The following is a 72,089-nucleotide window of genomic DNA, read 5'->3' as shown; positions in this document are numbered from 1 at the left end:
ACAACTTGAGACGTTTTTTTGTGTTTGTCTTATGTAACAAATTGACCAAGTTTTTTAACTTTCTTGTTAAGAAGCAACTATTAAACCTTTCATTTTTCAATTTGAATCATCAAATTTAACACTGGGTACTACAAATACTAGCTTTTATATTAACTTGCCATGTAATGAAAACAAAAGTGTAAGATTTAATTAATTTTTTTGTTCAAAACTTGTTAAGAACTTCAACTAACCTAAGTTTGTCATCAAAGTTCTCCCACATAACGTCCACGTATTTCAACACGTTTTTGTGGGAGAACTTCGAGGAATGAGAAACCTCCTTTTCAGCGGTCATCTTGTCGTAGCTTGAAATTATTTTATTCTAAGCAATGCTATAACTTGTATGTTGCTATTAATATTTCAAAACAAAATATGTAAAATAAGCATTTGTAAATATATTAGATACAACTTATCTGCTTAAGTAATATAAATAAGCTTAAAATTGTTTTTAAAACATTGAGTTTTAAAATTTATTCTACATAGTTATAGAATTTAAAACTTTTGTTTAATATTAAACACTGACAAAAGTTTTTATACTACTTAATTTTTATAACAGTCAAGCAGTAGATTCTTAGAAGAAGCACTTTTAACTTCACAAATGACAAATACAACATTTTTGGTGAAATAAATATGAATTTTTAACTTACAGGCTTTGGACAGTTTTGAGGTTCACGAGGTATTTTTGGTCGTCAGGCTGGTAGGCAGCCTTAATCATCGTACCAAAAGCTCCCTACAAATAAATAAAACATTAGTATCTTATTTAGCAGTTAGTTTATTTTAATCATGAGATATTATATTAGTAAAATTTCATAGGAATTTGTATAGCTTACGTTTTTAACAGTTCAAAAAAGTTAAAACTATTTTGATAAAGTTGTACGACTATCGAAATATAAAACAGTTTTATTATCCCATTTCTATACACTTTTAGATTTTGTAAAGCATTGCAAATTTTTGTTTGAAAACCTAACCTCTCTAATCCCTTCCAAAAAGTTAAACTTCAAAATCTTTCTGTAATTACCTTCTAGCATCTCCATCTTTTTCCCAACTACCTTCTTCATTCGCAGATCTTGCTAAAAATATAAAACAACTTATTAAAATTTAACATGCATTTGTTTCCTTTTCATTAAAAAGTTATTAAAAAAAGTTTAACTTCTATAAGTGTTAAAAACTAAAAAGTTAAACTTTAATATTAACTTTAAGCTTTCATTATCTTTTGTTTAAAGCATGGTGTAGAATCAAAGCAGTATTTTGGTAAAAAAACCTAAAACATAATATATTTTGCAACATTACATTAACAGAATCTTTTTATTTGTAAAACTGTACATTAAATACAAAACCAAAATACAAAATCCTACAAAACCCTACAAAATCATATAAATAAAAAATAACTTACCAAAAACCAAATTGTTAGTTTTCCAAATATTAGTCTTTTAATTGAAATAAGCACTAAAAAACGTTTAAACGACCCTTTTATAAGCCTTTATGAAAGTAGAAGACAATATTTGGTAACAGCAGAAATTTAAAACTTAATAAAACATTCTTTAAAAAGCCCCTTTAGTAAAGTGATGACAAAAAATTGTAAAGTTGGTAGTTTTAGTATTAAAACTAACAAAAAAATATATTTTTAGTCATAACAAAGATAAAAACACCTTAAAGCAACTTAATTATAACCAACTTTTTTATATGTGACAAAAAAAGTTCAAATACGAAAGTTAAGCAGATTTATTTAATATAACTGACTTTGCTTAAATATAGTAAACATGTAATTTACAGTTTTTTAATTTATAACAAACAAAGTCTATAGACATAATATTAATAAAGACTAAAAACTAGTTCAAAAATTAATACAAATACAGGCTTTTTAACTTTTGCTAAAAATAATTCTGGTCTATAAATTAAAATGAATGTATAGCTAAACATAAAACTACTAACTACTTTGTAATGCTTATCAGTTATTCTATTAAACAAATTGCTTCAAAAAATTACTGTAGACTTTATATTTTAATTTATACTTTTAAATTTTTAAAGAACAAGTAAACAACCAAATACTATCAACTTATTTTCTATCTATTATAAATTAACTGTTAAACAAAACTTTAAGCTCTATAAATTCAATAAAAAATATCTATATACTTAAAGACAAAATAAAACACGCTATGCCTTTCATACATACTATTTAATATAACTAAAATTGTTCAATCAACAAACAAAAGTAAACTTAACTTAATGCAAACTTAGTTAAACAAAATTAAAAGAAAAGTTTTTAAAATTAAATAACAGTATGTTACCAGAAAAATGTCATTTACCACATTTTTAACATAAATAAATTGTTTTAACAAGTCTTTATAACATTCTTTGACACGTTAATATCATTTTATATACAAATCATTGCTCATAACATTTCAGCTCAAACTGTACATTTATTATATTAGTTATTATTTGAAGTATAGGTTATCTTAGTTGTTGTATTTATATCAATTGAATATCAAAACAGAAGCAAAAATTTGTTAGTTTGAAAAGATAAAAGCAACTTTATTCTGATTAGCTTAAAGAAAAATTAAAACAATTTTTGAATCTACTCTAAAAAGATTTAACTCCTTTAAGTGTTAAGAATTCAAAAATTAAAAAAAAAACTTTGTTTTTAACTTTACGCTTTTATTATCTTTTGTTTAAAGCTTGATTTAGAAACAAAGCAATACGTTGGTTAAAAAAAAACCTAAAAACATAATATATTTTGCAATATTACAATCTTTTTTTTTTGTACTTATATCTGAAAATGTCATGAAAACACTACAAAATCACATAAATAGAAAATATACTATGAAAAAAAGAAGACAAAACAAAGCAATGATTTAAACAAAATACAAACATAAATATTTTGTTAGGACCTTTCGGTTAAAAAATTGTTTAAAGTACCAAAAAACATCACTAACTTTTACTTTTTGCTGTTTTTTACAGTGCCAGCAGCCCAACACGACAACCACCAACGAAGCAGCGACAACTGCCACGACAATGATGAGAACAAGTTTCAAAGTTCCTTCACCTTCACTCTCCCTTCCGTCTTCGGCGCCGCTCGCCGGAGAGCTCGTTGCCACGCTCCTTTCGCAAACGACGCTGAAACCTTCCGACATCGGCCTGCAGCTCCGAAACCCGTGCGCCTCCCCCTCCACGATCCTCAAATACTCCGCGCACCCCGCAAGTTCGCTCCTCAACCGCAAGTAACCATCAAAGTGCTCCTCCAGCGCCCCGCTTCCCACCAACGTCCTCCTGATTTCCTCCGGTTTCGCTCCCCTGAAGTCTGCCTCCTTCTTCGTTCCCTCGCACGCGCCTTCGCCCACCTCCCCCGCTCCAACTTCAACCAAACTAAACTTTCCTGCACCTTTATTTTTATTATTAGTTTATTAAAGTGTTATTAAACATAACATGAAAAAAATCAATAAGTGCAGTAAACATAAACATTTCCTTTTTGTGTAAAAATAGATCAAGAGAGAAGCTTTGAAAATAAGCATCTTGTCTGTCTGGGAGCAATATCATCGGAAGTATTTACAGACAATATATAAGCCAATAATTTTTTATTTTTAGATATTTGTTTTCTTACAGATGTGAAATACAAGATAAAAATTACTAAGAAAATATATTTGCATATTAAAACGGTTTTAGGAACAAATATATTGTTGTATATATATTATACTAAAAAGTACATATTTGTATTTCTTAACTACGGTGAAACGCATTAAAAATGAGTACAAATATATTAATAAATGTGCAAATTGATTGTTTTATTCATTACCCGGTTTCAGTGGGAAAGACTTCGACTTTTTAAGTAAGCAAAATATTAAATTGTATTTACAATTAACAGTTTATAATAGTTTGTTTATTTGACAAAATCGGAACTTTTGCCACTGAAAACGGGTAATGAAAATAATTTGATTTGCACGTTTTTTATTATATCAAAATAAGCTCTTTATTTTATGGTATATTGAGCAGTACTTTTTTAGTTAAGACAAATGACTGTATAAAACTGCATATATAAAAAAGTAAAACTAAAATTAATTTTGTTATTCTTAATAATTGCTCAACTTTGAAAAAAAAAATGAACTGTTTAAACTATAAAATTTAAAAGATTCCCATTACTTTAAAACTAACATTACTTACTAATACCACTTCCAACCCTTAAATTATATAACTGCAAAAGTTAAAACTTATACAATGGAAATCTATATCAACAATAAAAAATAAATTTAAAGTTAAATTAAGCATTACTATAAGGTTTATACGATAGAAATAGTTACTTATTTTTACATTTTGTATGCCACAAAGTTAAAAATAAGTTTTAAAGTAGAGTAAGAAAAATAGTACTAATAGCCACTAAGAGAGAAGTTACTAATTTGATTTATCTTAGTTTATATACTACATTTGAAATTCAAATCGTTAAAATAAGAAATAATTGAAATAATTTATTTTTAAGTTTTAAAGATCAAACTAAACTAAAACTTTTGATAGTAAAAGAACCACATTTTTTCAAGCTTAAAGTTATTTGAATAAGTGTTCATTTCAATATAAGCAAACTTTAGTAAATATTTCCTATAAAGTATGTAGGTCACTATACAACAGAAGATTTTTAAAAATAACCGGGATGAGTACAAAAACAGTTTATTAGAAGAAAAACAATCTCAATAAAGTGTACATCAAACTTAAAAACAGTAGTATGCATCTTTTTTATTCGAGTTTAAAACTTATAAATTAAGGAGTTTAATTTAATTATTTAGTACATTTAAAACAAAGTAAAAAAAGTTAAAAAAATACTTTATTTAAATTGCAACCAAACATACCTGTAGTCCTACTAAGACCGATATCAAAAATGAAGATATACATCAATAATCCAAACCTGCAAATAAAGTACTGAAATTAAATTATTGTTTAAGTTTTGGTTTATCATTTTTTGAAATTAAATTTAGGTGAAATAAAAAAATAATACTCATGTTGTTCTATATGTGTCGTTATCGTAAACAATTATTGAAACTTTTTGTATTAAACATTGAAACTTAATGTTCTTTGGGTAAATTTAAAACGTTAGGTAGAATTAGTCGTTGTTTAGTTGCTATTAGCATATTTTAAACACAACCAACAACGATTTTATACCTTTTATCAATGATAAAAATAAAATAAAAACATAAGTTTAAGAAAGTTTTTAAAACTAAATTTTTTACAGAGATCTAACAAATCTATTAAATATAAATAAAACCTTGTATAAGTAACCTTTTTCAAATATAAGAAAATTAGTGTTGAATTTCTTATATATAGGTATTGATAAAATAGTCTTAGTAAAAAAACAAAGGTTTTAAAAGAAACTAACACTAAGATGTTTTTCAACAAAGCCATCATTTCACTTAATAAAATAAATCTGTAAAAATTGTAATAATATATAAGTTTTATTATATTTAATTTTACAATGCAGAGTTTGCTTATACAAAGTTACAGTTAACAATACTTTCTTATACTTTTTTCTTGAAATTTATTTCTAAAGCAAAAAGTTATGATTAGATTTGTTACACATTTGACTCAAAAATTAATGAAGCAAAAAAAATGCGGAAAAACTGATAAGTGAAAACATACTTTAGATAAAAACTTTAGTTTTTCTAAAAGAATAATAAATGTACCTGTAAAACAGGGTTTTGTTAGGTTTAGATAAAAGAACATTTAATATTTTTGAATAAAACATGCAAAAATATAAAATTTAAAGAATTTACAAGCACATGTTAATATGTAAAAAATACGCAAAGTTTTAAACTAGACTATAAATTTGTTCATGGATTTAAACAACTATGTTCTCTGTATAGTGTAGTATTTAAAAGAAAACGTAAAAGGCCATTTTCTCAATGCAACGTATCGTTTACATAGCTGGTTACTTTGCTTTGTTGGTATATATAATTGTTTAAACTTTGTTTGCTTATTGTACACTTTTGAAACTGTTTTCTCGTGTTAGTTTAACTAAAATGAAGTTAATTGTGTTGCTAATAAATGAAATAATTTAGTTTTTATTTACAATGGAAGTAATTTAAAGCTATTATTTTATATTTTTAAACATTTAGTTACAGTTTTTTAAGATTTAGTGGTAGAAAATGTAATTTTATCTACAATTTTTTTAGATACAATACAATATGTCTCATTGTTCACATTCCGTTAGTACAAAGACGGGCACTTTCACTGCTTATACTGATTATGTTACTAGATGTGAGGCAGAAAGAAGGTGCAACGAAAGAGGTGAAATATTAGCACCTATTACGAACAAGAGGGACGCTCATAAAATTCTGAAGCTTTTTAAATCAAACTCACAAAACGCAACGTGTGACGTCAGCACTGATGTTGTTTCTGACTATTGGGTTGGTTTGGACGTGACTTACACGAAAGATGAGGACAAGAAATTGTTTTCTAATGGAGTAAAGTGGCATGAGAGGAAACACAGCAAGATATATTACAACTTTCTCAAGTCGCCCACCAACTGCGCTGAAGCCCTTTTTGCGCCCCACACGCATGAAGGCAAGCCTTACATAATTAAGAGCCAGGATAGGAAGTGCCTCTTCGAAAAGAAGCACAAGTACCTGTGCCTGAAGCCGGCTGAAAAGGCTTTAGCGGAACCTATTAGTCAAGATGGTGAACTTGATGATAATGAAATTGGTGTTAATGGTGTTTTTGTATCGTCAGATATTGGCCTGCTTTTGATTCTGGTTTTTGTTATTTTGGCTTACATTCGTTGGCAATCAGTTAGGAGAATGAAAACGGAGATCGGTGAATTGAGGGAAGAGATCGGTATGTTGAAAAGAACTGCATTCAAAGATGAAGGAAAATATAAGCTTCAAAAAAATTAGGCTTTTCAATACTATTTCCTTTTACTTACAAAACTTTAGTATATATGTAGATTTGAATACCTTAATTAAAAGGTTTAAATATAAAATTTAACGTTTAAAATTTTTAAGAAATTTTTTTCAAGCTATAAAATGGACTTTTTTTATTAAAACAGTGACAACTTAAAAAGCAACACGTAAAAAATTATTTTTTTCTTACAGAGGTTTCAGAATGAGTTCGATCTTAATTTTTGTATTCGAATTTTTTTAATAAAAATACCATTGCAATTTACTAATCTTATAAATTGAGATTAACAAACATTATAATTAGTTTTTTTTATGTACTTTTGATAGATTAAAAATACTTAATATAGTGTACTGATGTTGTTACTAATCTAACCAAAGCTTTGTGTTGCTTAATCAGTTCTGTTATGCTTAGGTAATTAAGTAACTAGTTATTAATGTTATTTAAGGATAAGTTTAAAATTATAGACAATTGTATCTACTTGAGTAGTAAGTTACTTTTAACCCAGTACATTAAACAATTAATTTTTAAAACTACTACAAAGATAAATGGCTCTTAATCCACAAAAAAAAAACTAACAACAACTTTACGAAACAAACTGCTAGATAGCTTGCAGTGTTCATTAAACTGAAATATTTTGGAAATAAATTCTTATATGTTTTAAAAAGTGTACACATAAGTTTAGTAGACGAATTAGAAATAGAAGCTAATCACATACCTGGTATAAGTTAATAAACAACTTTTTATCTATAGTAATTAAGTTTAAGAAAAATATTTTATAATGACTGGTATTCCTATTTTAAAGCTAAACAAGTTTAAAATATTAAACTACTTTTAGTTTAAAAAACAAGTAATATTTTTTGTAAGAAAAAGTATGTTTTTTTTAACATTATTAAGATTAAAACTTTTAAACAAAAATAAATATTATAATCTTAAGCCAAACCACAATATCTTAACTATTTTCTACGAAAGAGATAAACTTAAAACAGAGTTTAGCCTATCATACTCATTGGTAATCTTGATTACTAAAGTAGAAACTAAATATACTAAGGTTAAATGAGCAAAATATCAGTGCATCAGTAAAAACTGAGTTTTAGTTGTGGTAAATAGTGCTTGACATATTGTACTGATTATTTTCATACCACTTCACTCAATTAGACAATACTTTCTATCTCTACTATTTGTGCTTTAAAACCTAATATAATCTAGAACGATCATGAAAACTAATATTGTTTCAAAAGTGTTTTTCTCAAAAAGCTTCAAAATTTTATGAGCATCCCTTTTATTCGTAATAGGTGCTAATATTTCACATTTTTCCTTGCACCTTTTTTCAGCATCACATTTAGTAAATAGTTCAGTATAAGCAGTGAAAGTACCAATCTTTGTATTTACTGAATGTGAACAAGACAAAAAACATTTTTGCACTTAACTATTACTCATATTAAAAACTTATTTAGCATCATTAAATAATCAGTGATATTATAACAAAAAGTAACAGTAAGTTAACGGTAGTTATTAAAATATATTTAAGACAGTTGATACACCATGATTATTAATAATAAATGAATACAATACTTTAAGCTAAAAACCATAAAAAGCAAAATTTATCATATGGGAGATTAAGTATTTTTGAACATAAATTTCTAAATAAAAATCAACTACTTCAAACAGTGCAGCACCAACAAAAACTAATAATTTTAATGATCAAGAATAGTTTACAAGTTAAAGGTGTGTTACAGTTTCTATGGCTTTACCTTTTTGTTGTAAAAAAAATATAAAATTATTACCAACAAAAAAGTTTTGTGACTAATAGACTCTTACAAGTTTTGTAAGAATATTTACTGAACTATTATATTACCACTTTGTAAAGCTATTTCTATCTACATACCTAATACATTGTTTTAGTTACAAAGTGAACAATTTGATGTTTACAGCTTACTAAAGTATAATTATGTATGACCTGTAAAAAACTAAACTTTGTTAAAAAATCATATTTAAAAAAATTAGCAGACTACCCAAAGCAAATATGAAAAAGGTTTTATCAGAGTATATTTTTCTAATAATATATATCCTGAAAAAAGAAAGTGTACAACCAAACTACTTTTTGTAGGTTATTTTGACAAATAGTATAGTGTTACTAGATCCTCAAATAAAATGCTCAATGCTAGCTTACTAAAAGCAAAGTTCTCTAGCTAATAACAAAGTAAGTAAGCAAATCAACAGTTTAGTTGTTTAAAGCTTATTCGAACAAAGATATTTCACAGCTTCACCTGAAGATTTAGTATTACTACTACTGTAGATTTTTTTTAATGACAAAAGCACTTAACAAACAAGTTAGTAAAGTATTTAATGTTTTAAAACTATATAACTTGTGTTTATTTAGTATGTTTATGTTAACATTTAATAACCAATTCTTACTTACAAATTGCTTACAAACAACCAACAAAACTTTTACAAGTTTTTAAAAGTACAACTAAAACTAAACATATTTTAAAAATCTTATACTTAAACAGGTTTTCTATATCCCAACCACACTTATAGAACCACAACATTTTTATCAACTCTTTTAGAAAATAGTTTAGAGTTTTGATAAACTACATACATAATATGCAAAATTTTTCCTTAAACAAACAACTATTATATAAACATCATTTTAATTTCTCACATAGCTAAAAAAATATCTTATTAAAAAACAAATAACTACTAACTTAGATTAAGCAAGCTTATAAACAATAATGAATCAAAACGTTCTATCCTCTTATATTTTGTAGTACTTTCTTCACATCAGTTAGTTGTCTTCGTTTATGAAAAGTTTCAATCTTTTCCAAGTATAACTTCAAATATAACAACATTCTTCATATAATATATAACAAACTCAAAATACCTTCTTGTAATGCTTTGCATTCCAAACTGAGAATGGAATTTTGCACAACTCTAAGGCCAAAACGTCATAATGAAAATATTTAGCAACAGAAAATTTGTTACGCCGATAAAATTTTTATTAGAACTTACCTAGTTTGGAAAAAAATCGCTTATCTTTCTATCTTACTTAGACATTTTATTTAAACTAGCATCCAAGCAATATAAACAGCAGGAGCAAAACATTTAACTAAACATTATAAAATTGTTATTTAGCTTAACAATTAATTATCGTCCATTGCTCATAAAATAAGCTCTATTATTACCCTTTAAAATTCCAATTTAATATTATTCAAACGCAGTCATTAAAATGTTTTGAAGTACACAAATTATTTAAAGACAATAAAAACTTGTAAACCACAATTGAAGATTTAAAAGGCTCACATTTGTAACGCAGGTAAACTCAAAACCAAAGTTTTATAGACAAGAAAAATGTACATATCATTTGTAGTTGAGCTTAACAACTTGCTTTTAATCATACGCAACTTTTATTAAACTTTATGACCAACTTTATCAAACTCAGATTAAAAAAATACTACTTCGTTTGTTTGAGATTTGGGGCAGGAGATTTTTCAAGTCTGCGAAATAGATTTATCAGAAAAAGAGTTTTGCTTGCAGGTCTTCAAAAAAGTGGACGCATAATCGTTGTTTAGTTTAAATATTTTACAACGCTAAAAATCTTTTTAAAGCAAAGTTTTGATGTTTTGATACTTTGATAAACTACTGTGCACCAGGGGCGTCGCGTGGGATGGAGCATTGGAGCAGATGTTCCACCTAATAGTATATAAAATCTTGTTATAGCATTATATAACTGTTAAACTTACTATTTTCTTAATAAACTTTTGTTTACAAACAATTTTTTATAATTACCGTTTTTTTATTTTATTAAAAGAGTTTTAAAAAACATACTAAGTTTTTTTTAATCCCTTGTACATTTTCCGCACTCCTTAACAAACGGCAAGGTGTCACAATGGCACAGCGACATTTTAGCACGGGTCGTCACTATAGTACGATGGGTTACTCGGCACGGAGAGTCACTTTTGCATGGCGTCATTTTAGCACTTTGCGTCACTTTTGCACGGTAACTTTAGTACGGGGGTAACTTTTGCACGGTGTCACTTTAGCACGTTGGGTCAATTTTGCATGAAGCTTTATTTTTGCAAGAACTAAAGCTTTTCAATAAAAGGATTTATGGAACTTCTAGTTTAATTGATTTAACTGTTATTATTCTAAGTTTTTCGAATTGCTAAGCTTCAATTAGACTTTTTTTTTAATTGTCTATTAGTTTTTTAAAGAAAACTTATTTTTTTATATTATAGTACTTTGTAGATTTGATAGTGTTAAATATTTTAACACTATTTAATATCAAACCTTAAAATGTTAAAATTTGTTACTTAACAATCATATTTAGTTTAAAAAGTTTATTTTAAACTTAGTGAATAATAAATAATACGGTAAGATAGTAAAGATGATAACTAATCAATACCAAAATGTATTTTTAAAAATTAAAAGAAAGCGGAGATTTTTCAAAACTTTGTAAAAAAAAACTCAAGAGTACAAAGTAGCAAAACTATTTAAGAACAATTTAAGGTCTGTTTTTAGATACTCTTAGTGTATTATTATTTACTGATTTTGTAATATATGTATAATGATTTTTCTATTCTTTATACCATATGGTAATATAATAAATTTGACATTATAAAGTTTTATTTTTTCTTAGGCTTGAAAGTACAGTAAAACTAAGAAAGGCTTTCAAATATTAACACTATTTAATTAAATTTTACCTTATAAACTTAACTAAACTGACCGAAAAACATGAAAATTTATTCTAAATTTTTTGAAACAACTATATTTTTCAAGTATTGAGCTTAGTTTCATACAACATAAACTTGTTTTCGATTAAATTTTACTAAAAACTATATAAAAAAAACTATTAAACTATTTCCAAAATTAAAATGTACATTAATTTTTAATTTTTCACGAATCTTACGCTTATTTACTTTTAATTTTCAGTTTAGTTATTAAACACAATTTTTATATATTACAGAGTTCTAAGTATTTATAATCAAAAATGTATTATCGAAAAACTTTCAAATGAATTTTTAAAACGTATTTGTCCGAAATAACTCTCAGTCAAAAAAAACTTTTTTCAAAGACCCATCAAGCAAAAATAGAAGAGAAAGAAGGAGTGCAAAAATGACGCTTGGTGATAAAGTGATGCCATGCTAAAGTGATCCACTGTGCTAAAGTAGTGCACTGAGCTAAAATGATGACGTGCTAAAGTGACGCACCGTGCTTAAGTTACGCACCGTGTTAAAGTGACGCCGTGCTATTCTGACCCGCTCCCTAACAAATATACTAAGCATCGCCACTGCTGTGTACTAAAATGGAATTAAAGGTGTATATCAAAATAATTGTTAAACAAAACGCAATCTTATTTTTAACACATGTTTTCTAGCGAAAAATGCGGATAGAATTTGACCCGCAGGCCGAAGGTTACTCGCTTCTTATTTATAGTGTTGTGACTTTATATACTGTAACTTAGTGTATAATCTAAGTTTTTTTTAATTGGGCTAGAAAATGTTATACTCAGATTGGAATCAAATACTTTAGAAATTAATTAATACTGATTTTAATTTCTATTTAGCATAATGTTTTTTTAGCATGGAAATGTTTATTTTTCAGCAAGTTAAGTTCTAGTTTTTTTAATGTACTTTTAAATTAAATTAAGACAAACATCTTGTAAGCTTATGTTAAGGAACAAAAGTACCTTTTCTTACATTAATCTAATGTTTTTAAACCGTATTTGTAAGCACGTCTAAGTAAAAACATATATTAAAACTCAATTTAATTAATTACATTTGTTGAAAAATTACAAATACAGTAACTTGGCTTTTTAAAATAACTTACAACTCAGAAAAGTAAATGCAAAAGTATTTAAATTTTGTTATAAACATTTTGGTAGAACTTTTGTTGTAAATTTTTGGAATGGTTAAACTGTTTTATTTTTAACATTTGTAATAATTAAGAAACTTTTTTAGCTTTACTCAAAACTTAGGTACTAGTTAACTTCCTAAAGCATTAGTGTTGAAGTTCTAAATGGATAAACAAAACACTTATCACATGCCAGAAAAGTTTGCTTTGAAAGCCACATTTTTCAGATCTATGATTAAAACTAAACATTAAAAAGAAATTTCAAAATATTAAGAAAATTTTAACTATTTTCAATATTTCATGCTTTAAAAAAAGTTTATTGAACCAGTTGAGTTTAAAATTATTATACAAATACACAAACACTACTTTTAAGATATGAAACTTTGTTTTCTTTATTGTTAGTATATATTGAATGTAATGCTTGTTTATGTAAAACTAGTATCACAATACTATACTCAAGGTTCGGATAAAGTTATATTCGGTTAGTTAAAAAGTGATATTCCTTTTAAAATTCTTAACTTTTAATTTTACTAGTTGAGCAAATTTAATATCAAAATAAACAGCTAAACCGTCTTAAAATAAAAACTGTTTGTACTTTTAAATTTCAACGCTGACTGTATTAGTCGTTTAAACTGTATATAACTAATATTACTAATGATAGAGAATATATAACATATTTAATTTTTAGTGGGGAAAACAATATAAACAAAACATTATTCAAAACCTTCAGATATTCGTAGATTGAAACAAAAACACTTAAGTATTAAAAGTTTTGTAAGTTTTACGAACATCACCTTCTATTGTAAAGTAACAACTATAACTTTTTATTAGAAATTTACTTATTGCATTTTAATTAATTCAAAAACTATTTATACAATTTTTTCGACCAAAACCTAACCTTTTTACACTATATTATGTATAATTTTACTAATAAATTGGTACTGTTATTTACGAACCTTCTTTTACCTGTTACATTCACTTTTGAAAAATGTTCTTAACCTAGTGAACCTTTGAAGATTATGAAAACTCTTAACTAGGACCACACATATGTATGTTTCTAAATAATTATCTTATTATGTATATTATATGTTTAGTATATTGTAAAAATATAAAAGAAAATAGTCCTTATAAGACTTATAATTTAATCCTTATAAGATTCATAAAGACTTATTATTTTTCCTAAACTGTTTTAGCTGATGTGAAGGTCTACTTACCTTTTATTTAACTTTTACAAATATATTACAATTTACTAGACATCTATAACTTGTTACAATAAAACAAAGCTTAACTTGATTAACTTTTATTTGAAAAAACACCTTTTTCTAATAGAAAACGATCAATACATCAAGAGTTACTACATAAAGTCTGATAAATTTGGTTATTACTGGAACTATTTTATTTGGTTTTATTGCATATATTCTTAAACTTTACTAAAGTTTGATCCTTGGTTAGACCTAAAAATATGGATTTTATAAAATATTTAATTCCCTTTTCACTTAAACGTAGTTTAGATTCATTTTGAAATTACCACATGGTTCTTTTTTTTATTGACCGAACTTTATTATAAAGCTACTTGAATAAGTGTACAAAATTTTTTTTTAAAAAGTCTTGGAAACATCAAAGAAATAAAACTTTGAGAATTATTCTTGTTTATTTTTGATGTATGGTACTTTTTTGTTTGAGATTAAAAGTTGCTGTTGTAGGTTAGAACAAATCTTGTGTTGGAAAAAGTATACATTTATTAATCAAATAAAATGATTTTTTATACTATGTAGTTTATGTTATCTCAGATAAACTTAACACGAAGTATTTATTATAATAGTCAACAAATTTGCAATATTAAAAGTTATACATAAATATGTAGCATATACACTTAATCAATATTTCTTTAAGCTTAAGAACTTAAACTCTTTAAATGGTTCTCAAAATTCAAAACGTGTTATTAGTTCTTGTCATCATAAGATTTTTTATTTTAGTTAACAGAAATGGTGTTAGTTCATGATCTTAGAATATAAGTAGAGAAAGAATATGTGATATTTAGCTAAAACAAGGTTTAAACTTAAGTATATTCTAGAACGCTATAAAACCAGAAGAGTATTAAAAAGCTCTCAGAGCATAGTGACGTAATAATCAAACAAATTACTTTTTTTTAATAAAAATTCTCTTTACAATTCATTTTGAATTTATTTCTTAGGACTATGCATGCTTCTTGTTATTTAGATATTTTCAAATTTAAAGTTTTAATTTTCTTTTATTAATTGATTTTTTACTCCTTAGATTTAAACTAAATTAAGTTAAAGATTTTCTTTCCACAGAAATACAGAGCTTGTCAGCTTATGTAATAGTAGCTTTAATATTATTAAAGTTTGCTTGCAGTTTCATTGAAGAATATATCAACAACTTAATCTTGTAGACTTATATAGTCTTCTAAACAAACTGTGTCTAGATTAAGAATATATGTTGTTTTTTCACAAGAGTCATTTAGCAGAGAACATTTTAGTAAAATAACAAGTTAGCTTTTTAAACCTTAGCTATAGAATTTTTTCATTGTTTTATTAGTAAGCTTGTTATATGTGAATAAACATTTTTGTTTAGTTCTGCTCTCTGTACAACAACTTTCTTTGCCTGAATAACAATGAAAAGTTATTTCTGTGTAAAGTTACTCTAATGGCTGCAGTCATTTTTAGCTTATTTTAAACAAACATCTTTTAGATTGAGTCAAAATATCCTTAAAGATGCTTGCTAAAGGTCTTTTCAATGCTTTGTTGTCAGAGAGAAAAAAAATTGTAAATAAATTAGTTTTTAAATTAGTATTCGTTTATTACTGTTCCCAAAATATGAATTAAAACTGAACAGTTGGTTGTTTCTATCACAATTTTAAAGCATGTTTAATGTAGTTACTGCAACAAAGTTTATCTTCTTTTCGAAGACAACACTATACAGCAATGTCATGAACCTACAACTACTTACCTTTTCTTTTGCTGACATTTGAATGAGAAGAAAATAAATGTACCCGCTGCCTGCTGTTGAAGTACTTGTGGTACTTGACCTCTTTTCAATCAAGTTTTAACATACTCCCTCACATTTTTACCTTCTACGTCCCTCAAACCCCTGACACGTACCTTCTGCTCTCCTTGCGGGTGCCACCTCTACTTATGTAAGATTTTCTGCGCCTGAAAATTATTAAAATCAAACAACAAGTTTTGAAAATTATGGTGTACAAATATAATGAAAAAGTAAAATTGTACATAAGGAACTGCCTTTACAAAATGTTCAGAATAATATGTAGCTATATTTAAACACTGTTTGATTTATTTGTTTAACAGCCCAAAGCAATTTGTAAGATTTGAATAATTACATTCTATAAGATTTACCAAAATTGTACAAAATGTTTTAAAGTGTTACTTACTTGAACATAATTTTTCCTCTTATAATGCATCCAACAAGACTACTATCAGGACAACCACCTGCTATAAGGACCACAACTATTGCATTCCAATGGTGGTTCTTCTCTTATTCAGCCCAATTGCTGCTTGGTGAAACGTTTGGATCCTTTTCACAAACGATTCTATAAGTTTTTAGCATTGACCTGCAGCTACTGACCTTTTTTAACCCAGAATTTAGTAAAAATTCTGCACAGCCAACACTGGCAGCTTTTTCTTTAACAATGCCATAGTACATGTCAAACTCTGTCTCCTGACATACATTTTATTACTTAGAAAAGTAATAAATAATGTTTAAATATTATCTTTACCAATTTGAGCTTTATTTTTCTTCTTGAAGTACAGCCAACAAGCCACCATAACAACGACCGCAATACAACCAGCAATGATTGCAATCCAATTATGCTTGTTCTTTTCTTCAGCTCCACTACTGTCTGCTGGATAAACTGCTACCTCTTCGCACAAAACACTGTACGGCAACGTCATGGGCCTACAGCTGCTGACTTCTTCCGTGCCTGGCTCAAGGAAAAAAGAAATACAGCTGCGGTTGAAAGGAGGTAGTATTTGTGGTTCTTGACCTCCTTGCTACCATCCAAACCCTCGAGGTACTCCCTCACTCTTTTACTATCCATGTTCCTCAATCCATTCCCCTGACAACCTTCTGCTCTCCTTACGGGTGCTACTTCCACCAGATTTTCTGTGTCTGAAAATGATTAAATCCAAACAATAAGGGCGACCACCAGTTGCATCAACTTCAGTGTTGCTTGCTCAAGTTCTTTTTTTCACATCGTCATCAGCCTAAAGCTGTTAACATCTTTTGTTTCTTACTTAAGGACAAGTAGAAAAGCTGCTATGACGGTTGGAAGGCGGTAGTACTTGGTTGCCTTAATCTCATTCAAGTTCTTTATATACTCTCGAACTCTACTGCCGGAAACAAGCTCGGCAAGTTTTCCAGCTTCCTTTCTAACGTCTTGCCTGACAGTGTTGAAATTGTTATTAGCTTAAATGTCCACAAAGTCAAATTTTAAAACTTTCCTGTGTTTGACAACCTTCAACACTCTTTTCGACTGCCTCCTTAATATGCAGATCTTGCTAATGAGGTATTGTAAACTTGTACTTCTTTTAAGTTTTTCCATAAAGAGTGGGTTTTTAAACTTATATGTTTTGTCTACATAATTTTTTGTTTTATTGGCCTGTAGCTGTGAAACTTATGTATTTCTGTTTCAATAAATCTTAGTAAAGCAGCATTTTCAGACACATTGCCATTTAGTTTAAGGCATTGGATAATTTATTTAAATCCATACCCCTCTATTAGTTTTTTTAGATGCAACTGGCCTGCAGCTACAAAAGTTTACTTATTCTAACGTGATTAAAATAGAAACCTGTTTGCATTTATAGTAATTTTTACAAGCAATTCACAACTTTTTTGATACTCAAAATTTTGATATACATAAATGCTTGTCATACATACAATCAGATTAATATTTTAACTCACACATTTTGCACTAAGTGAAACTTTAGAAAGTATCCCTGACTGTCACGCTCATAAAGTGCTCTAAGATAAGTTTTGGCAAAAGATCCCTATAAATGTTTAAAGTAAACATTATTATTGTTTTTATAAACCTCTTTTTTGCATGATATGCAGTTTTATATGTATATATTCTAAACCTACAACAAAAAATAAAGTTTAAAATTTTCAAGTAACTCTTTTTATCAATTAGCTTTGGTTGTTTTTAAAAAGTTTTGATTTCCAAAATCACATTTTCGAGTACCTCCAAAACTAAAATAATTCGGTGGGTAAGTTCAGCCATTTTAATCTTTTATTTAACTTCATTTGCATACCTTCCTTGCTATTGTAAAAGCAACTTTTGCTCTTTAACATTTTAAAGCTTATAAACCCAATTTTCTTTCAATGCCAAAGACGATTTCTTCATCCAGACATATTGGAAGAATATCTCTGTTTTTTATTTCCGTCTGTTCTGATATATTTAACTTTTTGTAAAATAAAACAATGTAATCTTTCTACATTGTAATTAAAATTATGTTTTCATTGTATGAAAACTTTACAGTTATGTTTGCTTTACACCTACTTGGTAAACAGTTTGTAGATTTTGCAATAACCCAGCAGATCCTCTTCTGAATTTTAGAGCCAAGAAATTTGCCAGGTTCTCCTTTCCCACCTCAATTTGAAATATTGAAAGGTATGATTTTGAAATTTTTGTGACAATTTTACTACGGTTTGAAAATTAACTTTATTTTTTTTGTCACTCTCAACTACAACAAGTTTTTACAGCTAAACAAAATTAATTTTTGATGTACCCATGTAATTCAATACTTTGTATTTTATAAAAAATTACTTTTAGGAGCCATAAATTAAAAATCCACCGAAATACAGCTTACTTATTTAGAACAATTTCGTTTTCTACATCTCAGCATTGCTCGTGATGGCAAAAAACACTCCAGTATTTTGTAGTTTGATTAAAATGTTGTGTTTGACACATTCAATGTAAATCAAAAAATTTTGTTGCATCAAGCCCATTGTATTGTAGCAACATTATTCTGTAGTTTGTTCCCATTACTCTGCTATATACTTTTATTCCACAAAGTGTTGTTGATAAAGAGCTTGTGATTTCCAGTTGAAGAAGTCAAAATGTTTACGCAGTTTATATTAATTTTCAGTTAAACTTGATTATAATCCTATACAAAAGAGTTCCAACTTGATGATTTAAACACGTAAATAATTCCGTGACTCTTCTTTGACAATTTCAAGATTTTGTGTGACTTCAGCAACTCTTTTGTTTTTTTTCGTTGAAAATTTATCCAAGTTTATTTAGTATATTGCCATCTTGATAATGGAAAGGTATTCTTATGAAAAATTTTGAAATAAATATTTTATTCCAACCACATTTTTTTGTCTTAGAGCTAATCTTTTTTTTATCTTCTGTCTTAAGTACAATAATTTTTTACAGATTATAAAATTTATATATCCATACATGTCACAAAACAGCTTTTAGAAGTATTAACTTCACTGTCAAATTCTTCGTAGAACACATCATTGTATTTGATAATGTGTTGATTTTGAAACTCAGCCAGTTTCTTTCCTAACGTCTTGCCTGAGGATGAAAAAATATTTTTCTTAAAAATAAAGTATACAATAAAACTGTTTGACGAAGTTCTATCTTTGCTTTTTTCATGTAAATATTGCCCCATTACTGAATTAAACGCTTGTATTTTACAAAATTTTCTTATTTAAAACATTTTATTTGCAGTTTAATTAAATATATAATAAAAACAGTTAATATCAAATTGAAGTCATAATCTTTTTTTATCTGATCTTTTGGTCTTTACAATGAAGTCCCAACTTTAATTTGACCTTATTTGAATACTTTTTCTTCAGCATCTCGAGCTGTTAAATTTTTTATATCATTTTTAAAAACTATACTTGTCCTTGCATTATTCACATCTCTATAAACTGGCAAAATGAAAACCAAGCTTTAATTTATTTCGGTTTTTAAATAATTTGGAGATAAAAAGTTTGACTATAATTAACATAGCTAGCAGTCAAAAACTTATTGAGTGACAAGTTGTTAACTTTTCATACACTTTAGCAAAGTTGCTGAAATATATTTTCCAATGTCGTACAGTTTATCATCATGGCGAACACGGAACCGTAAACTCTTTTAATTCTCTACTGTTAGAGTTATAGTTTTGTAATAATCGTTTTCATAATATAAACATGTTTGGATTAAGGTTTGTTTAGAGAATGTTTTTTCTAATGGCTATTTTGAAGCACCTTTGCATTTTATATCCAAAATAAGTTTTTTAAATAACTACAAGAATATTAATTTTACAAGCCTCTTTCGGTAGTCTTCTATTTTTTCTAACTTAAAGGATAAAGACCCAGCATTTGTCTGTTTCAACTTTCAAACAGTTTTGAAATTTTGTACACAAACGTAGAAAACTTTATTTTTTCATCGAAATTCTCCCACATCACGTCCAAATACTTGACAATATTTTTGTGGAAGAATTTAGAAAGGGCTGCCACTTCAGTGTCAGCGCTTGTTTTTTCAAACCTAATTTTTTTTATTACAGTTAGTAACATATTACTAAAAAAACCATGACCAAAATATTCACTGTAAAGCAGTCTGCTCTTAAATTAACAAATGTAGTACAGTTTGTTTGTACAAAAAGTACGAACAAACAAAAACACTTTATAAAAGTTCGAATTATAAAACTCCCTTTGGAAGTAAATATTATAATTAAAGAATTTATAATTGTGCTTATCATCAAAACTAACAACTATTTTTATGTACTAATCTTTTGTAACAGTCAAATAGAATGACTAGAAAAAGCACTTCTAAAAGTTGTGCAGAAATCTTATACTTTCAGGTTTTGGACCGTTTGCATTTTCAAGACATAATGCCGCCCGTCCTCCTTGTAAATAGCCCTCATCATAGTACCAAAGTAATTTTTTTTAGTTAAAATTACTGTGCATTCCAGAACTTTTTGTTTCAGTTTGCTAACCCCTACTTTAAAGTGTTATTTAACTTGAGTATGGGTGATTAAATTTAAGTTAAGTAAAATGTAAAACTTAGTTTTAAACAATATGTGTTAGAAACATTTTAAGAGTCGTTTTACGATTTTTAAGAAATAACTTCATAATTTAAACAAAAATATATATACAAATCTAACAGGTTTGTTGGCATTTCCTTTCAATGTCCACTATGGCTTCCTCTTCCAAAACCGTTGAAAGGAGATTTCTTTATAAAAAAAATAGTTACTTAAAACAATTGACATGCTTTTCTTGGTGGCTGATTTATCTAAAAAGTAAAGTGTACTATCTGTTTAATTGCAAAAAATCAAAATATTAACATTTTTGCTTGTTAAAAACTTAAGTACACAAAATCGACATGTGATGTAAAGTTAACCGTTTCACTACGCACCTGTCACTTTTAATCTGTGTTTTTGCAACAAAAACCTTTGAAAAGAAACAATATCTAGTCTAGAAAACAGTTATATTCAAATTACATACATTGCATTAGAGAACTATAACTAACTTCATTTTTTCATCAAAATTCTCCCACATCACGTCCAAATACTTGACAATATTTTTGTGGGAGAATTTAGAAAGGGCTGCCACTTCAGTCTCAGCGTTTGTTTTTTCAAACCTTAAATTTGTTTTTAAGTAAAGCAATATGTTAATAATACAATACAGCTAGTCTGATTAAGTACTATAAAAAGATTTATGAAACATATAAATGATATATGAATTTAAACTTACATGTTTTCGAAAGTTTGCAATTTAAAGCTGATTGTCTTATATCGGCAATTATTTTAATAATTCTACAATAAAGTACAATTTATCATTGGACAAACACAAAACTGTTTTTTTTTTTTACTTACTGCTCGTTGGGGTAGAATTTTTGTTTATTAGTCATTTTCATTATTGAGCAGAGCACATATGTGTTATTACTTTTTTTGGAGAGTTTTTATTCTTTTCAGTTATTATTTTTAATTAAATTTGAAAATAACAGCTTAAGTACATATTTCACAAACCTTTTAATTCAAAATCTAATTTTTATTTAAAAGATTAAATTCAATTAAAAATTCTAAAGTCATTCTTTAGAGCGAACCTTCATGGAAGTTAATCAACAACTGCTGGCTCTCTTAAGTCTTTAATCGCACTAACAGTAGTTTTAAATATTCAACTAATTCTTTTGTAATAAGAAAGGTATTTGCTGGGTTCTCCTTTCCAACTACCATTCGTGTTTTGAAACGGTATGCTTCTGACAAAACTTTAAATAAATAATTTTTCTGACCAAAACTTGTTATTTTAGAGCTATTGTTCTTTTTTTTTTATCTCTCTAAGCTACAAGTTATTTTTACATATTAACAAAAATTCATTTTTGATTTATCCATAATTGATAGAAATAATTTTTCATTAAAGGTCACTTAAACAACCTACAAATGCAAATAAATATAGCTCAATTATTTAACACGACTGTCAACACCAATTATGTTTATTTAAATTTCAGCAATACTGATAATGGCCAAAAACACTACCAAATTATGTTTTGTCAAAATCAAGACTAACTTTGCGTTTTGCACAATCGCTGAATTTCGAATATCTTGTTTACGTTAAATCCCCGACAACCAAGCAGCATTTTTCTGATATTTTGAAGTTTTATTCAGCCAGTTGTAATCCAAACTTCAGTTTTAAAGGCAATATAGCTTGAAAATCTACTTCTATAAAAGAGTATGAGTAAAATAGTCTATTTTTAACTGAATTTTCAAGAAAAACATTTTTATTAGAAAATCTTTGTATATTTTAATTAAAAAATCCCTGTTAGCACTTATAGAATTACTAACAAATTTTACTTTCAAACTCTTCGTAAAATACATGATTGTATTTAATGATGTGTTGGTGGTGAAACTCGACAAGTTTTCCAGCTTCTATTCAAACATCTTGCCTGACGGTGTTGAAAAAACAGATTATTTCCAGCTTGATTAAATATAAACAGTTATCTGCAGTTTATAAAAATATTAATTGCAGTCACTTTTATTTTATACTTTACTTTTTAGCATATACAAATGAGTCCCAACTTAATGGTTTGACTTTATTTGAACAAATCAGGAACACTTCTTTAACATCTTGAGTTGTTAAAAATTCTTAGTTTGAAACTTCATTTCAAGTATTTGGTGATATTTAATCGGATAATATTGAAACAAAATACATTTTCTTTCAACAGTTTTTATATGCAGGAAATTTTGACTTCTAAAACTTTTTTTGTCTATCTTGCTGGCAGACTAATGTATTCAATGTAGCAAAAGTTCGATTTAAAGCAATTTAAATTTTATATAAAACCAAGTTGTTAAGCGTTTTTTAAGAAAACTGAGGTCTTCTGCAAAAGTTTAATTTCAAAATCTTCTTGGGTTTGACAACATTCAACTCGGTTTTTTGACTGCCTTCTTCACATGCAGATCTTGCTAATAAAAAAAAAAGAGAAAACAAAATTGTTAAAAGTTAATATGTGTTTCTTTTCGATATTTAAAAAGAAAATTCTTTAAAGAAGCACTTTTAACTTTGCAGCACAATATATATATTTTTTGGAAAAAAACATGAATTTTAAACTGAAGATTTTGGACAGTTTTAAAGTTTACGACGTATTTCTGGTAGACAGCCTTAACCATCGTACCAAAAGCTCCCTACAATAAGTATGTTATTTAGCAATTAAATTGTTTTTAATATGAGATGTCTTGTTGGTAAGATTTGTAGGACTGTGTATAGCTTACGTTTATAACAGTTCAAAAAAGTTAAAACTATTATAATAAAGCTGTACGACTATCAAAATATAAAACAGTTTTATTATCTCATTTCTTAACACTTTTAGATTTTTTTAACAATTACAAATTTTTGTTTAAAAATCTAATCCCTTCCAAAAAGTTAAACTTTAAAATCTTTCTGTACTTAACTTCTGCCATTTCCATCTTTTTCTCAGCCTCTCCAACTACCTTCTTCATTCGTAGATCTTGCTAAAAAGATAAAATAATTTTATTTGAAAATAAATTTTATTTTTTTGAACAAAAAGATGAATTTCAAACTGAATATTTTGGACAGTTTTAAGGTTTACGACGTATTTCTTATCGTCTGGTTGGTAGACAGCCTTAAGCATTGTACCAAAATATCCCAACAAAAATAAAATGAAACATAAGATGATTTTTTTGGTATAGCTAAAACGGACTGTGAATAGCTTACTTTGATAATAATTTATAAACACTATTACTCGTTTCGTTAAAATTTACGAGAATGTAAACATTAAATAGTATAGTTGTCGCACAATCTTCTGCTTTTAGATTTTGTAGTTATTGAAAAGCGTTATTTTAAAAACTAACTTCTCTTAGTTCTTCCACCAAGTCAAACTTCAATATCTTTCTTGTGTTTGATAACATTCAACTTTATTTTCTTTAAGACTGCCTTCTTCCAAGCTGATCTTGTTAATAAGATAAAATTGTTACAAATTAACATGCATTTCTTTTCAATTTAAAAAGTAAATCCTTAGAGGAAGCACTTTTAACTTTGCAAATCACAAATTTACATTATTTATTTTGTTTGAAAAAATATGAATTTCAAACTGAAGATTTTAGAGGTTTACGACGTATTTCTGGGTGGTAGACAGCCTTAACCATCGTACAAAAAGATCCCAATAAAAACACGTTAATATGAAACATAAGATGGTTTTATTGGTATAACTATATAGGACTGTGTTTAGTTTATAAACATTATTACTGACATTGTTAAATTTTACGAGAGTGGAAACATTAAACAGTTTAGTAGTCACAAAATCTTGTGCTTTTAGATTTTGTAGTTATTGGAAAATTTATTTCAAAAACTAACTTCTCTTAGCTCTTCCACCAAATCAAATTTCGAAATCTTTCTGTGTTTGACAACATTCAACTCTATTTTCTCCAGAACCTTTTCGACTCGTTCTTCACATGCAGATCTGGCTAATAAGAGAAAATAAAAATTTTAAAAGTTAACATGTACTTCTTTTCAATATTTTAAAAATAAATTCCTTAAAGAAGCATTTTAACTTTGCAAACACAATTTGTTGGAAAAAAATATGAATCTTCAACTAGAGGTTTTGGACAGTTTTAAGGTTTACGACGTATTTCTGGTTGGTAGACAGCCTTAACCATCGTACCAAAAGATCCCAATAAAAACACGTTAAACATATTTATATGTTTGTTTTATTGGACTGTGTATAGCTTGCTTAAATAATAAATTATAAACATTATTATTGGTTTTGTTAAAATTTACGAGAATAATAACATTAAGTAGTTCTCACAAAATCTGATGCTTTTAGATAACTCTAGAAAAACATATTTTTAAATCTAACTACTCTTCTTCGAAATGTAATTTCTGACAACCTTTAACTCTATTTTCGACTTCCTTCTTTGCATGCTTATCTTGCTAATAAAATGAACATGTATTTATTTTCAAACCTTTAAAGAAAAAAAAAGAGGATAAGCTACGGTGAAAATTATGATAAAACCTTCTCACATGTTTTGCAGATTTTTAATTGTTGTATCGTATTTGTCGGTATTTTTTTGTTGATTGTAGTAAAACTTGTGTATTTAGGACAAATTCTAACTTAATAGTATTTCATCTACAAAGTTCTTTTTTTTTTATTACCAGTACAATTAGTATGACGACATATTTTTTTGTTCTCTGTACCTAATTAAAATCTCTTAGCACCTGCAACTTTTTACAATTTATTTGTAACTAACTTAAGTTTTATTTTTTGGATACAGTCAAACAACCTATTGCTATCGAGACAACACCAATGAACAGTTTGCTTGTTGCAGAACAACTTGCAAACTCAATTTCACACTTCTAGGATAACTACAACAATAAAAGTAGACTCGTGTTATTATACTTGTGTTAACAATGGTACCCATCAGAACTAAGCTAAAAAAATTACACACATTAATTGAACTTTTTTATTTATCTTTTAATAAAATACAAACTTGAACATCTTGTTTTTAATATTGAATAGAAAAATTAAGAATATTGTGCAATGAAATTTTAGCTAACTCCATAGTAAAACATTTTGAAATTGTTATTATATCAAAGAAGTTATCTGCAATCTTTTTATCAAGAAATGCTCATTTAATGTTTAACATTTTACTTGATATTTCACCAAAAACTGACCATATCAGACAACTAATTGAACTCGAGATACAAGAGTGAAATTATACCCAAGAGAGAATTTCAATCAAAATAGTAAGAGTCTTTAAATTTTAACGATACACTTCGTGATCTGTTTTCTTTTGCTGCTTCTTTCTTTAATTCTTCAGTTAATGAAATTGCACATAAGTAGTTATCATCATTTTGTTTTAGCTTAATTTTCTCTATAATACTTTTTAAACTGTTACAAACCTTCAGCTGCTAAAATAGATATTCCAACTATTACTCTTTTTATCGGATTTAATTTCCGTATTGCTAAACTTTATTTTTTCATTTGGAAATACTCTCAGTATCTCTTCAGCCATCTGCATACAATTTAATACAATATTGATAATAAATTTAAGCTGGAGCCTTTTCTAGTTACTTAAAATATTATATTTTTAAACCTCAATGACATGAATTCCACAACTTTTCCCATCTATTTGTTGTTCATGTTGAATATAACCTTCTTCCCAATTATTTAACATTCAATGCTTCCATAGGCTTGTTAAAAGGAAGCGCTAAAAATATATAAAACCTTTAAAATCTTTATTATTTTTGCTTAAAATACATAAGATACAAAAAGCTTTGCTTCAGTTTATCGGAGCCTTTTTATGTATTTGTAAGTTGATCAGACTTTTTTTATCACCCTCATCCATTTTTCTGCAGAAGCGTTTGTGGCCCTTAATTTTTTGCACCCCTTCAATCCTATTTCACTAAGCTTAGCCCATATAACATGATATAAAGGGCTTGGGTGCCTAAAAAATATTTGTACTCTGTTCCTTGTGATATTTTTTCACATTTTTGGAAAATACCTGAAGTATAAATGATTAAAACTTAATTTTTTTACAAAATTAACGATTCACTTACAATTTTTTTATAGACTAGTTTTTTTTAACTTTCATCTATAGCAGAGTTATCTTCAGCATCCTTAGCCTAAATAATGTCACCTTGATTTACAAGGATGTCTTTGCCATCTTGAAAAGCTATTGATTATAAATAAAGTTCTGCTCTAGTTGAGTGGTAGCTAGATTTTTCACACAAGCTGAGTACGCACAAATTGTAGAAGGTTACTACTATTTCGTCTATCATCACAGTTGATCTAAAAACATATTTTTTCAAAAACTTTTTTTTGTAAATAACCATTAAAACTTACCATTGAAGCAAACACATGACCGTAAGGCCTATCAGCAGTCTTGTTATTAGTGGTTTGTCAATATGGTTCATCACAGCTTTTATGAAGTGTGATGGGCAGATGTGTATGATAGCTCTTTTTATTGTTCAGTTCTTTCTTGTTATACCTATTTATTTACGTTTTAAATTGAGTACGCAATATGTAATGCTTTTATAGTTACCTTGTGATACAGCTGTGCAAGGTTTCATTATGAAATATACTCGAAATTGAGTGTAAAAATGGAAAGGGAAAATATATTTTGATTTTCTATATAAGAACTCTACTAAACTTTTCAAACTGATAATACCAGTTTGACAAAAATGCTTGCACATCAATTGTTTTATGTGAATTTGAAATCATTTCTGCATTTGGAAGAGGAGGCGTACCCCTGCCATGACCATTAAGTACAAGAAAACGCCGTTTGATTTGTGGTATTGTTTTCAAGTCCTAACTTTCATTTAATCTGTAATAATTATTTTCTTCCAATTACAGAATTCTTGAAGATATGAATCAGAAAGTTGTTTGCATTTATGACATTTTTTAAAAGACATTTCTATGATTTAGCATAAATGTTGGCTACTCAAAGTAGTTAAAGCACAAGTTTTAGCTTACACATTTTGTATTAAGCGAAACTTTAGAACGTATTTCTGACCGTCCTCATAAAGTGCTTTCAGATAAACGTTTTGACTGAGACACCAACAACTTTATTTTCTATCCAAGGTTTTTCAACTTACGGAAAAATACTTATAGTATGTTCTGTTGTTTTTCAATAAGCTTTTATGTGATAATAAAAGTAGCATTTTTATAAAATATGTCAGAAAACACCTGGGAAATTACTTTATTTATCAAATAATAAAACTTCGACTTATTAGGTTTTCTTTTAAATTATTACAAACTTACTTCTTAAGTTGCTCAAAAATAATAAGTCATAAAACATTACGATGCTGGATTACACATGTTTCAACCTTTTCCTTTTTTTTTTTTACATTTCGTTCTTGCTTTTATACAATTATTAGTTAAATATAGAAGAAAACATTTTAAAATTTAAAAAAATAGATATCTTTTTTAATTCATCTATACTAGCTCTCGATCCAGTAACATTAAAAGGAGATCTCTATTTTTTAGAAAAGTATATAGAACATTTAAACACAGCCTGAGATTTTTCTATAATATTTCATCTTATTTTGTAATTGAAAAATTTACTTTTTTACTAGTTATAAAACTATTGACCTGAAAATTAGAAAGTACAAAAAAATATTTTCAAAGCACAACTTTGATTTAAGCAAACTTTATATACTATCAGGAAACTAAACAATAAAAATGTTTTTATTTTGTTATCAAACAAAGTTGAAATAAAGCTTAAAATACACACTGTATTAAAAAACCCGATAAATTTTACAACGAGTTTATATTTTTATTTGTTTAACAATATTTTGTATAGATTAACCAACTAATCTATTAACAAAATTTTCTAGTAAGTACTTATTGTTAAATCCAAAGTTTTGAGCTAACATGTATTTTAAGCACTCTTAAAAACAGTATTTATTATACTAAGGACCACCTTAGCTTTGTTAATATGCTTTACGGACTAAACAGCCTATGTATTTTATTTCTAAAACTTGTATACAGTTTTTTTACAATCACCATCCACGTTTGTCTTGGAAGTATTAAAAAAATTAATAATATGTATTTTCTTTACAACACAAACAGTAGTTGTTATTTAAACTTATAACTAACAAAACTTTTGCTTACTACATTTAATTTTAAAAACTTTTGCATTACAAACTTACTTTCAAAATTGCTCAAAAAAATTAGTTCATAAAATTTTGCGTTATTGTAACTCTTTTACATATTGCTCTTTCTACTTTGATTAGTAGAACTAACAGAACATTTTTCAGCTTATGAAATCTTTTTTTTTTTTCATCAGCCTAGATGATTTCTTTATCGAAGTACATTAGGAGATCCATGGTTTTGATAAACACATAAACATAATGTTGAAGAACAGCTTGAGACTGTTTTTTTTTATAAAATGAACTAAGTTATTTTCTAATTTATAAAAAAACTTAGCTATTCTTTCTACTAGTTTTTGAAAAGTCTCATCTGAAATGGTCTGCAAGTTGAAAAGTACAAAAAACTATTTTCAATGTCATAAACTTGTTTCCAGTAAATTATTATCTTCACAGTTTTTGAAAAAAAAAATCTTGAAAAGTGTACATACAAAAAATACATTTTATTGTATTAACAAACAAATTTTAGATAATTAATACAATTTGAGAAATTAGAGTTTTAAATCTGATTTAAGAGTTTACAAACTAGTTTGTTGCATTTTTTTATTTCTTTAGTACATAGAATTAATGTATGTAGCGTACGACTCTATAACCGAAAGGTTCCTTTGTTCGCCATGTCCTTAGACCAAACTTTTTTATCGTTCAATAAACAATACATGTATACAGTATTTATATAATAAGTTAAAACCCAAATTTTCAGTTAAGCATTAATACAAAAAGAAGTGAAATTGTTTTCACAAACTATTATCAACCTTTGACAGATAACTTTTTACTTAGACCAAAACTTTGAGCTAAAATATAACTTAAGTAACTTAACAATTGTTATGCCAAACACCTTGTTCCATAGCTATGTTAATATTCTATTTGGACTAAACAGTTTATATATTAAATTTTCATAACTTGTATACCGTTCAAGTTTGTCTTAGAGATTAAAGTATCGAATTACAATATTTACTTTATTATACATACAGTATTTTTTATAAAAAAAAAATTTTGTCAAAAGACTCTTTTGTACGAGAGTAAAAAAAAGTTACTGAAAAATATTTAGGTGTAACAGTTTTTGTAGTTCGTTATGCTACTAAATTTGGTTTTCTGCGTTGCTTTACGTTTTTTAGCTGATAATATTTTTTATAAAATTTATAATACCAGTTTAAATAAAAGGTTTAGGCACTAACCATTAGTAATAAATTTAATTTAGATAATAAACAAAACATTGAAATATCATTCTACTAATATTAAGTAGTAGTTGAAACAAATTAGTCAGTACATTTTAAACAATAAGATAAAGACTCAAATAATGATATCTTATACTGTTATAAAAATAAAGTAAATTTACTGTGTGTTTTAATTTTTTTTACCTATTTTAAACAGTATTTACTTTTGAAATCCTGAAACAAAATCAGAAAACTTTCAAAGATGCATTGGTCACCCTGATGTTAACTTAAAAACAGCAGGTTATGATTTCCAGCCGGATTTTCTAATGTGAATTGATTATGGGGTTCTTAAAACTTTTCCTAATTGTCAGAAGCACTAGCTATTTGTCAATTTTTATTGTTTGTCTTGAAATTAAAATAATGGCTAAGATACTGTTTTGCGTTTAAAAATCCCTTTGATAATTGAGTTGAAATAGCACAGGAAAACTATTGTGTATGATACACTTTTAGCATCCACCAGATTGCTAAACATTTTTTCCAGGTTTTCTGAATTCCCACCACCAGGCTTTAATGGTATACTTTCTGGGTCTATTTTTAGTTTAGTAAAACACTGAGTTAAACAGTATAAAAACATTGAAAAGATACTGCAAAGCTACTTTAAATTAAAAACTTTTGAAGACAAAAATAAATTATCTAATATGGTATAACGTCTATTTCAAATTTAAAATTTTACTTCTTAATAAACTTGTTTAAAATTCCTGGTTTTTTAGTGAGTTGTGTTCGAAGTTTCATGTTTTTTGGTGATTTTTAAAATGTATCTAATATCAATATATCTAAATATGTAATAATATCTTAATTAATATTTTTAGTGATCACCGAATCTATTCATTTTGTTGAAGTTGTCATTTTAAGTTTAATGGCAACCTTGTGGTTGATAATGACAATCTGTACAGGCATGACATTAAACTGTGTGATTGGTGTATGACTCGTTAACCGGTTTATCGTACTGCATGTCCTTAAACAAAATTTTTGAAGCGCTTTCTGATGCACAATAAACAATAGTAGTTATTTACATGTTAGTAGTAGTAATAAATTATCTACCGGATCCTGATTTGAGAAAATTACTTGAATATGAACTCTTTAAATTAACAGTTCCTTGTAGAACTATCAACCAGATACGGCTGGGATCTATGTTTTGGATAAGGTAAGTGACTGAATATACTGTATTAGTTTCAGGTTGTCTGCAAAAAGTTGAGGGCATAGGGGAGTAAAACACTTTTTTTTTTGAAATTTGATCTTATTCTATATTTTTTTACAAAGCTACAAGATACTTCTAACAGGTTTTGAAAATTCAAAATAATTTTGGAAATATAGCAGGTCAAAGCCGGAGGCAACAATAGGGTCTTCATGGGAGGCGCAAACTAAAACGGCAAATAACTAAAAATCTATCTCCTACGGTTTTTGAGATAACTACCTGATATTTTTTGAAAATATTCCTTCCAATATTTAGGAGTAAAATTTGTATAACAAAAAAACGTATTTTTATATGGAACTTTTATTTTTAAAAATTTTGTTTTGACAGAATTTTTTAAATATTATAAGGAACATTTCCAATTCTTAGGTAGTTATCTCAAAAAACGTATAAGGTAGATTTGTAGTGTAATAGTATATTTTTGCTATTTTAGTTTGCACCTCCCATAAGACACCTGAAGTTGCTTTACCGGCTATATCACAAAACTATCTTGAATTTCTAAATCTATAAAAAGTTTATTGTAGCTTAGTAAAAACTATATAAAATAAGATCAAATTTCAAAAAAAAAAAACAGGGTTTTACCCACACCCTCTCCCCTTAAATAAAATTCGGTGGTCACCAAACAAATTTTACTATATTAGAGTTCATGATGAAGAGCAAAAAGGTCTTACACATACTTTTGAAACTTACATAAAGTATTACAAAGAAGTTTGTAAATATAACTGGCAAAGTGCTTTTTTGGTATAGCACAACCAGGCATGAAATATTTTTATGGTGTGCTCTTTTTCGCGTGTGAGTACTCTGTTCTGCCTACCTATTTGTATTACGTGGTGCGCATTTATGCAAATATCCAAAAAATTCAAAAACTTTACGACTTGCGATTGACTTTTTATTGAAGGGAATTTTTACAATAAATCTGATGCGAAGCATATACTTAGTCTAAGAAATCTTAACCTTATTATCAAACATTGCTCTATCAGTACAGATAATAATTTAGTATATAACAAAACTGACATACTGGTTTATAATATGCGCAAACGACACTACAAGTCAATAGGGTATTCAAAATATGAATGAATTTTGATATCTTATCATTTAGATTACTATACAAACGTGAAGACCTTTATATTTGGATACAATTGAACTTCTTTAAAAGCGCTTAATATAAACATTAAAGTAAACTATTTTTTAAACAACACAAACAGTTTCGAAGTTTTTCAAGTTTATTTTCACACACAAACAAATATTTAACTAAGAGATCTGTTGAACAACCGTCAGGCGCCTTCATGTGCTGAGGACTCCTTGTGGCTGCATCTGCGTTTTAAAAATTCAGTAAAAACAGGAAATTGTAAACTAATATACTTAATTTACTAGTTCAAAAATGTTTGAGAGATCCTTATATCATCCAAGCATTATCTACTTGACAATTACACAGCTCTCAACTGATTAATTTTCGCAAAGGGAACGCCAAATACTCAATTGAATAAAGCTTTGGAACTTATTTGCGTTTATATTTTTAATTAAACTATACAATATGATATATCAACAACTTACTTTTTAGTACACACGCCCAAGGTAGATGTACCAAGTTGCAACAGCAATCTGTAAAAATAAGAACAATATATTATCTAATCAAATTTAAATTGAAAAATCAATATATTTAATTATTTAACCATTCAGGATCTCACCCAACTCAGCAATAATATTATTCATTATGTCTCGTGGAATTTCTCATCATTATGGTATTATACTTTTATTATTTTATTATATTTAATTGCTTACCTGAATGTTTATTATCTTCTAGTGTCATGGGGATTTGCGACAAACGTTGTAGATCTGTAAAAATTTAATTTAATTAATTGTTGAAAATTAAATTCATTATGCATTTGAATTAAAAAATTTTGTGTCAGATAGTAGTCTTCGACATTTATTGTATTCAGTCGAAAGATGGTATAAAATAATCATCATTGTAAATTATTTTAAATATCAGTTATATAATCATTGTATAAAAGGTAAATTATTTACCTCGGCACTGGTGGGCCGTGTTTTGATATTTGTCTCAACAGGTGATCATTTGTTGTACAGAAAAAGATACCTGAAAACAAAAAATATTTTATCAACGTGCAAAATCAATCTTAATTTTTATTGTTATAAATTTAATTTCAGAACAAGTCAGTCGTCAGTTGTATTCAGACTGGGGCGACATTGAAGTCATCATTGACAAATAATTTATATAATGTAACAAGATCTAAATTAAAATTTACCTGGTGTTCCCTTTTTCATGTTTTCCACAGAGTAACCATGATATCCATCTGTGCTGTAAATATATTAAATTTAATCATATGTATCAACTAAATTTATATTTAGCGTGTTTTAAAATTTATCAAATTTTTTAATCGTTTTTGAGCTCAGGTAGTTAGCAATTGTCAACATGAAAAAATCTCATTTCTGGGGATTGACAGAAATTATCATCAATGCTTATTTATAAATAAAGTTAAACTAACAAATAATCAAATAACCTTTGTATACTTGACCATTAGAATGATAAGCTTGTACATCAAAACCGCACACCTAGCCAGCATTACTATCTACAAATAATTTAATCATTGTAAACCAAGATTGTCCAATTTGGCAAGTTAAACTATAAATTAATTAATTAAACTCAGGACTTCTTAGAGAAAAGGTCAACAAAATTTATCTGACGAACGAGACAGAATCATCATTGCTTTAAAATTATTTATTTTTTTAAATTATAATAAAAATACGACTTACTTTTTGTTTGTGATTTTGTAGCATCAACTTGCAGTAGTCGTTCAGCCTGTAAAAATAATATTTTTAATTTTCAAGTTTTGGTTCAAGGTATGTTCAAAGTTTAACTTAAAAATACTCAATATTATAACTTAATATAAAACTGCTCAGACATCCAAGGAAGATTTTCGCTGTCATTTACTTTTTTTAAGTATTCAGTGGAAACTGCGAACGTGGAAACATCATCATTGCAGTTTTAAAATATTTGCTCAAGTTTGAATAGTATGAAAATAGTACAAAAATACTAACCTAATAATAAAAGTTGAAATCTGATGGTGGTTACAGTAAGTTTCCTCAATCAATTAGTTGCAGCCTGTAATTAAGTTATGCTTTTAATAATTATTTTAACTTTGAATATATTATGACTTTTATTTATTGCTATCAGACTAGTAAAAAACCATTTAAAATCTTAGCAAAACAGCCTTGCCATTGGGTTCAGCTATTTCTAGCTTAATGACAAATAACCGATTCACTCATTATAATTGTCAACATCATTTTAGCTTCTTATCAATTATCTAATATATAGTTATCAATATAAAACTTACTTGATTTAATCGATTGTATTTCATTTTGAATATCCGAGGGTAAGGATCTGAAAATTTTACTTAATAAATATTATTTAATAAAATAAGTTTTCAATCAGTTATTTTACTTAGTTTCAGAACAAGTCAGTCGTCATAACATATTCAGACTGGGGCGACATTGAAGTCATCATTGACAATTATCAAATGTATAAAATAAAAATTGAATCACAACTAACCGAAGTTGTATATAATACAATTCTTTTTTCAGACCACTCAGTTTCCTTGAGGTAAGCCTGATGTCCTAAAAATATTTCTGAGTTTAGTTAGTTGTAATCAATATTATACTTATTGTCTATAAAATTATTTTTATTATTTCTAAGCTCAGGAAGTTAGCAATTTTCAACATGAAAAATCTCAATTCAGGGGATTGACAGAAAATATCATCATTGCTTGTATTTTTAATGCATAAATATAAAAAAAATCTTCTTACTTTGGAAGCTGGTTTCAAGGAGTCGTTGTGATTTATGATTATTCACATTCAACGTGCGTCTAAAAAAAAAAAATTCATTAAATTTTGGAAACTTTCAAAGAAAAACTAAATATTATTAAATACAAATGTATGAGAGATCCCTTATATTATTCACTCATATTATAAGCAACAATTACACATTTCTCTCTGATATTTCTATAGCATCGGATAATTTTTATCTATTTACCAACAAAAATAGCTAAAACTCAATACCAATGCCTAACATAAGAACTTTTGTAAAAAAAAGTATTACATTTACCTGCTGTTTCTGTACAGTACAGACTAATTGAAGATCTGTATTCCTTTATTGATTCTGAAAAAGAATTAACTGTTAGAAAAATAATAAAATTATCCTTATTGGCATAAAAAAAAAATTCATTTAATGAAATGTCAATTGACAACGTATGTAGATCACATTTAAGCTGGTGAAAAACACATAGCAAGCCAAGAATTTTTATTTTCGCAAAGGGAACGCCAAATACTCAATTAAATAAAGCCTTGGAACTTGTTTGCAATTTTTAGAAACATTTATTCAAAACGAACTTACAATTTTGTGGTGACTTGACAATTTGGTGAGATATTGACGCCTCAAAATTTGACCTCATCAATTAGAATGGCAATCTGTAAAAAAAAAACATTGATCTTTTTATAAAAAAGAAAGCACCAAATGGAATTAAGTTTAAATTTTAATTAGTAAAGTAAGTTGTCATCCCATTAATTCAGTTGAACTATGCCTTTAATCTCATCATACTATAAAACTATTTTAATATAATAAATATTGAATACTTAATGAACACAACAGTTCTTACCTGTAATATTGTTGCTTTTGTATGGAAACAGCAATAATTGTATCCAAATTTCGTCACTGTAAAATTATGTTTTTATTGCACTTTATATATAAACTATCATTAAATACTGTGAATTAACATAAGCTCAGAAAACGATAAATAATCACAGAATATCAGTTGTCCCTATCAAAACATCATCATAGCTCTAACTCAAGTTTAAAATAGAAAAGGTTGAAAACTAACAATTTGAGAGATTACTTCAGGGTTTCTGCTTTATCATCAAACTTCTAACGCTACAAAAACTAATTTTAATAAGTTACTATTTTAAATTAGGTGAATAAAATTTTAATAACATTGACATGCAAATGTATGTTATATTCTTGAGTAAAATAAATACATGAACATTTACAAACTCACCCACAAATATAACAATTAATTTAGTCCCTTTCGACAACCACTAGTAATATATGCATTATAATGGTGCTTTTTTGAGTTCATATTCATATTCAGTTTATAAACTTTAAGTTACCATATGCTACTTACCTCAGACTATTCACTGTGTAATTTTGAGAGGATGGCTTGAGTTTTGGGTGGTAGTTGCCAATGTGTCATACCTGAAAATATTTTCAATTAAATCAATTTATTGATACACAAATATAATTAACCTAATGAAAGCTGTTGTAAACTAAATTTATCAGAGCTTCTTATGTTATCATTTGTTGTCAAAAACACGGACCAGAAGTAATTATTATCATTTTTTTAACTAAGTTACAATTTTTAACAATACATTCTAAAACTGTTCTAACCATCAACATTCTTTTTTTCTTCCGTTGAACACCAACTGTTTCTTCAAAGATCAGATGGTAAAGCTAGATGGAAATATCTATAAAAATAGTTATTAGGTTTATTTCAATATAAACTACAAGTAATATTAATAACTGATTTATGTAAAGCTCAGGACTTCTTAGAGAATGAGTCAACAAAATTTATCTGACGAACGAGACAAAATCATCATTGCTTAAATGTTTATATTTAGAAAAACTACTGTAAATTTTGCCTTACTTTCTGTTTGTGATTTTGTGGCATCAACTTTCAGCCTGTAAAAATGATAGTATTAATTTTGAGTTTTTATGGGTATAACTTAATAATTCTCATTAATTAAATATATAACTGCTCAGACATCCAAGGAAGATTTTCGCTGTCATTTACTTTTAAAAAGTATTCAGTGGAAACTGCGAACGTGGAAACATCATCATTGCAGTTGTACAAAATATGATAAAATTGTTTACACAAAAATATTTTAGAAACTGACCTTTTTTAAAGTTGGGAATGACAACATTTGCTTCATTAAGTTCAATGTTTTCAACCACTGGTAACCTGTAATTATATAATGCTTTAATAATTAAATAATTTAAAAAAATTATGAACTTTTATTTAATGCTATCAGACTGGTAATAAACCATTTAAAATCTCAGCAAAACAGCCTTGCCATTGGGTTCAGCTATTTCTAGCTTGATGACAAATAACTGATTCACTCATACACAAAGTTTTAACATCATGTTAGCTATTTGTTAATAGTTTATTATTAAGTAGTAATATAAAAACTTACTTTTTCTAAATGATGATTTGTTTCCACTATAGACGTTTGAACGAAAAGTCCTGAAAATATATTGTTTTCAATAGTGTATATAAAAGTTTAAATATTATTTCAATTTCAAATTTTAGTTTCAGAACAAGTCAGTCGTCAGTTGTATTCAGACTGGGGCGACATTGAAGTCATCATTGACAATTTAATTAAAAATATACATGTTATAATATAAAATTTTACTTACCACTGAAAGTAAACTGTGAATAACTGCTCAGCCATGTTTGATCTTATTTGGTGGTCGCTGGCAGGTATCTGAAACAGAAAAACTTTTTAATCAATGATTTTATTATTTTTTCTTAAAAATGTTTTTTTTTTTTAATTTTCAGAGAGCTGGGTGTATCGTCAGTGAAATCAGATACAAAAATTTTCTATCATGTTTAAGATATTTAAAAAAAAAATTATAATAAAATTTAATAATGCAACTCACCTTGAAACTAAATGAATCAACAACAAGTACTTCGAGTGGTGGTTTCCTACTGTGTTCTGTAAAATTATTGTAAAATCAAACATAGGTTATAAATATATACATATTAAAAATATTACATTCAATAAAATGTCTATTGACAACGTATGTAGTTCACATTTAAAATTAAGTGAAAAACACATAGCAAGCCAAGAATTTTAATTTTCGCAAAGGGAACGCCAAATACTCAATTAAATAAAGCTTTGGAACTTATTTGCGCTTACTTTATTCTCAAGAAAAATTTCTTACCTAATACTTATGTTTGTGTAGTCCATTGATTATTTGAAGCGTTTGTTCTCAAAGAAATCTGGTAAGTATTAAAAATTTTTTTAATTATAAAATATGTTGACTTAAATCGTCAGTTTTAATGGTTATTATTATAAAATTGTCACAAATCAGCCTTGAAGAGTTACATATCTCTCATTTTTCAAGCTCTATATTGTATTTTCTGTGTGCACCGTATGTCGCTAATAATCTATACAAGAAGAAAACTAGTCGGCTTAATTAATGCAAAAAAATATTAATATATTTAATAATTAATAAAAACTAGAATTAAAATTTACCTTTCTTTCTTGACTTCAAGTGAAACCAGCATTAATCAGTTATTATTGCATCATGGTATTTGCCTGTAATAAATTTTTTCTTCGTTAGTTTATAAAACAATGTTACTTCAATTTTGTTTTAATTAAGCTCAGAAAGTTAGCAATCTTCAACATTAAAAATCTCATTTCAGGGGATTGACTGAAAATATCATCATTGCTTTGATGAAACATTAACAGAAAAATATTTTATAAGTTAAACTTACTCTTGTATGAAGTTGTTTGGGATGTAGCGATCTCATCATAACGAAGAACATGGGTTGTGGCTTCAAAATTGCTCCTATAATTAATTATAAATAATGATAGCCTTCTAATTTAAACTACGTTTTTCGTAAATGGCAATCTTTTTATATAAATATAAAACTGCTCAGACATCCAAGGAAGATTTTCGCTGTCATTTACTTTTAAAAAGTATTCAGTGGAAACTGCGAACGTGGAAACATCATCATTGCAGTATTAGTAACATGAATAATATTGCTCCAATAACAACAAATACAATCAACAATCTAACCTTTTAATTGTTTTGAACAAAACTTTTTTCTGGTGGTGGTTTCTTAGTTCGGTAGTTCTCCACTAACTGTTAAAAAAACTGGAGTCAATATTTAAAACAAGAAATGGTCAATTTATACTGGAATTTTTATTAAACTGGTCATATATCTATTCAAGTTGTATAACTATTTAGACTCTAAAATAATGGGTACATAGTCTTTATTTTTATCGGTCAAATATATAACATATTTCTTTGTTTTTATATAAACATGTCGAAAAGCAGACTTCCATCAAACAACACAAGAAAAGTTGGTGATGGCTTGGTAAAAGCTTTCGTTTTATTTATCATTTTAGCGAATCCTTCCAACATAAATGAGAAATTGAAGAACTAGAAAAATGAATTACAATACATAATAATAAAGAGGTTACGTACTTGCTTATATTGACCATAGGAAAACTTTGATTAATCAGCCAACTGAGCTACCAACCGTTGATCTGTAAAAATATACAAAATTAAGCATACTTATGTTAAAAACTTTTAAGTGAACTTAATTGCAAAACACATGTCAGCGATCTTGGTGAAAAATATGTCAGCATTAAAACCTTGTTTTTCATAATAACAAATATTTCAATCATCATTGAGTGTTATGACAATTAAATGTATAACAAATTTTAATTCTCACCTTCCAGCCTGTTGTCTATTATGATCCATTGTTTTCTAATTCACCGATTCAAGCTGATGTGTGCTCGTTTGTCAGAAATTTTCTTCAAACCTAAAAAGTATATTTAACATTTAAACACTGGAATTGTTAAACTTGTATGTTTACAATATATAAGTAGCTTGCTTAATCATTGAGATGTCTTCACCATTGAATTCGTATGACAGGGATAACTAAATATAATCATTTAAGCTTTTACTAAATAAATTATTTAATCTGAAATAGTCTTAGAACAAACTTAGTTGATCTAACTTGAGTATTCTGTGGCACTCTTTGCAAGCATGAACAGTTTTGAAGCACCTGTGTAAAATTATTTTTTTTATTTGGTCGTTCAGAGAAAATTGAGAGAATATTTATTTCTACATCATGTTTGTTGTCAGAAGTAATCATATTGGTTTATCAACATTAAAGTTATTCAGGAGAGCGAAATTTTGTCGTCATACAACAGTTTATTATATCAAATAAAACTAAAACGCAGCTCACTTTGTTTATATATGGAAAGGAAGTTTCAAGCTGCACCACTCAAAATTCTGTAATTAAAAGTAACTGCTTAATATAAGTTAATTCATTCAACAGTACATAAATATAAAAAATTCAAGTTTAGTTTTACTATAACTGCTCAGACATCCAAGGAAGATTTACGCTGTCATTTACTTAAAAAGTATTCAGTGGAAACTGCGAACGTGGAAACATCATCATTGCAGTTTTATTGATTACTTTTAAACATTTGATTAATGTAAACAACCAAAATACTAACCTTCACAAATGTTGGAAACTGATGCTGGTTAGAGTAAGTATCTTAAATCATCAGTTGCTGCCTGTAATTAAGTTATGCTTTTTAATTTGTTACAAGTTAACATACTTTAAAACTTTAATAAATGCTATTAGACTGGTAATAAACCATTTAAAATCTTAGCAAAACAGCCTTGTCATTGGGTTCAGCTATTTCTAGCTTAATGACAAATAACTGATTCACTCATACACAAGGTTTTTCATCATTTTAGCAAAAAATTTTGACTAAATAACAAAATATCAATTCAAGAACTTACTATTTTTAATGATGACTCTGTTTCATTTTGGGTGTTTGAGAAAATGGATCTGAAAATTTAATTTAATAAAAACATGTAAGTAAAAGTTTTCATTTTTAACAATTTCAAATTTAGTTTCAGAACAAGTCAGTCGTCATAATATATTCAGACTGGGGCGACATTGAAGTCATCATTCACAATTTATATTAATATTATAAATGTACATATTACAATATAAAATTATACTTACCTCTGAAAGTAAACTGTGGACAACTGCTCTGATGTCTTTGATCTTTTTTGGTGGTTTCTGGCAGGTATCTGAAAAAGAAAAGGTTTTTCATTGATGATTTAACAATTTTTTCTTAAAGCTGATTTTTTTATTAGTTTTCAGAGAGCTGGGTGTATCATCAGTAAAATCAGATACAAAAATTTTCTATCATGTTTAATAGTACTTGAAAAAATTTATTTTTTTAACTTATAATTTAAATTCACATTAAAACTGGGATGGACTCATGCTTGCTCTGAAGAAACACAAGGAAATTCTAAAAGTTGGGGTCAATTAAAACTTTTTTCGATTTAATGGTCAAGTAAGAATAAATATAAAAATTAATTCTAGTAATAAAATGTCAATTGACAACGTATGTAGATCACATTTAAGCTGGTGAAAAACACATAGCAAGCCAAGAATTTTAATTTTCGCAAAGGGAACGCCAAATACTCAATTAAATAAAGCTTTGGAACTTATTTGCGTTTACTTTTTTTTCAAAATATAAAATGTCTTACCTGGCACTCATATGCTGTGGTTCATTGATTATTTGAAGTAATGACCATTCGTCAGTTCTGTCTTAACATCAACTTCTTACTGCATCTGTGTTTTCATATATAACAGCATTTAATTTAGTTTACAAGATGTAAAACAGTAAACAATTAATTAGATTTTAGTTTTTAAGCTCAGAAAGTTAGCATTTTTCAACATGGAAAATCTCATTTCAGGGGATTGACAGAAATTATCATCAATGCTTTTTTAAAAGAGAAATTATTTAATGTACTAAATAAAAGTTTAAAATTTATACCTACTTTTATAAAAGGTCGGGTAGGGAGGGAGAAGTTAAGTCATCAAACAGATAGGATAGCTGTAGCTCCAACAATGCTTTATCCAACAATCTGTAATTGATTTATAAACTACATTATTTAATTTATAAACCACTAACTTTTTATCTTATACATTAGTGCATGCTATAACTGCTCAGACATCCAAGGAAGATTTTCGCTGTCATTTACTTAAAAAGTATTCAGTGGAAACTGCGAACGTGGAAACATCATCATTGCAGTTGATTTAAACTTAAGAATATATTCTAATAACAATCTATGATCTCACCTTTGAAGACAAGTTTTCTTTCTACGTCACAACTTCTGAACTTGTTAAGAAGCATTCACCGAGTCTTATATGCTGTTAAAAATATTCAATTTAGTAACTTATTAAAAAACTTAAATATAAATATTTAATTTTAGCCATCAGAAAAGGGTGATAGATCACGGTCTACATTGCAAAATGCTGCTGTTACTATTCAAATCATCTTGTGACTAAATTTACTATATTAACAAATTTGATAAATCATTTTTACCTATTGAGCCCAGAGTTGATGCTACAAATGCAGGCCTTGGGTACAGGATACCTGTTAGAAGTAGTTAGTATTGAAGATTGCTTACAAAAAAAAACATGAAAAAATAGTGATATATGTTTTAAGAAGCTTCAGTTTAAAACGGTAGTTCATATCATTTGCAAATCCTACTAAAAATTACATACATTTGGCAGAATTAAGTTAACATCATCAGCTACTTAAAATTATTGTTATTATTCTCATGACAAGACTTACCAAAAATGAACAGGTTGGCATTTTTGTCTTGTCACATCAAAAGATTTCATGAGAAGATGTCTGAAAATGAACAACAGTTGGTACATTGTATATAAAATTATAACTTGTTATCAATACAATATGTTTATTCAGCAAAGTAAGTTGTCATCCCATTAATTCAGGTGAACTATGCCTTTAATCTCATCATATAATTAACTTTATTTTAATTTAATCTCTGTAGCATTAACTAAAAAAACTTACAACAACTTTTCATCTTGCTCACAATCTCGTTTTATGTGGTTTTTTACAATGTTTTTTACGGTTTTGTGATGGTTTGTTCTGATTGCGATCTATAAAAATATTTATGTTTAAGCATAAATTTGAGCATAATTTGAGCAAAAAAATCAACTTTGAAGTTATAAGCTCAGAAAACGATAAATAATCACAGAATATTTCAGTTGTCCCTATCAAAACATCATCATTGCTTTTAGAAAATATTATAAAATCACTATACAATACTCACCAGTTAGTATCTCATAGTTAAAACTTTCAATCTTTGAGAAGAGTTTGAATCCACTTCTGTAGTGCTCAGCTTCTGTAGAAATATTTGGATTTAAAATGAATTCATTGTAGAAGGCTTATTATAAGTATTAGTATTATAAATTGAAATGTATGTTATATTCTTGAGTCAAGCAAATACATAAATTTACCAACTCACCCACAAATATAACAATTAATTTAGTCCCTTTCGACAACCACAAGTAATATATGTATTATAATGGTGCTTTTTTGAGGACATAATGTATTATTTTATAATATATCATCATCTACCTTTTTTATGAGAAGTTGATGAACACAAGGAACTGACTCAGTTGATTCTGTAATGAAAATAGTGTTGAAAAAATAAATAAATAAATTTATCATAAATTTATTCAATTTTATTATTTTATCAGAGCTTCTTATGTTGTCATTTGTTGTCAAAAACACGGACCAGAAGTTATTCTCATCATTGTTTATAACTAAAAAACTTTCATATCTGATTAACTATTTCTAACCTTTACACCTTTACTGCAACCTCTTATGTAAACAAGCTGTATGTTGGCTCAACTAAACTCAACTAAGCTGGTGAAAAACACATAGCAAGCCAAGATTTTTAATTTTTGCAAAGGGAACGCCAAATACTTAATTAATTTAAGGTTTGGAACTTATTTGCAATATAATATCTCTAAATCTCAAATAACCATTTATTGTTACTAAATAAAATAAAACTCAGGAAAAAATTAAGGTAAAACTAACTACTGACAGTTTTGCACTTTCCTTGCTCTAGTCTGGTAATTGGGCTGTTCTTTTCTGTAAAATATAGGTTTTGAATATTAATGTATGATAAGTAGGTATTAAAAACTGTTACATTTCTTATTATGCTCAGTGGGATAGAGAAGTCATCAATAGTATATGCAAGCGCTTCTAAATTGTCATCAAAGCTTTAAAATTAATTTGTCATTTCAAAAAAATTTCACATACCTTAAAGAGCCACAGGAAATTGTCTTTCATCACTTTCATCACAGCTGAGAGTGAACCAGTAATCTGAATAAAAAAAAGAGTTTAGACTAGAATTAGTGGTGTTTATTTAAAAGAGTGGTGCACAAAGTCATCATTATTTGCATAAAAAAAACTTTTTGCATAAATTTTAACAACTAACCACAAAATATTTATCCACAACTCCTTGTGTTCTAAAGGGCAAAGCCTTTCATTTTGTCTTCAATTCTAAAAAATATTTTTTTTTTTAATTTTGACAATGTTAGTTTGTTGTAATTTTATTTTGTTAAATGAAAAATAGTTACTGCATTTTATTAAAATTTCAATGATTTTTTTGGCAATTTGAAAACCACTGCTATAGCAGGTTTCAGAATTATCTTAATTTTGCATACAAGCTACACTTGATTAATCATAGAAAAAGTTTCAAGTTTTAACAAAATGCATGCCTAAAATGATATGTGCAGGGTTGCCACTCATTTAAAAAATATGGATGAAGACAATTTTTATTTATTTATATAATAAATGTTTTGAGTGAAATCAAAATTTTACTACTGAACATGTGAAAATTGTTAAAACTCTAGGTTTTTTTAATTTCTCAAATTCCATGCTTTTATGGGTTTTCAGGTTAAATTAAGATATCTGTGTTAAATAGTATAAAAAAAATAGTTACATTAAAAAGATACTGTAAAGCTACTAAAATCTTTTTTTTTATAAAAAAATTTTATCTATGCAATAGATTTTTAGTGTCAAGTAAAATTTTACTACTGAACATGTTAAAATTGATAAAAATTCCAGGTTTTTCCAGGTTTTCAGGTTAAGTAACAACCCTGTTTTAAAATGATCTTTAATAAGTTGATGATTGATATTTAAATTATTTAGTTTATTGTTAGTCACATGTGTACATTAGAGTGCATCTGCTACCTCTCAAAAATGAAAGTTTTGAAATTTTGCTTGGTCAAATTTTTTAACACTGGAAAATCACATAAAAAGACAGTATAAAAAAAATAAGCTTCCTAACTTTAAGCATGCTAAAGCAAATTACTTTAGAAAATTTTGCTTTATATCAGTATACATAAAAAGGGGAAAATGACCAAATGATCAATGATTAAAAAGAGTTGCCACTGGTTTTTTGAAAGTTTTATCCAGTACTTAAAAAGTAACCTCCATGTCTATAAAAGTATATGTTTAGGTTTATTTTAGTTTGAAAAAGATTAAGGTACAAAACTATTTAAATGGTATAAAAACATTGAAAAGATACTTAAATGAGTTTTTTAATACAAAACCTTAAATGATGACAAATAAATGTCATTTATATGATAATTTTTTTGTGTAAAATTTAAATTCTACTACTTAACATGTAAAAGTTATTTACAATCTCAGGTTTTTCCAGAATTTTTAGTGACTACTGTTCAAAATTCCAGGTTTTTGAATGATTTTTGTTCAAAATTCAAAAAAAAATAAACAAAAATTATCTAACTCCAGGTTTTTTAATCTTAATTATCAAATTCCAGATTCCAGGTTTTTTGGCAGCCATGTTAATACTTAAAAATAAATTCACATCTTAATAAGATTTACCTTAGGTAAATAAAAATAACTCAATTTATTTTAAGTTTTCAAGCATTTGAAATGACATATACTGAAGTTTTAAAATTTTCAAGAAAGAAAAATTAAAAAAAACTGATATTTTGCAAATAAAACAAAACTGATTTAGCCTGCTTGCAAAACACTGTACAACTATCAAATTAACCATGTTAGATGCATATTTAAGTTTGAATAATGTATAAAACAATGTAAATTGAATATCAAGATCATTCTATGTCAATATAACAAAGATGATTGTAAAAAAAGTAATACTAACTTGTGGTGCAACTGGGGTAGTGAGTTCTTAGACTTCATTTCTATTGTTTGGCACTATCTGAAAATTATTAATATGATTAAAATAAGTTTAATAACAACTTAAAGTTTTATATTAATTTCCAAGCAATAAAAGTGAAAAATTTTGATTTTTGTAACATGGAGTTGTCACAATCCCCATAAGAACAAGTCATGTTATTGTATATCCCAGGCAATTCTCAGTTTTCTATTTAATTATCTGCATGTAACTTTAAAGGCCTTTAATTTCTAAATAATGATGATTCTTAAAATAAATAATCCTTTGGTGAATAAAGTTATTTTAATGAGCAAAGAAAAACTAATAAAAAACACTAGTTTTCAAAAAATAATTAATGTTTTATTACAATGTAAGTATTAAAACCTAAAACTTTGGCCTTTACTATTAGCATAAATACTGTTGGTTGAATTGAATAGTTTACTAGGATTAAAATGTTTTTTTTTTCATAATGAATATTTTTTAAGCTAAAAGGACATACTAATTCTTTATGACATATAAAATTAATACTTAATTCAGTAAGACACATCACTGAAATGAAAATTAGCAAATGTGCAGGTATCTGCACTGTGAATAACTTTTTGTGGACAATATCTTAGTTTTAGTTTGAATACTTAGTTTTGAAGTTATACAATATTTGTTATTATTAACTAAGCTAATTATCCAACCTAGATCCTTAAACATTCATTTAAAGGATTTCTTACCAAAATCAGTGACCAAGCTCAGGGTGTCCACTTATTTTTTAGAAATATTTTTCCAGATTTTTTGAATTTCTTACAGGATTTTATAAGTTCACATTTTCAAGTTTCAAGTTAAGTGTAAGGTAAAAAAAAATGTCTAAATAGTTTATTAGACATTTTCAAATAGTTGATAAAAAATTAAAAAGATAATGAATGTAAAGCCACTTTATAAAAATACTTTGATAATGACAAAAATTATTAAATATAAGATAAATAGTTATTTCTAATTGAAATTTTACTGCTTAATATGTAAACATCGACTAAATTTCCAGATTTTCCAGATTTATCTTAGCCTAAATGGTGGATTTCTAGGTTTTTTCAAAATTTCAAATTTTAGGTTTTTCAGAATTCCAGGTTAAGTGCACCCTGCAAGCATGCCAATTTATTTTATTTGTAAAATGCATTATATTATTACGTCTTCAATAATCCATGCTAAATTAAATAATAAATATCAAATAGAAAAAATGATGCGTTTCAAATATAAGTAACTCTACTTTTAAGTAATTTTGTACTTGTAATATGGAAATAACTTTTATTTTAAGCCAATATATTATGTTGAGACTAAAATTTGGAAAATTTTAGAATACTGAATTAAAAAAGTTCAATATTAACTATGAATCTAGTTTTTGATTTATACCTTACTAGAAAACTAACTTATATGCTTTAATAAAGTCAAAATTAAACTTACATTTGGTGATGATTCCACGAAACTGTTTAGTTGATGAAAATGTTAAACAGAGTGAGCAAACCAAACCTTGCAACTTAACATTTATGGCTTTTTTTAGTTTCTGGACAAAAAGTTCAAAATTTACAAAAAAGTCAGTCAGCTGGGATTGTTGGTTCGAAAATAATTAATGCTATGCTTACTCTTCAATAAATGTATAAATAATAAATAAAGAAAAAGCAAACAATAATATTTAAAAACACATATTTAGAATACAATTTATTTAGTTTTTAAAGTTCTCGTTCAATTATAAAACGCTCTATTTTTAATATATTTAAAAAATATACTATATAAAACAGCATTCTCACCAGTTTTGAATTTTTTAACTTAACCTTTAAACTTTTTCACAACTAAAATAAAAAAATGTATAAATACAACTTAGTACTTTTTTATTAAGCACCACATACTAACGTTGAATGTGCACTGCACAATGCACATTGTACACCAAAGCTGCCAAATTTTTTTGGTCGAATCGCCATAAAATTACTCGAGCATGATATTTAAAGTTAAGACAAATAAAGTTTTATAAAGAATACTGAATTCTTCATCTATAGAACTTAAATTATTTTGTGCAGGTATTGTGTGCCTTTTTTAATTGTACTTTTTATTAAATGAAAGGTTTAAAAGTTTTTTGACATTTTACATATGTGTTTAAGACATATAACTTTTAGAAAACTTAGATAATATAGTTTACTCTCAAAAATATATTTTTTAACGTTTTTTAAATTTTCTATTGAATTATCAGCGTAAATTAAATATACACAATTTTTTTACTCAGCTATCCAGAATAACAAGAAAATATCTTTTGCGGGCAAAATTAATAATATAATAGTTTATTGAACAACAAAAAAAAGTACTCAAAGTATTTGGTTTTAGGATCTGGTGCGCGAAAAACCTTTCGGTTATCGAGATATATATATTTAAAGTGTAACCAAATAGAATAATTGTTTTCATATCCTCTATGGACATAAGTTCCATTATCGCCGCTAAACAATGTTTGTGTTAAAAAGTTTTTTTTTATACAATGTAAATGTGAGAATTATTTACTTATGGAAACTCTGTTGCTGCACACCAAAAACAAAAATAAATGCGAACTAACAATATTTTCCTTAAACACTTTATTTAAATTGGGTTAATAAAAATGTTTTGAAAATTAGAACCGACGTCACAGACCAAAGATTTTTTAGCGGGCCGGATCTAGGCCACCGGGCACTTACCATATGATGTTTACCCCTAAAGCCTACTATCCGTATAGTATGAATTATAACATCATAGAGAATATTAACACCAGCATGTTTTTACTTTAACTCTTTGTTTTAAATTTATCATATCCTATGCAATATACGTAAAAATTTCGTATGTTGTTTAGTTTTGTTTTTTTACATATAGATTAAGTATTTTTTACCAGGCTTTATTTGTTGTTAAACAAAAAGCTTTTACTTCTTATTATATAGTAAAAATTTTTATGCAAATTTTTTTTTAAAGTTAAATTGATTTTTAACATAGAACTTAGTAAAAGTTATAATTAGAAAGCTTTAGAGTCACAAAAAAAAAACTATAAAACAATTAGCATAAAACGACGATAAGAATTGAAATAAAGAGTAAAATTATCTGACAAAAAACACAATGATTTTATTTATAAAAAAAAAATATTATTTATGTTTTATTTTTCATCTCATACTTCCAAATGCTTTTTCTAAACTTGTCCTGGACATGACGTTAAAAGGTATCCAAATGGTGTGCAACTCGATAGCCGAAAGATTTTATCGTCCTTTAGGTCCTAGGACCAAATATCTTGAGCCCCTTTTTTTGTCCTTCAATAAACAACACATATTGTAAGAATAACTTATAAATAATCAGAAAAAGTGTTGCTCTGTATGCGAAAATAAATTAAAAAAATTCAATACTTAACGTATGATGACAATCATTAATACAAGAAGTATTGGTTACATGACAATTAAAATTCTTAGATAATATACTTAAAAAATTTATCTCAAAAAATAATACATACATGAATTGTTTAAGAAATACATAGGTGGGTCTTATTAATATATAAAATTTTATTTTTGCAAAATTTCTAACATTTTTCGAGGTATTTAAATTATACTTAAAATAAATACATTTTTATACATACTTAAGCCATATCTAATGATATATTTAAAGATTTGCAAAAAAAAATGTTGTAAATATTAGTAAGACCTACATATGTATTTGTTATTTATTCAAGTATACAACAGTTTTCGAGTTGTGGCCATCAGAATTGTTTCAAGAATTTGAACTGTCCGAATTTGAACAGTCGTGCACTCGAAGTACTTCAATACGTTAAGGAGAAAGGTTAAATTCAAATAAAAGATATTAATTTTCTAAAACTATGTTTTGTGTAATATTTAATAGTTCAAGTAGTTATTCCAGATATAAGTATTCATCTGAATGTAAAGTTTGGTACGCATTAAATTAAACTGTGTAATTTATTAACTTTGTATTTCTTAATATTATTACCGGTTTTTATACATACGCATGTTTATATTCAGCTAAAAATTTTGTAGCAGTAAATAACTTATCATTTTTATTTTTAAAGAAAACTAGAATTAAATCATTTATTTACTTAATGAGAAACTTACAGAAAGTAGACAAATTAAAAATTTGTATCGGATTTATTGCTTCACAGAAACACCAAAAATAAAAGTTATTTCGGCTCATTAAATATGTAATTGAAATGCAAAATCTCTTTCTAATTATACACTATTTCAGAATTAAAATAACTAAATAAATGTGTTGAGGTCAAATACAAACAAAATAATAGACGGTTCACTTACAGTTCCAACAAAATATAAAGTAGTACAGTTTATTAAGGTTAGTATTTCTAAAACTTATAAAAATATACACTGGATAGCTTTATATCAGCATGTTAAAAGTTAATATTTATTGGTATAAAATTAAGATTTTTTCTAATAGAAGTTCTTCCGAAAAAATATTACAAATAAATCTACTGCTGTAAAAGTAACTCAAGAGTAAATGATTTAACAGTCAAATAAATCAAAAATAAATGTTTGTAAGTTCAAAAAGACAAACTATACAAAGAATTTCATAAATGAAATAATAATAAGCTCAAGTTTAATTCATAACGTTGTTGATATCTTATATTTCTGCTTAAAACAATTAAATCGAACTATTTCAACTTCGATTTCACCACCCAAATGTATATAGTTTTTCTTTTGCTTTGTTTGTGTTGAATGTCTTCTTTCGGAATTATGCTGCTAACGACAAAAACCTTCTTTGTTTTGTTTCTTTTTTCTTTGTGTTAAAGGTCTTGTTTCTCTGTTTGACAGTTGAGTATTCAAAAAATTTTGGTAAAATTACTGAGTTTTCTGTGTTAAGTACTCTATTTCCTGATTAAATCTTTCAGATTTCCAAAGAGATTAAAAAAATAGAACCATATAGGCAAAGGAGCCAAAATAAGGTTCTAAAATAGAATGGAACATTTTGGTTTTATAAGTAAATTATCCTTTAAATTTTTATTGTATTGTATTTAGTTTTGTAATATGACAATCGTTTAACAACTAGCAATTAATTCAATTACGTATAAGCCTTTATTTTTAATAAATATTTCTGAAACACTTTAAAAGCCAAAAAAAATTGTTTGTTAAACTAAAATTAAGCATCATCTTATAGGCTGTAAAGTTTTAACAAAGTTTTAATAAAGACTGTTTTTCAATCGTTATTCGTAAAACTACAGCAACAATTAAGTTTTTAATGTTAACTCATATAATTCAAAATAAAAACTCTTTTCTTATAATTTTGTTTTTAATTTTAACTTTCGGTGTTTACTCATACTTTTCTTTATTTACTTTGGAAAAGTTTTTACTTGTTTACAGTTTGCCATCAGAAAATTATAATAAAACACTATTTTGAAAACTTTTTTTTTGATGTTTATAAAAATAAACTAGTATTGTGCAACCGTTCAAAACTTTAGAAATGTTTTAATAATATGTATATTTATGTAATAACACGTCAAATATTAACACAAATGTTTTTAAAGTTGGTCGTTTAGATGAACTACAATCATTTTATTTAACAATGTTTATACAAAATGCATAAAAAAAGTCATTTTATTTGTACAAAACGTTTATTTAGTTTTAATTATTATTAAATTAATTTAAAACAAATGATATCAAATAAAAAAAATGCAATAATATAGAAAACTAAAAAAAAAAAAAACTTAAATTAATTTATTTGTTTTTAGAATGTAGATTGTAGGATTGTTTAAACTTTTAAATTGATTTTATAGAAACTTTTAATACTAACTTGTTAGTAGTACTTAAGTCATATTTAAACTTTAAATTTTCAACTAATGAAAAAACGATTAACTTTTATTTAAAACGAAGTTTTGTAAAAAGTATTAACGTTTAAACCAAGCAGACGTAATTTTGTAAATATTTTTTAAATACTATGTTTTATAAGAATTCATATATTTATACTAGGCTTTTTATAACCGATTGTTTACTCAAACTACTTTCGTATTTTTTTGACCGTGTTTATTTTAGATTTTAAAAATAAAAGTTTTATTTGAAAAAATTGTTAACGTAATGCTATAAAATATAAAATAATGCAATCAAGTTACAAACAACTTAGCTGTAAAAAAAGAAACGAAAAGTATTTGCATGGTACTTTATTTTTTTAATATTTTTTAGCTTCGTTTTTATTAGTTTTTGAATTTACTGAAAAGATTAAACAAAAAAAATTAGTATGGTAAATAACATAGATGCATTGAAATCATATTGGAACTTTTACTCTTAAAAAAATGATCTAGGAAAGATTTACGATATACTTTAAAGTAATGTCATATTATATCGTCAAAAACATTTTAATATGAAATAAAAACAAATGGATAGACATAATTTTATTAAAACTTTATATAGATAACATAAAAAATCATTACTAAATATCTATGCCCACATAAAAGCTTAGAGCAGTAAAATTTACGATACAACTAGTAAAAAGTATATATATATTTTTTTTACATCTAAGATTAACAAAAGTTTTGTTCTTATAATAACATTATTTATAAGAACTATAAACAGTTTTTAAAACTAGCTAGTTTTCTACTACTGAATATTAACTTTTAGCTTATTCAAAAAAATTCTATCTACTCATCTGTTCATGTTAAGTAAACAATTTTAGTATTTTTTGAATACTTTTAGACGACTAATAGACGCACAATTACTATAAATATTTTTTAAATTACAAGTTCGTTTTTTTAATGAAAATATTATATTTTTGTTTTTAGCTTTAGATTTGTTATTAAGTGAATTATCAAAAAAAAGGATTTAAAATTTAAGTTACTTGAGTAACAAAGCATTAAGCTTATTTAAATGTTATATCAGTGATTTACATTTAAAAACAAAAAGATAGAAGGCAAATAAATTTTCAAGTTTGCTTGTTATTGTAATGTAAAGGTATACTAATATTAGTATACTTTTTATCTTTTTCAATTTTATTAAAAAGATGGTTTTTTAAGCTTAAATTTATTTAATATAATAAATAATGATTGCAAATTGATTGCATAAAAGAAGTAACAAGATGCTTTTTTAATCATAGCTATTTAAATGTGTTTCTACGAGTAAAATGATAGCTTTTTAATAAGTAACTTATTCAATTAATTGAAAATATTAGTTTGAGTTTGCAAGATAAGAAAAATTTTGATAATTTAAGTCGAAAACAAAGTTTTAAATAATTATGTGTTGCTAGTAAAACGATTACTTAAACACACAAAATTCCACGAAATTTACGTGTTTTCCAAAATTTATTCTTTGAAAATAAATACAAGCCTTATTAATATAATATTTCTATTAGCGATCTGTTCAATTAGATTTATTGCACTGTTTAAATAAAATCAAGTGCTAAGCACAATCATTACGTTTGTACAGATAAAAACGTCATTATTGTGTCAAGTTTTTGATTTGTTTGTTTACTTTTTTATGTCAATGAAGTTTGAACCTTACGCACTTGTAATGATTAACTTTTATATAATAAAAATGTTCAGTTATTTAATATAAGCTACTTTCAAGAAGTTGACAGTGTTCGTTAATTATGTTTTTTTTTTTGTTTAAAATCTTTGTTGAAATATTAATTTCAGGCCTGTTTTTGTTTACAAATAAGTACGGTCGCCAAAACAAAAATAAGTTTAGTTTTTCTTTAAATTAATTTTATGAAGTTTTTATATTTAATTACTTTGATTATTTAACAGACCGAAAATCATACCAACAATTATATTTATACAAAAATACTTGTTAGTTAACTGATTATTTTTTTATATTTAGAGAAAATTAGTAGTTATCAAAAAATAGCGTGCATTGACATGATTGTACACAAAAAGATTCAGCTCTTATCATTTCTTTCCTGTTTCGTGCTCTGCAAATCATTTGAAACTGGAAACTGGCGCACTCACGTAAGTCCAACAAAATATGCACATTTTAAAAATAAGTATAGACAGTACTGCTTCTTTTTTCATTTTCTGAGTATTGATTTTTTATTTTTGTAATGTTGCTTATCAAAGATTAAACCTATTAAAAAAAAATTCTTTTATCACTACAAAAACGTAATTACATAAATTCATATACATGTTGTTATCATCTTCAATGAATTTAAACTTAAGATAAACTATTTGAAATAATAAACTTAATTTTTTTGTTTTTTATTTTTTTATTTTAGTAACAAAGTGTGATAAATATAAAATAAAATTTTAAATACGAGTAATTTGTTTTAGAGTATTATAAACTTTGAGAAATAATATACTATAAATTTTTCTATTTAAGTGTTATAATATTTGTTTTTTAACTATTTTAATAAAAAAAAACTTGGATTAATTTTGTTTGCGCGTGTCAATAAGTAAAAGTAAAACATGTGCTGGCGTAAAGGAATAAAAAAAAGTTAAAGTTTTTTTTTCTTAACTTCTATCAATTTATATCATCTGTTTATGTTTTTTCAAATATACGAAAATAGACCTCACAACAAAATTTCGACAGAAAACGATAAAATCAGAATGCTGGGAGGTGACTGAGAGCAAAGGGTTCATCACAATCGACATGGAAGAGCACTTCGACCTCGTCGAGGAGTGCTGGACCGTTCGCACCACCGACCCCGACCACGTCATCAGGTTGCGGTCCAAGCGCTTCGACTTCGAGGACCACTTCGATTATCTGACACTTCAGGATTGCGCGGATGACCGAGAAATCGCCACCTTAACCGGGCTGTGGACCGAGAACGTGTTCTACTACTCGGGATCGAGCTGCATGAAGGTGACCTTCTCCACCGACCGGTCCAACTGCGGGTGGTGCGACCAGCGCGGCTGGAGCGTGTACCACGAGAGCGTGCCGAAGAGCTTCGTTCTAGGGGAATCCACCGAAATTAAAACAAGCGATACAGGGGTGTTTGAAATCACGAGCTACGCGCCTGACACCGACAAGGTCTGGCGGTTTGCGTCGGAGAGCGATGACGTCACGCTGAGGATCGACGTGACGTCACTGAAGGTTGAGGAGTCGTATGATTACGTCATAGTGTACGACGGCGGTGACGTAACATCCCCGGTCCTAGTCCACCTGACGGGCGAGTTCGAGGACCCGCTTCACGACCTGCCGCCTTACTGGACGAGCGGCAGCGCGGTGACGGTCCGTTTCCACAGCGACGGAGGCAACCAGCTCGACGGGTTCCGCATCGATGCGCGGGAAGTCCCCCGGAACGCGCCGGAAAAGAGCGAAAGAGGTCAAGAAATAATCTTGCCGAAGGGAAACTCCCGGACAAAGGTCAGCTTCGGCGTTGACGGAAGCGCCGAGGTGCTGAGGTACGTGGTGAGGAGCGAGGGTGGGGAGAAAGTGAGGATGCGGGTGGAGAGGTTGCAGGTCGGCGTTGATGACGTCACGGTGGCTTACTGGGACGGCGCGAGGACCGACGTCAGAGACGAAACTTGCGTCATAATCAGCGAGCTGGGCAAGATCTTCCTAGAAGCGAGGATTTTCTCCTCTGGCAAAGCCACTTTCGTTTTTGAAAATTTTCCTGACGTAAACGATGACGTAACAGACGATGACGCGAGTGACGGCGGTTCCGTTCGCTATTGTGACGTCATGACTCTGCTCCTCTGTTTGTTGCTTGCGATTCATTAGAAATTTATGCAATTTTGTCCGTTTAGTTGTAATGATTTTTTTTAAAGGTATAATAGATTTTAGTTTAGAGGACATTATAGATCTTTCTTTTACAGTTTTTGGTGAATAAAAATTTTTATATGACTTTGATGCGTTTATACTATCAAATGTAATAACTTTTGTTTGCTTTGATTTTTCTCTAATCTATTTTTAATGAATTATAAAAATATTACAAACAAATTTTAGAATATTTGCAAAACATAAAGTTCCATTAAATGTTTTTTTTTGCTTTTTTTACAGATTGGTTGTTTTTAATTTGCTACCATTAGTTTATACTTTACTACATAAAGTAAACAACATTTTCAAATAAAATAAAGCTTTTATTTCAAACATCTATAAAAAGCACTGTTCAAAAAAATGAAAGTAATTTAAGTAAATAACCTATTTAAAAAAAAAATTTTTGAAATTAAATACTTGAATTTTTATTATATAGAATATTTAAAAAAACATTTATAACATTTTATCAGCTCGATTTTAATACTAAACATTTTATACAAAAATTTGTTTTACTGGAAGAACTAGATCTTTCATTGATTACTATAAAGTTTAAAGTTTTGTTATGATTTAAATAAAATTTTACTACTAATTATACTTTTTTTAAAAAGCTATTGTTACATCTAACTACTAGAACAAACAACCATTAAAACTATAACAAACTTAAAAGTAATTATAGTCTTTATTTCAATATTTTAATTTGTTGTTTTTAATTTGATATCATTTGCTTTGAAATTGCTTTAATAAAAATCTTAACTAAATAAATAAAAATTCAAACAAAATGTCTTTTTTTATATATCTTGAATAAACATTGTCAAATAAAAAGAATTTACTTCACGTAAACAACTAATTTTTAAGAAATTTAGAGTAAATATTTTACGTGTTTTTACATGAAAAATATACATCATTTAAAATTTTTTAAAGTTTTAACAGTTACTTCATCCTGATTTTGTAACCTATGTTATTTTACAGTTTTCAAATACTAATGTTTATGTTGTTTAATAATATTTCTGATGACATAATGCAGACAAATAAAACATTAACAAAGTAAATAAAGATGGATATGAGCAAAAATTGAAAAAAAAAAAAGTTTTCAGAAAATTTTCTTTTTTCGAGATTCATAAAAAATGATATTAAAATTCTTTATTGTTGTCGTAGTTTAACGACCCGTTATTAAAAAAAATAACTAAAACCTTGTTGAACCTTTACGGCCTACAGGATCATACTTGACTTTTGTTTAACAAAAACTAACATATTATTGATTTCCAAATGCTAAAAACTAGTTTTCAGACATAAAGGCTTTTTAATGAAATATATATTATTCGAATTAATTGCTAAATTTTATACAACACATTACAAAACTAAATACATTTTACAATGAAATTAGAAGGACAATAAAGTTAAAAGAACTAAAATAGATTGATTTTCTATTTTGTAATAGTAAAGACTTTATTTCGGTTTCATTACCTTCTGGTCGTATACTTTAATCTGTAAACAAAAATTATACTAAACTTAGTATTGAATATTCAAGATTTTTTAATTAGACAAGTTATTTAATATTTGTTTTTAAATCAAAACAATTTTTTGATTTTTTTTTTGTGGTTTTTTATGAAACGCTTTAATAGATTAAGCAAGATGTATCAACTACATTTACATCTTGTGTTGTAGAATATTTTGTTTTGTTAAAATAATATTTATACAATGTTTTTGCCGATTTTAGCTCTTATCTTTTGCGAAACGTAAAGAACTTCCTAAGTATAACAAACAAAACCAAATATAAAAAATACTGACAAAGAGCTTAATTGAAATGTTAATAAATTTCTAAAACATTTTAAAAATAAAGATTTTAACTTAATATTTTTATTTTTTTTATCTTTTTAAAACGTACAAATTTGAAAATGCTTATTTTCAAAATTTTTAAAGCATAATAAAAAATATTATTAAATAATTAAAGCATAATAAAGTAGTGAAGAAATAAAAAAAAAACATACAGAAAAGCAAAATTATTACCTTTCTCGTGTTTGTTAAAAAAACAAATTCTTTTAATAGTAAAAATCTTTAAAAACGTTTATTTGGGTGTACAAAAAACAAAAAAACATTTGCAAAATTGTCAGACATAAAAAAATCTAAATTTTCAGAGTAACTTTGAAGAAAAAAAAATTGAATTTATTGTGGTTTTTAAAGGTTTTAAAACGCGATGAAGCTCTTTTTTAGAAAAAATAGAAGAAAATACTTGTATAAGGTAACTAGTTACTCTAGTTTAAAGTTCTTTTCAAGGAAAAAAGTATTAAAAAGTACCTCAAATTATATATTTAAATTTTGTTATAACATTTAAAGCTTTCAATAAAGTTTAGATTAAAAAAATAGGACGGCTAATTGCGTAAATAATAAAATATAGAGTCAGAAAAACTTATATTATCAAATGTATGAATCTTTAATTTTAATATGGTTTAAATTGATTCCTGTGCCAAATCTGTTTTAACCATGTATTTAATCATAAAACTTACATAGAAGCAACATTTTGATAATATTGTATTCTTGAAAGCTTGGCATAAATATTGTTTTTTAGACTATAAAAGATTATAAAAGTTATACTGAGAATATACTGAGAGGTTTAAAAATAAGTTTAAATAAGCTTAAGCAAAAGTCTTCATTTTAGAAAAAAAAAATTTATGGTTCTGTATAAAACTTGGTAAATGACAACACTTTTTTTTAAGTTAAGTTTTCTAAATACAAACTAACACATTTTGTTTTGATTTTTAGATTAAAATTAATAGCTGGAACATTAATACAAATAGTTTTTTTATAAAAGTTAAAATGTTTGTTTTGAAAACTGACATATTAGTTTAGCTAAACATAAATAATTATTCGTTCTTAGGTGATAACAACTTGTTTATAGTTTAAAAGATACACGCTTAAGCTGCTTAAATAAATCAGTGTTTAGGTATTAATAGAGAATTTAACTAACTTCTTTTAAACTATAGAAATATTTAAAATAATTTCAAAATAATTAATTTTAAGTTTTTTCTTGATATGTAACTAATGACACAACTAAAATTTTTTGTAGAGATAATGTATTGTAATATTATTATACTTAATATTTAATGAACGTTTTTACATAACTAATTACGGATGGCAAAAGTTTTACCTAGTGTTTGCTAGAAAAAATTTATCTAATACCATTAAGTATTGTTTGATTTGTGTTACGGAAACATGTACACATTTTGTTTGTTAGTATTTAGCAAGTTAGTGATCTTACTTATTTAAGTTTACAATTAAAATTACTTAAACCCTAAACACCTAGTGATAAAGATGTTAAAATTTTCACCTAGCTCAAGTATTAAACACTCATTTAAATGCAATTTTTTAACTATATTTCAATAAGTGAATAAATTTTTACAAAAAACATTTTAGCTAACCGTAAAGTGTTTATAAAAGTGATAATTGATAATTATACATTTTTTTTTAGACAAAATTAGTGTTCCAAATCTATATCATTTCAAAAAGGGAGTTTAGTAAAAACAATGAGTGAGAAAAAAATTATTTACAAAAGACAGTACAATTGTCGAAAAGGCGAAAATTACGACAAGTTATATGAGCTTATCAACGAATATCAACGACAGGAAACGAACCAGGAACAAGAAGGCAGCGAGGAAGAAAACTCCCCTAAATCAGAAAAACAAAGAAGTTCCAGTTGTGGGAAACCGGTTGAAGAACAAACTGGTTCTCAAAACCAAAGGAGGTCGACTGGCGGGCAGCTCAAGCATGGAAAGGAGGCACTGAGGCGTGACGATTCGCAAGCCAATCAGAAAGCTCCGTCTCGCATGCAATTGGAAAAATCACCGAAAGAAGTGTGTGAACCAGGGTTTCTAGACCTTTTTTTCGTATGTAAAAAAGTACCGAGCCTAAGAGAGTTGGGTTGGAAAGAACTGAATCGTGACAAAAACCTTCTTAGAACCCTAACAACTAATAATAATGATTGGTTGCGTCAGAAGCTGTCTGGCCTGGAAAAAATGTCGCAAACTTCAAAGTTTTACCGAACCGAGAAAACTGCTGCTCCTCAAAAGTTCAACAGAGAGAGCGAACAAAGAAGTGGAGCAGAGATGCAGAAACTAAGAGAGCCGAGCAACCATCGTTCCAATCGGCAAGCAAAAGTTCTGAAGCAAGGAACTCGAGAAAAGCAGAATAAATATCGTCTTAAAGAATGTTTTGGTCATGAAGACGTAATGCAGAGACAAAATTTGAACGAAACTAAAAAGGCAGTCAAGTTGAATCGAGAAATATCAAAAACTCAGAGTTTTAATCGAAAATGCCTGAGTCCTGAGAAGTTTAAGCGAGAAGTAGACTACTTGAGACAAAGAACTGAAAACTATTACCAAGCATTTTTGAACGATGTAAAGTTTAATGAAGAGATAGAATATATGACGCAGAGAACTCAGTATTTCTACCAGTTGTTTATTAAATCTCAACTTTCAAACAGAGAAACAAGACCATCAAAACATAGAAAAAAGAAACAAAACGAGGAAGGTTTTGGTCGTGAGCAGCCTAATTCCGAAAGAAGGCTTTCAACACAAATAAAGCAAAAGAAAAATCAAAAACATTTGGGTGGTGGAAAGTTGAATCCAGAAAAAAAAGTCGCTGAAGAAAAAGTTTAAAAAGTTCGATTTAATTGTTTAGAGCAGAAATGTAATGATAACACTATGAATTAAACTAGCGCTTTAAAACAGATTCCACTTACAGTTAGTTTGTATTTTTACTTGATGAGTAAATATAAAAATTTTATCTGTATTTTTAACGTTTTTGACTCTACAGTAGAAATTATTTTTACTAATTATTTTCATAAAAATGATAAAAAATTTGACAAAAAAATCCTTATTTATACCTTATTTTATAAGTTAATTACTTTTAATGTATAAATAATGTTCTGACATAAAGTTATGCATTACAACTTTATAAATTTTATAAATACTTACCCCAGTAACTGCATACATGTTGGAATTAAAATAAAACGTCTTTTTGTTTTGTAAGTATCTAGATAATTTTGTTATATTATTCACGAGCTGAAATAACTTTTATTTTGTAAAATAGTGAATAAATGTGTTTCATTTATCAGTTTCCTATTATCTTTTAATTCTAGTTAAGTAAATTGGTGCCATTTCATTAAACTTTAATTACTAAAGTTAAATACTAACAATTTTTAATAGCTTATTACTGAAAATTAACATGTTTATTAATATAAACTAATAATAATATTAAAAAAATTCAAAACAAATTCTGAAGTATTTAGAAAAAAGTTAAAAAATCTATCAGCATTGTGATTTTTTATTTAGTACCTTATCTGAAATACATACTTAAATTATTAAGTATCAAAAAAAAAATAGAGAAATATTTTAATAGCTGTTCTATGAATTACACATTTTTCTCTTCCCGTGAAAAGAAAACTATTGGACTACCAATTTAAAATCTTTTTTATGTAATAAAATCCCAACTAAAGAAATTTGCAACAGTATTTATGCTATTTTACGAGATGTTATAAAATTTAGTTATGATCGAAAATAATATTAAATTTTTCTTTATCTAAATAAAACAATTGGTTATTACTTCAGATATTTCTACCTTTTATTAGAATGAAGCTTTTTCTAATTAAATCTGTTATAAGATCTTAGTTTATAGACTTTTTTTCTACTGACTAAATTTTACTAGTTTAACTTATATTATTTCCTAAAGCATTTGTTAAAAATTTATAATAAAATAACTACGATAATTTTGTTAAAAAGTTTCTAATATTGATAAATAACCACTTAATTTCAGACTTTACCTTTCCTTAAGTTAAAATTTTTACGAGCTAGTATCAAAACCACAACTTTTTTCCCACTTAAGAAGGTGAAAGAAAATTAATTCACAAGTCACAGCACAAACACTTGCAATATTAATGAATTATCTTATTGTTTTTAATCAAATGCATTATCAGAAAGCAGCCAATTAAGTTTGCATGTTTGCTACCTCTCATATATAACTTTTATTTGTTTAATTATGCACTGTTGCTGTGGACACAATGTGCGTAGATTCGCGAGAGGTTACTGTATCGTTGTAATTTCATCACAAAACTTTCTTGAATTATTTCTAACTTACTGTTTACCTTTATTAAGTTTATTTATGTTTAAGGTATCTAAAAGCTTGTGTTAAAACTACAGATTAACTTAGTCTCTTTATTATTTTATACGTATTTAAATTTAACTTTTAGGTACTATGTTCTCGATTGTTACTTAAAATTGACACATGTTCTATGCATAACACCTTAAGTTTTGACTGTTCTAAGTGTTTTTTAGTTCAATATAATTAAATCAAGATTGTGGTGTTTGATTCGATGACCGAGAGGCCTTTTTGAATGTACACCTTAGATCAATTTTTTTGATATTTTTATTTTTGTGTACGAAAAACTAACTGTTATTGAGTTTTAAACAACACTATACAAGATTACGATTAGAACTTTTATATTGGTTTCAAAATAGTTAAAAATTTTTTTGCTTAAACTAAAGTCTGTTCAAAGGTGGTAAACTTTTGTTTTATTTTAATGTTTAAGTTTTTTTTTTAATTTAAAGTTGTTTTATAAAGTAGTTTTCTATAAAAGCAAAAACTATCGACTAAGTGGAAATATCATTTTTTAATTATAAAACACTATTGTACAATAACTATCTTGCTATATCGTTTGCAATAATATAACACCTTGTAGCTGTGATTTTGTAAATAGTTTAAAAAAAAGCTTACCATAATGTAGTTTTTCTTGTAATGGGTTTTTTTTCACCTACTTCGGGTAGAAATAAACAGTTTTGAATACTGAATTAACGTTTCTTGTTTGATTTATAATGTCAATCGCGAAACATTATGGGCCAAGCTTCTCAAAGAAATCTGTGGAGTGTGTTGCAGAGTAGCAAGAAGTAATTTTTGTTTTGGTGCATTTTTGCATTTTCTTCTACCTTATACTCGTCCTGGACGTTAAAATGTATCCGTGGTATGTGAATGCACCAGGTCTTAGGACCAAATATTTTGAGCACTGTATTTGTCGTTCTTTAAACTATATGAATTTTAAGAAAATTCTGAGCTTAAAAATTTTCATCGAAGTAAAACGAATAAAAAAGAGGCACATTTATTTAAACTTTTTAAACTTTTTTAACATGAATAACTCGGAACCTCTAAGTTGGAAATAGACTCCAGTGCATTCTCTATCTATAGTTTAAGTTTAAATTTTGTTCATAAAAGATACATGCAATACAACTTAAACAGAAAAATAAGCATCAAACTTTTTTTATTAGAAAAATATTGTAGAAAACTAAAAAACTTATTTTACAAAAACAAAATACTGAAACAAAATAAAGTTTGTTTTAATTGAAATTAAAAAAATGTTTATAAATCTTCAAGTAGTTAAATACAATAATAATGAAAGATGCTGCTACTCAGCTATTATTTTCTCATTTGTAAAACGAACAATGCTTTTAATAGGTAAAAAAAAATTGTAAAAATTGGTTCTATATAAGATGAAAAACTTAAGATTAAAATTTAGAACTTTAAAACATTTTTTTGATAGACCTATAAACAATTTATTAATTAATTTTATGGTAAAACAAATAGCTTCGCGTGTGCAAGAAAAATTATATTAAAGTTAGTTTACTACATGAATAACTTGTAGTAGAATAAATTGATTGTTCAGAAATTTACATACAATCATAACCAGCTTGTGATTTTAATTTACAATTTTTTTTTAATGGCTAGCCTGATCTGTTCATGATCTGGTTTTAATTTTTCACAATAGTAATTTTAATTACTTTAGTTTTGCTAAACCAACTGAGGTTCAAGTAATAACTAGTTTTACTTAATTTTTTCCCTTAAAATCAATCAAAAGTTTAAATGTTAAAGTTATTTTACTAAAACACTTATACAGTATTGTTTTATCTATGTTTGTTACTTCATTAGAAGCAAATAAGTACCACTTAAAATTTTCTTACTGTTAAGTAAAAATTATAATTTTTTTTTAATTTTACCCTATACATTATATTTTTCATCTTAGTATTATCATAATTTAATTTTTTTTTCAGTTAAGTACCAATGTAATTAACTGACAATGATCAAATAAGGTAGATTTCAAATTTGCAGGAAGACACTTTTGCACGGGTTAATCTTTTTAATAGCTTATTTTGTTAGTTTTTAATTTTTTCTGTTTTTTTTCTTTTTAATTTTTACTTATAATGTTACCCCAACCCATACCCTGGTCAGTTAATTTTTTTATACTTGCTTTTTAATTAACTAATTTTTATTTATTTTGTATTAATTACAGTTTTTATTAATAGTTTATATTTTATTTTATTTGTTTTTTTTATTACATTTACTATTACTGATAACCCTAATCCTTATCTCGGTCGGTAACTGTTTTTTGCGTTTTTTAATTCAGTTTTTCTTTTACCCTTTTTTTTTTCTTTTATTTTATGTATGTCTTTAACTCTCGAAAAAAATGATCCTTCGAGCAAAAGTGACTCTTTATGCAAAAGTGTCTTCGTGAAAAAGTGGCTCCTCGTGCAAAAGTCTCCCTTCGTGTATATAATACCCTTCCCCAATTAAATTAGACCTTGATGTGATATGGCTAGACCAGATTTAGGTTAAAAGCTTTGATTGTCGAACACAAGCTTTGTACAAATCAGATAAAAAACAAGTTTTACATAATCCACCATGTGGCTTGATCAAAACAAAACTTACACATTTGTAAAATCTTATTTTCTAAATCAAGAAAGAGCAATCTTTTTTTTTTACATTTCATACCAAATTGAACATTTCTGAATATTTAGTCATATATTCTGAACTAATTATATATCTGTAATTATTTATAGTAGAGCTGTTGTAATCTGTTGTACTTGAAATAAGCTTGATACTAGGTTAGTTTATTTAAGTACAAAAAAGAAACATTTATTTATATATTTGTGTAGTATTTTGTTTTGTTTTTGATACTTTAAAAGTTGAATTAGCTCAAAACAGTGTATACAGGCAAATTGTGTGTTGCTTGATAACCAAGTTTTCAAAACCAGCCCATTGACCATAGTTGTGAAGGTCATATTTTTCTTTCTTCAATTTTTCTTTTTTCTATAATATATTTTTTTATTAAAAGACTACATTTTACTTAATTTAATATTCTTAGTTTTTATAGACGTTATTTAGAAAACTGATTGTGCCCTTACAGTTTTATTTTAATGCTGAACATCTTATTTGTAGCAGGGTTGCCAAAAAACCTGGAATCCTGACAAAATTAAGAATTAGACAATTTAGGCTAAAAAGTCCTAAAATTTGAAAATTTTTGAAAAACACTTAAAATTTATATAAAAATCACTAAAAAACCTTGATTTTTGAACAAAAATCACTTAAAAAACCTGGAATTTTAAACAACTTTAACATGTTATATAGTAAAATCTTGATTTGACACCAAAAATCTTTGGGTTTTCTACAAAATAATCGACGCACATTATTCAACAATATTTACAGGAACTTTTAGTCAATTTTACATTGATATTCTACTTATATTTGCAACAAGGTCCAAATTTCAAGGAGATACTTTTTAAAAAGTCAAGACATCGATAAGGTACGCCTATAAGAAGTACGCAACCGCATAAAGCACGCTCTAAATTTTTATTTACTACCAGGTACAAAACAGTGCACCCAATTTATCTTTGATAACTAATGTGTTTTTAGAAACTTTATTAGATATTTATAACTATAAATATTTACAGATCACGGAAAGAAATCAAAGTTTACACAGCAAAAGAAAATGTTGTAATTTCTGGTGACATTCCAACTTCGATTGACATTTCAAAAGTTTATTGTGACATAAATAAAAATAATACGATCACTTGTTTTTATTTTAAACTAAACTTTAGATATATAATATTATTTATTTTTATAACTTAAAAAGTATTAACAATAACTACTCTTTATAAATAAATATAACTAAAAAAATAAACTCATGCTCTGTTAAAAATTAGTCTGTTCTCCTTTTCAAATTCAATCTAATGGTTTTTATGTCTAAAAGTAGATGCAAGCACAGTACTTGGGTTTAGTAAAAACAAATAATATATAATTAAGTTGATTTTTTATTTCTACAAACACACTGACGCACAGTATTTACGCATTATAAAAAAGTAAAACTATGAGTAACTTGTATTTTTACTGCTACAAATACCCTGACGCACAGTATTTATCCCTTATAAAACTATAGTTAAGTTGTTTTTTTATTCTACACACACACTGACGCACAGTATTTATGACAAATAAAACAGTAAAACTTTATTTAAGTTGTTTTTTTATTCTTCAAACACACTGACGCACAGTACTCATCCCTTATAAAGGAGTGAAACTATGGTTAAGTTGTTTTTTTTATTTTACAAATACACTGACGCACAGTATTTACGCCTTATAAAAGAGTAAAACTATGATTAACTTGTATTTTTATTGCTATAGATACACTGACGCACAGTATTCATCCCTTATAAAGGAGTGAAACTATGGTTAAGTTGTTTTTTTTATTCTACAAACACACTGACGCACAGTATTCATCCCTTATAAAAAAGTAAAACTATGTGTAACTTGTATTTTTACTGCTACAAATACCTTGACGCACAATATTTATCCCTTTTAAAACTATAGTTAAGTTGTTTTTTATTCTACAAACACACTGACGGACAGTATTTATGACAAATAAAACTGTAAAACTTTATTGAAGTTGTTTTTTTATTCTACAAACACACTGACGCACAGTATTTACGCCTTATAAAAGAGTAAAACTATGATTAACTTGTATTTTTATTGCTATAAATACACTGACGCACAGTATTCATCCCTTATAAAATAGTGAAACTATGGTTAAGTTGTTTTTTTTATTCTACAAACACACTGACGCACAGTATTCATCCCTTATAAAAAAGTAAAACTATGAGTAACTTGTATTTTTACTGCTACAAATACCTTGACGCACAATATTTATCCCTTTTAAAACTATAGTTAAGTTGTTTTTTATTCTACAAACACACTGACGCACAGTATTTATGACAAATAAAACTGTAAAACTTTATTGAAGTTGTTTTTTTATTCTACAAACACACTGACGCACAGTATTTACGCCTTATAAAAGAGTAAAACTATGATTAACTTGTATTTTTATTGCTATAAATACACTGACGCACAGTATTTATCCCTTTTAAAGGAGTGAAACTATGGTTAAATTGTTTTTTTTATTCTACAAACACACTGACGCACAGTATTTATGTCAAATAAAACTGTAAAACTTTATTGAAGTTGTTTTTTTATTCTACAAACACACTGACGCACAGTATTTATGACAAATAAAACTGTAAAACTTTATTGAAGTTGTTTTTTTATTCTACAAACACACTGACGCACAGTATTTATGACAAATAAAACTGTAAAACTTTATTGAAGTTGTTTTTTTATTCTACAAACACACTGACGCACAGTATTTATGACAAATAAAACTGTAAAACTTTTTTGAAGTTGTTTTTTTTTTATTCTACAAATACACTGACGCACAGTATTCATCCCTTATAAAACAGTGAAACTATGGTTAAGTTGTTTTATGTTGTTTTTAATAGACGATTGCATGTTTTTATACTATTTAAAAAAGTGAACCTTTAGTACATATAGAGACAAAAAATACATTAGTCTGTTATTAAACAGTAAATTTTTAATTATTCTGTATTATAATGCATATACAGATACGGATGTATATAGTTGCATATACACTATTCGTTCTTTATTTGATATGGAAACTTTTATCGCTTTGTTTTTATGTTTACCTTAATTAAAAATGCTTGTCGGAAACATTAATACAACACAAATAACATTATTATAAACAAACATTTTCTTTTTCTAAACTGTGTAATTTTATTTTATTAACAATCTTCAATAAAAAATGGATAACTGTATTTGTACCCCTGGCCAAAATTTGGATAGAAGACATCTTGTTGACGGAGTAAGTTAAACTATTCATTAGATTTTTTGATTTAGCGTAATTGAGTCTTGCTTCTATTCTCAAAAAAAGTTGTAAAATGTTATGAAATAAAAAGAAGTTATAAAATATTACTGATAAAAAAATAAAATGTCTGGTGTGAGGCTCGATGACCAAAAGATCTTTCTCCATACCAATCCATTGACCATAGTTGTTATTCATCACATTTTCTTTCTTTCTAATCTCAGTTTAATTACAGTGAAATTAAATAAACTTTGATCTTGGCTGGCTACATAACCTCGAAAATTTTGCAAAGCTAAACAGTTTTTATAGTATATTAATTAAGTTTAGATTAAATAATTTTACAATGTTAAAAACGTGAAGTAGTGCTATTTATAAAAGATTTTCGTTTTTTTTTTTGAACAGAATTCTTGTATATATGTAACCTTTTTTTAAAACCAAAACAGTGCGAATAAAATTAATGGTCCTAGGATTTAATAATATTTATAAATAAACACTTTTATACAAGCTTTATATATATTTTTACTAAACTTTTTTATCAAAAGTTAAATTGTCTTCTTAAAGAGAGACAAGAAGACTTGTACATCAAAAAAAAACCTTGTAGAAAATCAAATGGCATGGAAAAATTTTCATTTACTAAACTGTCAGTCTTTTTTTAAATAGATCTATCAATATAATAGATTAAAATTTCATATATTGTTATATCAATATAATCTTTTGATGAAAGTTTGAATTTTTATTGTCAGATATTAACTTTCAATGCTATAAGTGCAGTAATTATGACGAAGAACATTAAGGGAATAGGAGGATGTCTAGATTTTTTCAAATTGATCTTATTTTATAGAGTTTTATTTGAGCTTTACACATTTTTAACCACTTGAAATATTTAAAGTAGTTTTTGAGATACAAGCGATGAAAGTTGGTGACCTCAATAGGTTACTAATAGAAGGTGCAAACAAAAACCCGTGGGTGCACACCCAAACCATTGAACGGCACTGGGGTGACATGAAGGAAGTAATCAAGAGGAGAGGGGTTAGTAAGAAGGTTGAGCAGCATCTATACAGATATAGATTCTTAAAAAAATATCCAGTTAACACGCTTCACCATTTAATGGTTGAAGCTGGAAAATCATTCCCTTATTCTAGGTATATGAACACCCCATTATACTTTTATAACATTTTCGTTATTTAGTTAGTCTGTAAAACTTGTATTGTTTTGGTGTATTTTGTAAACTAATGTGAAGTATTTAATAGTTTTGAAATTATAGCTAAAATAAGTTTCATCTAGAATTGAAATCTTTTATTTAAAAGTTCAAATGTTCATAATTTCGTTAATTCAAGTTGTAAATGTAAGTAAAGTAATTAAAGTTTTTCATTGCTAACCTCCATTAATGTTGTTACAAATTTTTCGTTCTTTTTAGTCAAGTGTTTTTAAAAACTTCTTTAGTCTGTAAAGTTTTGATGGTTTTAAATCTCTTGGTTAACTGTTTTATAAGTCATAAATACTGTGCGTCAGTGTGTTTGTAGAATAAAAAAACAACTTCAATAAAGTTTTACAGTTTTATTTGTCATAAATACCGTGCGTCAGTGTGTTTGTAGAATAAAAAAACAACTTCAATAAAGTTTTACAGTTTTATTTGTCATAAATACTGTGCGTCAGTGTGTTTGTAGAATAAAAAACAACTTAACTATAGTTTTAAAAGAGATAAATACTGTGCGTCAAGGTATTTGTAGCAGTAAAAATACAAGTTACTCATAGTTTTACTTTTTTATAAGGGATGAATACTGTGCGTCAGTGTGTTTGTAGAATAAAAAAACAACTTCAATAAAGTTTTACAGTTTTATTTGTCATAAATACCGTGCGTCAGTGTGTTTGTAGAATAAAAAAAACAACTTAACCATAGTTTTAAAAGGGATAAATACTGGGCGTCAAGGTATTTGTAGCAATAAAAATTCAAGTTAATCATAGTTTTACTGTTTTAGAAGGGATAAATACTGTGCGTCAGTGTGTTTGTAGAATAAAAAAACAACTTAGCCATAGTTTTAAAAGGGATAAATACTGTGCGTCAAGGTATTTGTAGCAATAAAAATTCAAGTTAATCATAGTTTTACTGTTTTAGAAGGGATAAATACTGTGCGTCAGTGTGTTTGTAGAATAAAAAAACAACTTCAAAAAAGTTTTACAGTTTTATTTGTCATAAATACTGTGCGTCAGTGTGTTTGTAGAATAAAAAAACAACTTCAAAAAAGTTTTACAGTTTTATTAGTCATAAATACTGTGCGTCAGTGTGTTTGTAGAATAAAAAAACAACTTCAATAAAGTTTTACAGTTTTATTTGACATAAATACTGTGCGTCAGTGTGTTTGTAGAATAAAAAACAACTTAACTATAGTTTTAAAAGGGATAAATACTGTGCGTCAAGGTATTTGTAGCAGTAAAAATACAAGTTACTCATAGTTTTACTTTTTTATAAGGGATGAATACTGTGCGTCAGTGTGTTTGTAGAATAAAAAAAACAACTTAACCATAGTTTCACTCCTTTAAAAGGGATAAATACTGTGCGTCAAGGTATTTGTAGCAATAAAAATTCAAGTTAATCATAGTTTTACTGTTTTATAAGTCATAAATACTGTGCGTCAGTGTGTTTGTAGAATAAAAAAACAACTTAGCCATAGTTTTAAAAGGGATAAATACTGTGCGTCAAGGTATTTGTAGCAATAAAAATTCAAGTTAATCATAGTTTTACTATTTTAGAAGGGATAAATACTGTGCGTCAGTGTGTTTGTAGAATAAAAAAAACAACTTAACCATAGTTTCACTCCTTTATAAGGGATGAATACTGTGCGTCAGTGTATCTATAGCAATAAAAATACAAGTTAATCATAGTTTTACTCTTTTATAAGGCGTAAATACTGTGCGTCAGTGTATTTGTAGAAAAAAGAAAACAACTTAGTCATAGTTTCACTCCTTTATAAGGCGTAAATACTGTGCGTCAGTGTGTTTGTAGAATAAAAAAAACAACTTAACCATAGTTTTACTCTTTTATAAGGGATGAATACTGTGCGTCAGTGTATTTATAGCAATAAAAAATCAACTTAATTATATATTATTTGTTTTTACTAAACCCAAGTACTGTGCTTGCATATACTTTTAGACATAAAAACCATTAGATTGAATTTGAAAAGGAGAACAGACTAATTTTTAACAGAGCATGAGTTTATTTTTTTAGTTATATTTATTTATAAAGAGTAGTTATTGTTAATACTTTTTAAGTTATAAAAATAAATAATATTATATATCTAAAGTTTAGTTTAAAATAAAAACAAGTGATCGTATTATTTTTATTTATGTCACAATAAACTTTTGAAATGTCAATCGAAGTTGGAATGTCACCAGAAATTACAACATTTTCTTTTGCTTTGTAAACTTTGATTTCTTTCCGTGATCTGTAAATATTTATAGTTATAAATATCTAATAAAGTTTCTAAAAACACATTAGTTATCAAATATAATTTGGGTGCACTGTTTTGTACCTGGTAATAAATAAAAATTTAGAGCGTGCTTATGCGGTTGCGTACTTCTTATAGGCGTACCTTATCGATGTCTTGACTTTTTAAAAAGTATCTCCTTGAAATTTGGACCTTGTTGCAAATATAAGTAGAATATCAATGTAAAATTGACTAAAAGTTCCTGTAAATATTGTTGAATAATGTGCGTCGATTATTTTGTAGAAAACCAATCTTTGGTATGGATAATTTTTTTTGTCATCATCAACATTTTTTTTATTAAAAAATACATTCAAGCTTTTAGATAATAATTTTGTAATATTTTTATACTACTTAACACAGTTTTTAACCTTATACTTAATTATAAACTAAAAATAGACTCTAAAAGGGGTAATTTTTAAAACTTGGAAAAACTTTGAAGATGTTAAAGAAAATTTTTTAAAAACATTTGGAAACCTTGTTATAGTGACAATACCACTTTTCACTTCTTCTTTATTAACTAGTAATTTTTTAATAATTTATAAAGAGCAACAAGAATTGTGTAATCCTAAAAAGTTAAATCTAACGGATTAAGTAGTGTGCAGGGTTGCCACACAGTCAGGAGACCAGAAAAAGTCAAGAAAAACTAAAAAAAAAGAAAAAGTCAGGAAAAACCAGGAAAAAATGGGGAGTTTTTGAAAAAAGTTAGGAATAGTTAGGAAATTTGAGAAAATTGAAAAAAAAGGTCAGACTAA

At 26.8% G+C, this 72,089-nt stretch overlaps 1 long non-coding RNA gene and 6 other non-coding genes across 9 annotated transcripts; all 7 read right to left on the bottom strand.

Moving 5' to 3' along the window:
* Positions 1-32,576: 32,576 nt before the first annotated feature.
* Positions 32,577-43,600, bottom strand: LOC145829291 (uncharacterized). Of its 3 annotated transcripts, none has more exons than XR_014369554.1 (41): positions 43,466-43,600; positions 43,271-43,342; positions 43,009-43,097; positions 42,769-42,828; positions 42,517-42,567; positions 42,270-42,341; positions 41,969-42,055; positions 41,675-41,759; positions 41,142-41,209; positions 40,913-40,961; positions 40,621-40,681; positions 40,347-40,393; positions 40,102-40,163; positions 39,828-39,917; positions 39,578-39,639; positions 39,167-39,232; positions 38,862-38,935; positions 38,620-38,682; positions 38,306-38,363; positions 38,021-38,076; positions 37,778-37,845; positions 37,555-37,604; positions 37,258-37,322; positions 37,008-37,042; positions 36,752-36,828; positions 36,489-36,559; positions 36,189-36,238; positions 35,967-36,022; positions 35,705-35,778; positions 35,417-35,470; positions 35,119-35,177; positions 34,865-34,929; positions 34,650-34,696; positions 34,354-34,417; positions 34,069-34,114; positions 33,816-33,884; positions 33,561-33,613; positions 33,322-33,391; positions 33,079-33,132; positions 32,851-32,898; positions 32,577-32,610 (listed from the first exon to the last, which is right to left on the bottom strand). It is a non-coding gene; the product is annotated as an uncharacterized LOC145829291 (long non-coding RNA). The 3 variants fall into 3 exon arrangements; XR_014369555.1 differs by having other exon boundaries at positions 40,116-40,163; XR_014369556.1 differs by lacking the exons at positions 36,489-36,559; positions 36,752-36,828; positions 37,008-37,042; ... (21 more) ...; positions 43,271-43,342; positions 43,466-43,600 and having other exon boundaries at positions 36,189-36,275.
* On the bottom strand, positions 34,757-34,826 carry LOC145849295 (small nucleolar RNA SNORD31). Its single transcript, XR_014372339.1, has one exon. It is a non-coding gene; the product is annotated as a small nucleolar RNA SNORD31 (small nucleolar RNA).
* On the bottom strand, positions 36,636-36,705 carry LOC145849303 (small nucleolar RNA SNORD18). The gene has a single exon (XR_014372347.1). It is a non-coding gene; the product is annotated as a small nucleolar RNA SNORD18 (small nucleolar RNA).
* Positions 37,667-37,735, bottom strand: LOC145849297 (small nucleolar RNA SNORD31). Its single transcript, XR_014372341.1, has one exon. It is a non-coding gene; the product is annotated as a small nucleolar RNA SNORD31 (small nucleolar RNA).
* LOC145849298 (small nucleolar RNA SNORD31) lies at positions 41,023-41,092 on the bottom strand. Its single transcript, XR_014372342.1, has one exon. It is a non-coding gene; the product is annotated as a small nucleolar RNA SNORD31 (small nucleolar RNA).
* LOC145849308 (small nucleolar RNA SNORD83) lies at positions 42,402-42,476 on the bottom strand. The gene has a single exon (XR_014372352.1). It is a non-coding gene; the product is annotated as a small nucleolar RNA SNORD83 (small nucleolar RNA).
* Positions 43,601-43,692: 92 nt separating the features above from the next.
* On the bottom strand, positions 43,693-43,762 carry LOC145849302 (small nucleolar RNA SNORD18). Its single transcript, XR_014372346.1, has one exon. It is a non-coding gene; the product is annotated as a small nucleolar RNA SNORD18 (small nucleolar RNA).
* Positions 43,763-72,089: the final 28,327 nt, after the last annotated feature.

This window comes from Thalia democratica, chromosome 1, assembly GCF_965202585.1.
Source record: "Thalia democratica chromosome 1, ktThaDemo2.hap1.1, whole genome shotgun sequence".
NCBI lineage: Eukaryota > Metazoa > Chordata > Thaliacea > Salpida > Salpidae > Thalia > Thalia democratica.
This window is presented reverse-complemented; position numbering and strand designations above follow the sequence as displayed.